Here is a 72,089-nt window from a genome sequence, read left to right on the forward strand (position 1 = left end):
CAATAGTTTAGAAACAGATGGAGTGTTGTGTTTAGCACATTTCTTTAGAGTTTCTAAATCTGCCTGATGGGAATTCCATTACCTGCACCAGCTGCACAGGTGACCTCTTTGACTTCCACTGGCTAGGCTCTGAATATATAAGACAGTGCTGGCATGTTTTTAACATAAAGTGTATGCAAATATGGACATATTTGACATGTTGCTGGAGCACCTATTTAAAATGTATGCCATCTGGTTTAACCCTTGCACCCATAATCATAAAGTGTTTCAAACTATCTGTGCAGTAAAATGTTTCTATGTCTTTCTCTTGATTAATCTACTTTACTTTTTTGCATAATCAGAATCAAATAAGATTCCTTTTCACCTATGAGTCTTTTTTGTTTCTTTTCACTGGTAAATACCTGTAATATTGTAGTCCAAAGGGGAATTTTTCAGGCACTGAATGTCTAATTCCCTCTCTAGTTGCAAATGCTCAGGAAGATTTTGAAATCCTTCCACATTAGGAATCTTATTACATAAGAAATAAGATATATTTCTTGTTTTCATATGAATATAGTAGACAAAATATTCCTTCTTCTGTTTCTGTCTCTTTTATTTGAAAATTCTAAAGTGAATGTATCCCTTTCACAGTGTTTCAAAGATGTTCTAAGGCCCATATTTAAGAATTACCTGCAGTTGTATTAGTCTGTAGTAATTTTCTAGCAGAGAGCAACCACACACTTGAGACATTTACCCTGTTTCACAAAAGACAAAATGCTCCTTTCCTAGGAGTATGAATAACCTGAGATAGTATTATAGGCCTGATTTTAAGAAACCTAAAGTCAGGCAACTTCCTTTGATTTCAGATGTTCACATGAAAGTGGTTTTGAAGGAAGATACATGGCCCCAGTGAAGTTATGGTTGATTGGTAGAGTATAGGTTAGTGACAATGTGGTGTTCCACAGCAAATCACAGAATTGTGGAATGGTTTGGGTTGGAACAGAACTCAGAGATCACCTGGTTCCAGCCCTCTGGCATAAGCAGGGACACCTTGCATTAGACCAAGTTGCATAAAGTCCTGTCCAACCTGTCATTCAACACTTCCAGGGATGGGACATGACATCTTCAGACAATCTCTTCCAGTGACCAGCCCATGGAAAAAAAACCCTTGTCCCTCCACTTGAAGCTGGTCTGTGCACTGGCTTCTGATAGTTTGGCAAGCTACAAGAATATAGAGACAAAATCCCTTTACTTCCTTGGATTCTGCCTGTGGTCTTTTTCCATTTCCAGCACTACAGTTGCTATGTTCCACATTTTGTCAACAAGCAAAAGGAAAATACATCTTGTATGAGTCAGGAATTTGCTCAAAACTACAACAATGTAATCCAAGAAAAATGTTTCAGTTTAGATCTAATTATTACTTTTTATGGGGAAAAGCCTCTGTTGTAATAATAGTAACAGGATTCATAAATAATAATAATCTTGTCACACACTTGGTTTCTACCCCTTTTCCTAGTGTTACTCACACCCTCTCCTCACTCATGCAGATCCTGCAGTCAGTGGTTTCAGCCTGGCAGCAGTGATGGGTAACGTGATTAGTGTCAGTATCTGGAGTATTTCACCAGTAGGAATATGATGTTCATGTCAGTGGTGCCTTCTTCCTCAATAAGTGATATACCTGAAAACATTTTTATATATTTGCTAACATGTTTTTACCCTTTCTTTTTTCTCCAATGATCTGAAACTCCACATTACAACCAAATTAACTATATACAGTGCCTTTTACCTGTATAATATACTATTTATCTGTTCTATTTATTACCTCTAAAAAATGGGGATAGCCCTAAAAGCAGTTCCAGATGTTGCTTCCTTTACTTGACTGGTGATTTGTTTAATCCTTGTGTCATGAAGAGTCCCAGTGTCAGCTTGTGCCCATTTATCATCACATCTACCTTCCTCTGTTCTGCATTCTGCATTCCCATTTCTTGATGGCTTTGTTATCTTACCAGGTTGATATTTCTGTACACTACATATTTGTGGTGGCCACAAAATGTATCATTCTACATATAGCAACTGCTTATTATTGCTATCTCAATTAAACTATGATTTAATACTTTAAAAATTTAAAGGAAAGTAGAATGAATTAGTGACAACCATCTAGTTGATAGAAAAATTAAAAGGTCTTAAAGCTAACCCAAGTTAAAACAACAACAGTTCAGAGAGGGCAAGCCTGATGCACCTCTGCTCTGGGCCTTGTAAACTCATTTCAAAGTCTGCAGCCAGATACAAACAATTCCAGTGCTGTATTGCAGGTCTAAAAAGTCACATAGTTAAGTGCATGTTTTATAACTACACCATACCTCATGAGAACCCTCAGAATTTATTTTCATTTGGTGAGATGGTGGTTGCTTCGAATCACTCTGCATTGTGCCAAATTCCTCTACTGAATTATTGCCTGGCAAATTTTCAGAGTCTGGACTCTTACAGAGCTCTTGTGATCAGTGTGCAGTGCACATCCTGACCTAACACACCCAGCTGCTGCCTGGAGTCCTCCTCTGCCCCCAGTGTGCAGCCTGTGAGAGACCTGCCTCCCTGCTCCTGATCAGCTGGGACTGGAAATTTGCACAGTAAAGGGAAGACAGATAATCCAGGCAACCTTGGGAAAGAATTAAAAAGGAACTGATGTGAGGTAGAAATAGGACAGAAAATGGCATTAAGCAGGTTTTAGGAATGGGGCAGTGGGAAAAACAGGAGATGTCAAAGAGTCTGAGCTCTCAGGAGGGAAAGAGACATGATCAGCAAGAAAGCTCAGTGTCTGTTACATGTGAGGCAGAGAACTCACAAATGTAAAATTAGCAGCATGTTCACCTTCAGCTTCATGAACTGCATCACTGTGAGAAGTATAGAGATAATTCAAATACCAGATGAGTAATAATCTTCATGAAATTGCTAGATGAAATGTAAGATATATCACCTAAACTAAATGCAAAAAACTCTACAGATGCATCCAAGATGTGAAGTGGGATACATTTCTTCTCTTTGCATTTCTAAGCACTGGTTAATTTAAAAAAAAAGTATTTACTTTCAATCTTAAAACAGTTAGGCAGTTGAAATTTGAATCTAAATTTACACAGATCAAGTAACTGCTTATTGATAGTGTTCCACAGGTGTTGCAAGAAACATTTATGGTCCAACAAATGCAACAAGAGGCTATGCCTGCAGACCAGGAAAAAGAAGCTAAAAACTTAAGATTGTTACTATGAATATGAAATATTGAAATAAAGCTGATCTTTAACCTAAAATCATCTAGGAAAGTGATTGTAATATTTTTGTTAAAAAGCCTAGATATAGGAACAGGTTTATAGTTTCTCAAGTCTGATATCTAAAAATGAAACAATAATTACTGAATTTGCTTTGAAAAATACTTCTTATTTTCCATCAAAAACTGGTTGAAATGTGCAAGAATTTATCTGCTTTTAAAAGTCACTTTGAGCAACTGCAGTAATCCCTTCTGAGATGGAGAACACTGAAGCTACCTGTAAACCAAATTGCATTTTCCACAGATGACAAGGCAGCTCACTATAATGGAACCCAGCTGTTAGACTAATTTCTAATTTAACCATAAATGAAGAAAAGAAAAATATAATCCTCAATGCAAGTTGTTGTGATATTATGGAATCCATCATAATGAAGAAGTGCCCCCACTTTGCAGAAAGGTTAACTGTACAAATGGTATTGCATCAATGGAAATGTTAATGAGTTTGTGTGGCAGCAGGTAAGCAAGAGCTGGCAGAAGGAAGCTGTTGGGGTAGGCAGATAATTACAATGGAAGTCATGTCTTTGATAATGACTGGGATTCACATCACATTTCTTCTCAGTCACAGTACAATTTCACTAGCTCTGTTTATGGTAATCTATGGGATTATTTGACAGCAAGGTGACACTTTGACTTTGGAACAAATTTCTTTCATGGACAGCACAATTACTGATACTGTGACATTCAATTAGACATATCACTGATGTATAATTTTGATTTTAGAAAATAGACAAACACAAGGTAAATTTTTCATTAGTACATGAAGTTTTTTTGCTTCTCAATTTGTTTTTCATCATGCTATTGCTTTGATCTTACTAATGTGTAGGAGTTGGGAGAAATTTAAAGCTGTGAGTTTTTAACCATTCAGATGCAGGATTAGTAAAGAAAAAGGAAAAATTATGCCTTACAGACATGAAATTGTCTTAAAGAGAAGGAAAATAGATTACCAGGCAATGTTTAGCTCTGTTATAAACTCTACTACATAACAACAAATCTGCAATATGTGTTTCAGGAGGGAATTCTGACAGTAGCTACATATGCTTTATCATATTTTAGGCCAAATCTTCAGCTAACCTGTTTACCTCAATCACACAATAGCTAAATATAGGAAAATATTCACGTGGAGAATCAAATCTCTGGGGCCCATTCTTCCCTTTACAGAAGGAATGTGAAATAACAGGGAGGGGACAACATCGACAACAAATGTGGTGAGTACCTCCTGAAGTTCCACCCTTCCCTTGGTCTATGGCAATAAGTGGGGTCTCACTCTGAGTATTCCATTGCAAGATCAGAGAATACTGCACCTCACCAATACTTGCACATAAGTGTTCTATACTCAAAAGTGATAAAATATGTACTTTGGTAAGCAGAAAGTAATTTTCTGTTTGAAATTCTTCAGTAAATGCTATGTGCAAATGAAGTTTGGCTTCTGGGATGCAATGTGTCTAGTCACCTAAAGCACTTTTTATTACTTCAGTTCTCTGAGTAGCTCACCTGATTTTACACAACTGCCTCATCTAAAATCTCTCTTGCTTCATAAAATTCTATCTTCACAAATACAGCATTGTAAATATTAAATTTATGGGGGAAAAGAAAACAAGAAAGGCCGATACAAGGAGGAGTATGAATATATCAGAAGCAAAACCTTCATTAGAAGACAAAAGCATTTCTACAAATACATTGCCTTACTATAAGCATGGCTCTTGTCCTACTAGTGATCTCCCTTCTGCCCTTGATGTAGGTTTTACAATTTGAAATTATGTATCTGCCTTCTTTTTAGCTCTGAATCTGTGTTTGTTATTTTATGTTATGGGATCTAAGTATTTATCAAAGAACAGTAATAATTGCTCTGCATTGTTCTTCCATTGAACTTAGGTGCCAACTTTCATACGAAAATTGGATTAGAAAAGTTGGCTTAGGTAACTTATATATAGTTCATGATGTGGAAAAACCCAATTTGCTATCAGTATCCTGTTATTTCCACTTCTGTTGAGAAATTTGTGACTTGAATGAACAAAACCTAAGACCTTAATAGGATATTGCTGGAATTTTTTAGACTAGTCACGTTTTTGTCTCTCCAAAGTTACAGCCATAATGATCTTACATTTGTAGAGTGGTTTTCATGCCATGGAATGCACAAATGCTTCAAAACTTGACTAATTACACTCATGAATCTTACTGTTCATCACTGAATACCAGCAGCCTCTGTTGTGAAAGGTTTTTAACAATACACTGTAAAGCTCACTTTAGTACAAGACATGACTGCTATAAAGCAGGAAGAGTCTCAGCAGGCAGACAATAACACTTTAAATGGAAATGCAAAGAGACTACTGAAGTTAACATACTACTTAGGAAGTGTGTCACATCGATTTAATGACCTTCCTTTTGTGTTTGAAAGGACCATACATGCAATAGCTCACTGAGCAAGTTCAAGTGCACTTGATGCACTTACAGCTCTGTTCTCCAAGATGCTGAGTACTGTGGTTCACAAGATAACAAATGGTAAGTCTGTAAAAATGACATGATTAAATGTAAGTTCTTAAGCGCTTTACTGATCAGAACTTCCAGAGCTGTATAAAAGAGTCTGTGTCCCTGAGAGTCTGACATTCACATCTTTAAAGTAGGATTCCTGAAGAAGAGAAATAGAGGCACTGAAGAGGTTTGGGTTTTTTCACTGACACAGTTTATAAAGCCAGAAATAAGTAATTTGTCTCCAGATCCCTTCTCTCACCCATTTGAGTTTTCTTTATGAGACTACAGCTGAAGTGGACAAGGGTTTTGTTTAAAACAAAACAAAAAAAAAAACAAAACAAAACAAAATAAAGCAAAACAAAACAACCAAAACCAAACAAAAAAGTAAAAACAAAACAGAAGAAACAATCAAAGAAAAGAAGAAATGTAGACAAAACATAGATCTCTAAGACTTCTACACTGCTGTTAAAATAACTCTAGAGATGCTGGTTTCCATAGACCTCTCCAGTGCTGCAACAAAGATTTCACAAGAGGGAGGTTTACTCTAAGTTCTACTTTAATAATTTCTCAGGTGGAGGCAAATGTGCCTGAAGCAATAGCTGCCACAGCCACTGCTGCTGAAGGGAATGGAGAGAGTGGACAGCAGTTTGACAAGACTCTTAGGAGATAAGGAGCATGTCCAAGAGTCTTGAAGGAGCAAAAAAGAGGGTCACACAGGGAAGGGTGATTTTGAATAGGAAAATCTGTTATCCAGATATTTTACTGAAGTTCATCCACAGGTTCTTCAGTCACCCTTGGACAACATGGGACCATTCATTTCCAGACACCCAACCTCTGGGACTAGATATGCTGCCTTTTATGTCAGCATTTGGATTGGAGTTAGATTGCTTACATTAAGGGTGTCATGAATGGTGGCAGTTATGTGTCTCAAAAACAGCTACAAAGTCCAATGTGCCAAGACAAAAGCAACTAAACATAACTTCCTAAACATAATACATAAGATGAAATTTTAAAGAAATGTTAAAAAAGTGTCAAAATTTACTTTTTCCCCCAATGTTAAGACTGTAGCAGTACATATACAGAAGATGCCTTACTTCATGATGATATATGCAGTGCAGAAGTTACATGCTCAGCCTGCACTGAATGGGATTAGCAGATTTCTAGAAAATACCTTCAGAAAAGTGCATTTTATATGTAAGATGGGCATTTAAAAAGGCCTGTGAACAGTATGACTTCTAAAAGTCTAACTGCATCAAAAACTCAGCTTTCTGAGCCCATGTGTCTGAAACACAGAACATGTCTATCTTTCTGAGCAAAAGTCTTAAAGGTTTGAACCTAGATTTCTCACCTCTTGGGGAATATTATGCCAGAGTATGGGTATTGTGAAGAGAAGGAATGGGACACCCTTGGTATCTTTGCATGGAGTAAGTAGAAGTATATAGGAACTAGAAAGAGTTGAGATAATATCCAGTCCACTTCAGTTAGTGGCTGGCAGAAAAAAATCACTCTATTGGAGGCACCCAAAGAGCAGGAAAGGATTGTTATATTAAAGCTGTCCTTTTAAGTCTGCTTTTACTCAGCAGTCAGAAAAATGCATCAAGATGGAAATATGTACCTGTGACCTTCTTTTCTTGTATTCCCAGTCCTACAGGTAATTAGTCTCCTACTCATTCTACCAGAAGGGCTAAGGCAGAAGGCGTGAAACCTGAGGGTAATATATATTCTGTGATACCAAGGAATGCTCCAGTTCCCATGAATGAATATTCAGCCCTGACAGAAATTCAATTCAGTATCAGCATGAGGTCTGACAGGTAATCCCCATCCCCTGCCATGGTTCCTATGGTAAAGGAACACATTCCCCAATGGTTTCCCAAGTGCATTCCAGTAAAGTGTCAAATCAAGAGACTAAAACGTGGTGAGACATCAGCTGGCACCAACAACAGTTTGGCATGGATGCAGGGAGTGTGAGGGCAGCTGAGGAGCAGAAGAGGACAGCAGCAGGAGCTGGGGCACAGGAGGAATGGGAGAGACACAGTCAAGATGCCTGCAGGTATCCAGGTTTATTCACGGGCATATGAGCAGAGGTGAGAAATAGGACCTGGTGAAGGGGATGCAACTATTCATTCACAGTCCAATCCTGGGAACTCCCAGCTGGCTCCCACCAGACCAGATTGAAGCTATCAGAGTAAAATCCAGTGCTCTGGCATTAGGAGATAGAAATTAAAAGAAGACATTTGGAAGAAATACCCCATGTTCTCACACATGTGACAGCAGTTTCGTTCCCCAGATAAAATTTTGTTTATCCTCTTCCTTGTGTATGTTGGAGATGCAGTGGGAGAAGAAGGAGGTAACTAGTAATGAAAGGAAAAGAAGAAAGGCCATCCTTTAGTTGCACATGCAGACTGTGGTGGCACATCCCCCCATCTCCAGGGCTCAATATGTTCTGAGAAATGCTTGTCAAGCCTTGGCCCTGAGCAACAGCACCTGGGCTGAGCAACTGTTGAACTTATCAGAAATACCATCTGCTCCCAGGAACTTGTGCTGCCTAATGAGCTCCTCCCCTCGTTTTTGAGCAACCTTGGAAACTTTTTTTGCCTGAATAACAGCTGAAGTGGAATGATATTTTTGTTCTCATACTTTCAAAGAAAGTTTCCCATCTGAAGTGTGGCCACGATGAAACATTGCTATGACTAAAGCCAACTGTTTTGTGGACCTACAAACAGTGTTCTAAAATGAGACCCTTGGAGCTGACCTGGACCACAGCAGGCTGTGACCAGCAACTTCCCTCCAAGCAGAACACTTTTCAGAGCCAGCAAACCATTTCACTTATAATTGCTACAATCTATAAACAGTTTTTTAAAAACTACAATCAGCATATGAAGGCTCCTGTGGTAATTGGCATAAATCCAGGCAACTGAGAGCTAGGTGCTACAAACTTTAAAAGAATTCTGCCAAGGAGCTATTCAGTGAGGTATGACCAGCTAGCACTTCCTCTCTAGCAAAAATAAAATACCTGAAGGGTCTTTATTCAATTACTCTTCCATGTAAAATTTTATCTATTTACTATTTGGATAATGCTCTTTTGGTCAAAACTGAAAAATCTTTCAAATTTAAGACAAAAATTATAACCTTGTGAAAATCCAGGCATGAGGAATAAGCAATTAAGTTAATGTAATTTGCATGATTGTGATTAACAACGATGGGCCTTTACAGCTTAACGTTTTGGTCTGCCACATGTATCCCAGCATTTATCTAAGTGTCCCTGTGAACACAATCACACTCCAAAACAGCACAGATCACAAAAGTATTTCCATACATGTTTTGAAGTGGTCTTCTAAAGAAAGCAAATATTCTTCAGAAACAGAATAAAAAAGGGAGGGATTGAAATATGGTTTAATTTTTAACATCTTTTAATATTAAAGGTATGCAAGTTTGATTAGAACAGGAATTTAAACCAAGAGTGCTGCTCACTGAAGAAGAGCTGAGTATAGTGTGCAGCTGATTTTCCACTGCAGCATGCTGTTCCACAGTCCTTCAGCTCCCTCTGCTGCTTAATAGTCACAATTTTTTCATATTTGCATGGAGTTTTTACTCGGTTTTTTTAAACCTCTGTTTTGATGAGAAAAAGGATGCAAATTAAAATTGAACCTGAAGCAATGAAATGATTGCTCAAATTGATAAACAGTGTGTGCAAAGTTCCATGTAATTATTGTCCCTCCTTCTCTCAGGGAATGAGAAGAAGTCCATCAGATTGTCCTGATTGCTTTCTGGTGACTTACTGTACATATACTCTGCCATTATGATTTGGCTTGGTATAATTAAAAAGTATCTTAAAAATATATCTTATATTAATCTATATTAAAAATATTCAATTAATTAATATAATAAATATAATCTTATATTGAAAAGTTGCCTAAACTGACTTTTTCTGGATATACAATTTTATTTAATAGACATTATTACATAGAATCAAAGAATCATTTAGGTTGGAAAGGTCATTGAGTCCATCTAACAATGCCAAGTCCACCAGTAGACCTCGAGCTCCCTAGATTCTTTTAATCCTGCTTGTAACTGGGCATCACATTTGCTAACCTCCAGTCAACTGTGACCTCCCCATTAGACCATGACTGCTGATAAATGATGGAAGATAGCTCAGTGCCAGCTCTCTCAGGATCCACAGCTGGATCCCACACAGCCCCAGGGACTGTGTCTCAGTGGTGCAGCAGTCTCACCTACCATTTCCCCTTGGATTATGAGGGCTTTATTCTGCTCCCTGCCCCTGTCTCCCACTTCAGGGGGCTGGATGCTCAGAGAACTGGTCTTTCTACTTAAAACTGAGGCAAAGAAGGCATTGAAAATTTCCTTCCTGAAGAATGCTCAGCCTTGGACTCCTCTGCCCTGCCTCCTAAGCTACTCTGCCAACCAAGTTCCAAAACAAGACAAAGTCTGCCCTCTGGATGTCCAAGGAACCCATTGAGTACTGAGTCCCCTCCTTACTTCTCCAAGAACTGCCAAATCAAATTGTATGCTTGCATTTTCTAGGTTTTATTGCTATATTTTTCATTTCTAAGTAGATTTGATAAAGCTTATCTCAGATAGAAAACAAATATATATATTCAAACTATGTATTGGTCAAAATACAATATAAATGCAAACACACATTCATTAAAGCAGAACTTTGGCTAATAAAGTAAAATGAAGGGAAGGGATTATTTGCCAGCATATATGTTGGAAGTATAAAAACCCCAGTATCATACATTATACTGACTGAAATGGTGATTTGAAGAGCAGTAAAGATTAAGGGCATATTAACACATACTATTATGCTGATTTCAAGGCATCTCTGACCCTCAGGGGATTTTGGAAACTGCAGGTCTACATAGACTACATGGAATATGGGAAGCCTAGAATTCCATGTGTAATTTTCTCCATAGGTATCTAGGTTATACCCATTTTTTCTCTTCAGATATTCAGCCATGAGATTATGTCAGTCACTGATGAATTATCCCAGGAAAGATTATGAAATCTCCCATTGAAATTCTGTAAAACTACTAAAAGCACAGGTTTGAAGAATCTTAGTCAAGACCTAACTTCCCCCAGTACAATGGGGATGACTTTCTGAGGGATCTACATTAATGCTTAGCCCCAGAAGTAATGGTTCCTGTAGGTATGAATAATGCTACACCAGGAAATAAATGCAACCCACACATAGTCCTATACAAACAGAACTCAGGCAATTCAGGCTTGATCAGCTCTCAGGCACTTTGTGTGCATTCTGCTTTGTTCTTTGTGAGTACTGTGCTCAAGTTTGAATCTTCTCAGTGCTTGCTGTTGATCAGGAAAAGGCAACACACTGTTGTCATCCTCAGGCATCTTGTTCCTGAGTGACACCTTAGAAGCAGGACCACTAGGCTGGAGACTTATCACATGACTGAATACTTCCCAGGAGGAAATTACAGAATGATGGTCAGATCAAAAACATTGTAGGCATGTGAAATAAATAGGGGGATTGCAGGAGCCCAAGTCTGCAAACAAGGGCCCTGTCAAAGGCTGCTAAAATACTTGGGAGTACCTCCCCCTTTCAGCTGCAGCATGTCAGTCACTCACAGTTGCTGCATGGGCTGACATTTCCCTACCTGAGCAGTTCAGTGCCTCACTCCAGCTCAAGTCTCACCAGAGTCTGCTGCCCCACCACAGCAAAATCTCAGTTATGTATTGCCTGAAAAAGCCTCATACATTGACTGTCCTGTTGTCACAAAACATATGATTATCATACCTAGTCCTCTACTACCAGAGACAATCAGGACATGAGCAGCAATTAAGGGCATAAAGGACTCAAATCACAAAAGCTTGCCCACCACTGGAAATGTTAGACCTCCTAAGAATTTCAGAAGGTGCTCAAAAGCAAACATAGCAGTTATTAAATTCTAGGTTTAGTATAGTTATTAAATCTAGAGTATAGAGCTGTAGTTCAGGTGGCCATCTTTTAAAATAGAGTGATGAAGATTATCAAGTACATGACTGTGTATTGAAGATAGTGAAAATGTAAAGATTTTATGAAAAGATTTATTCAGTGACAACAAAATTTTCAGAAACCAAGTCCAGATCAATCAGAGTGAAAAAATTAAGCGCACATTGAATTTTATTTGACAAATCATTTGGCATGCTAGATAATCTTTCTGGAATAACAGGTGAGGAAACACCGTTTGTAGTCTTGTTCATTTACCCCATTTACTTCCATGGAAGTTGGCTCATGAAAAATGTCTAAAAAATTAATTCATACATTTGATAGATTTGCCCTTTCCATCAGCACTGTGGGCATAGACTATAACTCCAGATGTTATTGTACAATCAGGTATTAATGTAATTTCTCATCTGGTTCCCCCTGCCCTTACAAATTAGCAGTGTAGCGATCTCTGTTCTGAAAGTCTCTGTAAGCACGTTTTGCATCTGCTTTGCTGTGTGGAATTCTTCCAAAAGGTTCCAGATCATTGAAGCAGGCATCAAAAACTTCATCCACAGCTTTTTCTGCTGTTTCTTTGCTAACTTTTCTAACAGCCAGAATGGAACGGATTGCTCTGTCTCGTACACAAGTCTAAAGTGAAAAAAAAAGAAAAATCTGTCATTGTTAGTGTAGTTTTTTTCCCAGATTTTGGTAAGTATTAACTTCTATTTTATAGGCAATACTTTGTATGAAAGAAGAGTCAAACACTGCCTGTAATAAACATTAAAGTACGTTTTAGTTCCATCCTGTGTAAACTATGTGCTTTAGCTTGCCATGTACACATAAACCATGAAACAATTAAAAGACATTCCTTGAAACAGGAATTAAAATACAATTTGACATTTGCTGTAGGCATTAAGTATTTCTAAAACTTGACCTGAACACAAAAAAAAAAAAAAAAAAAAAAAAAAAAAAAAAAAAAAAAAAAAAAAAAAAAAAAAAGTCAGAAATAAACAGATGCAAATACCAGTTAGATTCTTGGCATCTGTTTCTTTTTCTAAAGTTTTCAGCTATGCAAGTCCAGAAGGCTGAGACCAAGTAGGTAAAGATGACTCATAACACATTACTAAATTTTAACATCTGCACTCCTTACCTGATGGTGCCCTTTCAATCCAAATTTAAACCTGGCTATTTCATTCATCAAAGTACAGTCTCCACTGAGATTAGCGGCTCGAATCTATTGAGAAAAATAAAAAGTCACAAGGTCAGAGAAACACATGAAAATACAGAGTCAAAAAAGTTGTAACAAATGCTTTCCTTCGTATATTTCTGGTGACCGCTGGTAGAGGATACTCCTGGGGGCACTCCAACTTAAGTACCTGTTACTACCATACCCTTCACATCCATTTCAGCCTCAGTGAACTACAACCTTCAAGTTTCTCCAGGAACTACATCTCACATATCCCTAAAGTTTAAATAAATGACGAGTAGAGATTATATATATGTGTGCATGTAAGTACATTAACTGCTCGAAGAACATGTAAAGTAATATTCTCCCCAATCTGTATCAGAATCTGTTACAAGAGTCAGGAAGATGCAATACCAGAAGAGCAGTAACCCATCTGTTTGACAAAAAAGCCACATTTAAATGAGCATGTATGTTTTAGCTTAACTGTTTTGTCCTGTACACTAGAATTTTTTTTGTCTGTTAAATATTCTATACCCTATGCGATCTGTTAGGAAATGTAAATAAATCCTGATTTCCTATAATTAAGAACCAGAATGAAAAAAAAAAGTACGGAAAATATGAAGAAGAAAGAATTAAAAAGCTGTCAACAAAAAATGTAAATAGCATATAATTAAGTAATCAAAAAACCTGAAGTGAATAAATACTCCTGACAAGAGCAAGAACATGCACAATTTTGATTCATAGACAACTTATGTTTAAGGTTTACATGCTTTATTCTGCACTGTGTAAATACATGAACAAAAAAACAATAGTTAATAATTCAGAATTATTGTATTGAGCTCACAAGACAAAGTGTTGGCAATGAGGGGCCTGCCAAGGTGGTGTGTGTGAGACTGGAGAAGTGGCTGTCCCTGTGTCAGACAGAGACTGTTTTAACTGGTTTTAAACACTCACCATTAGTGGTGCTGGTTGTATCTCTGTGATGATACGTACAAAAAAGGATAAAAAAACCAACAGGGCAGCTGTGAGACAGAGGAATAATGAAAATGTGAGGGAAACAGCCCCACAGACACCAATACAGTGAGGAAGGACAGGGAGGAGCATCAGAGGAGATTCCCTGGCCACTTGTGGAAAAGACCATGGAGACAGAGGTTGTCTCCCTGCAATCTATGAAGGAACACAGTAGAGCAGAAATCCATGCTGCAGTCCAAGGAAGACATCACAACACAAGAGACAAATACCCTGAAAAAAGCAGCAGCTCATTGACAGTCTATGTGGGGGCAGATTTTCTGTCAGGAACTGTGGGCCTTGGGGGACCAATGCTGGAGCAGTCCATTCCTGAAAGACTCTATGCTGTGGAAAGAACTCTAGTTGGAGCAGGTCTTGAAGAACAGCAGCCCATGGGAAAGACACAGGCTGAAGCAGCTCATGAAAGTCTGTATCCTGTGGGAAGGACCTCAAAGTGCACCAGGGAAAGAGAGCAAGGATGAAAGAGCAGCAGAGACTAAGTGTTATGAACTGACCACACCTCACATTCCCTAGCTGCCTGAGCCACTTGGCAGGGAAGGAGTTAAAAAAATGAAGGAGTGAAGCTGAGCCTGGCATAAGCTATTCTGTGACCAAATGATATGGATTACATCAGAAATGAAATAAAAGCATGCAGATTCATACACATCACTCCTGTGTCACATACACACGAGGAATCCTTCCCAGCCTGTGCTCTATTTAATTTCACCTCCTAAAGCATCAAGGCTTTTAATACTCAAATGTCCACTGAAACCACAGAATCATAGAATGGTTTGGGTTGAAAGAGGCCTTAAAGATCATCTAGTTCTAATCTCTCTGCCCTGGGCAGGGACACCTTCCACTAGACCAGGTTGCTCAGAACCCCATCCAATGGTGATGGATTCATAACTACAGTGTACTACCATAAACAGCACAATTACTCAAAAAATGAATATTACAGGAAAAGACAAAGTTTGTTGTTAATAAAAAAAAAAACCCTAAACAAAAACAAGGTGACTGTGATAACTACCCAACATACCAAGGCTATAGGATAAAAAGACTTCTATAAGCATTTAACATGTGAATGTGTTTTCACTTCTAACTACTCTCTCATTTGTCAATAACCACTTCTTATACTCACAGTCATCCCATTCTACTTAGTATGACATTAACTTGCTAATATTTGTGAAAATTAAGTATTTGTTTTCTGAACAAAATTATTTAGGTTGACCTGACAGAAAGGACAAAATGTATTAACAGGATTAAAACAAACTAATTGTGTGTAACAGACTATATAACACAAAGCAACCCTAATAACCAGCAATAATTAATAAAATGACAACATCAGAAGCATTTTAACTTACCTCTGAACATGCTAAGTGCTTGACATTTTTAAACCAGTCAACATGTGCACGGCAGTGATCAAATGCATGAATCAATTCATGTGTGACCACCCGGTTCATATGGGACTGCTGGCGAATGTTGTTCTGACACAGAACAATCTGCAGAAGAACAGATATAGGTAGTCTTTTCACTAAGTTTCAACACCTCCCTTACTTCTCAGAGACACAGCACACACCACTGAGAGCATTTAGGGTCTTTGGACTGGTGTTTTTCAACATTAACAGCCTTATCATACTGAAGTGTACTAGTTCCAATATCATGGAACACCTTTCATTTATCTTGTTTTCATTATTAACTCAAGTATCAGTATTGGTAGATTTAATCCTAGCAACAAAACACTAAAAAAACTGCAGTCCTTGAAAGTGGACTATGTCCAGCACCTACCTGAGATGTAGCAGCATCAAAACCTCCACTGACACAGCCATCACAGTTTTCACAAGAAAAGTGACGGTCATTGAAGACAGTGCTGAAAGAGCCAAACAAACAAAGTTACAGAAAAGAATTTGAAAAACTTCAATCACTATTTATCACAGTGATGTTACTACATGGAACAAGACAAATTAGTTTACATACCAACCAGATTGCTTCAGAGCCTCAAGGAGAAGTCGAGCATATGGATCTAGAAAAACATTGCTGCAATCAATTTCTCTAGACAAAAGTTTGAAAATCATCTATAAACAAAATATAAAGGCAGTCAAAGGAAAGAAACAAACAAGAAAAGCTCTATAGACGCAATTAATTTATACTTTGCAATATTTAACCCAATTACAATGCACTGGCATCTGTTACAAATCAGACTGTGGTACAGAATCATAGAATGGTTTGAGCTGGAAGGGACCTTGGAAATAATCTAGTCCCAGTCCCCCAGCCTTGGGCAGGAACATGTTCCACTCAACCAGGTTCCTCAGAGTCCCATCTAACTGGGCCTTGGAACACTGCCAGGGATGGTACAACCACAGCTTCTCTGGGCAACTGTCCCAGTGCCTCACCACCCAGTAAAATATCTCTTCTGTTTATGTAGGCTAAATTTGCCCTATTGCAGTTTGAGCCCATTTCTCCTTGTCCCATCACTGCAATTCCCCATGAGGAGTCTCTGTCTGGCTTCCATGTAGGCCCTTCAGACACTGGAACGTTCTGTGAGGTTTCCATGCAGCCTTCTCTTCTCCAGGCTCAGCAGCCCCCACGTTCTCAGCCTGTCTCTGCAGGGGAGCTGCTCCAGCCCCTTCACCAACCTGATGCCCTGCCCTGGACTCACTCACACAGTTCCGTGGTTTTTATGTTGGGGAGAATGACATCCCCTTGAACAGCTGGCCATGGTCTTTTCGATGGAGCCCAAGATACAGAGTACGAGCAGTTCAGGGATCCAGCCAATCCTGACATTATTTTGTTACTAATAAACATAAATAGAGCGTCGTTTGCTTCTAACACTCTCAGCAGTCCACATCAAACTGAGAAAAGGGCACGAATGCACAGAAATTGACAAACCAACTTAATTTCTCATGAAAAATAAATAGAAGGAAAAACTTCGTATAAAAAATAAATTTTAAAAAATAAAAATAATAATAAAAAAAGAAAACCAAAGCAACTGTCTCAGCTCTTTCGACACCGTATTTTGTCTAACCAAAAGCAGCGCGTTCCCAAAGCAGCACTCGCCGCCTCCCCGGGGTGCCGCGGCAGGAGGGCAGGGCTCTCCCCGGACCCGGGCACAAGGGCACGGCCCGGGCTCCGCCTCGGCACCTCCGCGAGCGCTTACTCGTCTCCAGGGTCAGCCTCAGCATCAGCTGGCATTTGTTGTGAAAGGTGAAGAGGCTGCGGACCAGGAAGCTCTGCGGCTTCTTATTCCGGTCCGGGAAGAGCCGGTAGCCGAAATCATCCTCCTCCTCCTCCGCCCCCCTCTTCCCTGCGGCCGCCGGCGAGTCCGCCTCCCCTTCCCCCATGTCCGGCCGCGCCGTGCCGAGCGCGGGGCCGCCGCCGCGCCAATCGCCGGCCGCGCTCCCGGCACGTGGGCGGACGCCGCCCGCGCAGGCGCTGTGGGTGCCTGTGGTGCACGCTGGGAGCGGGCCGGGCAGCGCGAGCGGCGGCGGGAGGAGCCGCGGCACGGCGCCGGTGAGGCCGCGGCGGACGGGACGGGACGGGACGGGACGGGACGGGACGGGACGGGACGGGACGAGCGGGGTGTGCCGGGTGTGCCGGGGGTGCGATGCCCTGGCGGCGCCGTCCCGCAGCCGCTCCACGGGCGGCTTGGCGAGGCGAGGGGGAGCGCGCCGTGCTGGAGTCAGGGCCTCGCTGGCACCTCGCGGGGCTGCTCTGCCCGGGGGCTCCTGCGGCGCGGCCCCGGACCCGCTGCTGCCCGGGCAATCGCTGGAACCAGCAGCATTCCGGTGTTGGGAGGGCTGGGCGTTGAGAGGCGGATAAAAGTGCCCTGAAGGGTGTAAGAGCTGCGCCGCAGAGGCTGCTCGCAGTGCGGGGATTGAGGTTGTTGCTAAGTTGTATGCGACTAGTGAGAGCAGTTTGATTTTATGCAATTCAGCAGGATGCTTGAGAGCGGCAGAGAACAAACAGCCAGATTTCGTCTTAGATTTTTCTCTTGCGTGAGAATACTGTTTTAGTCAGAGATAGGGAAAAGAGAAGTTCAGCAGATTCCAAGGTGGTTTTTTGGGTGCCTTTTTAAGTATCTTGTAGCTACCTAGAAATGCTAGGCTGTATGGAACATTAGATGTGTCCGGGCCCAAGTTGCACGAAATTGACGGACTGAATGTTACAATGGTAGTTCGGCGTGGGATAACAGGTGAAGGTGGAAAAAAACATAGTAAGCTCCTTAATTGGAAACTTGATGAAAGCTATGTGTTTTTGGATTCACTGAAAATTTCTTTCTGTTTTGTTTCAAAAAGATGTAATACGTGGCTCAGTATGATCATGTTGCCACCTGTGTATGAACTAGGGAGAAACACAGCTGCAGTAGCTAGGTATCTACTCAGCTGCTAACTTCTGAGCATGTAAAAACATTTCTGCTTTGGTAGCATTAGTTCAGTAGTAATCATACAGTGTGTTTTTCCATCTCTTTGAGACCTTTGTCTGTAATTATGGATATCTAATTGTGCCACAGAATTCATTAGCTTTGTTTGGCTCATAAACCTTTATATTGTTGTGCTACTAGGTTATTGGACAGGTGTGAAAAATAATGTTAAATAAAGCATGTAAAATAGCCTAGGCCTTTTTCTTCCCCAAAAACTTCGTGTAATATATCTACAAATAGCTTACTTATACTTCCACGAGGCTTGTAACAGATCCTGAAGCTTGCCATCAAGAGGTTATAGTTAGCAACCATTCATCACTCTTTGTCTAAGTTTGTATTTAGTTCATCACTAATTACTTAATCATGATTGTTTTCAAAACATGTTTGCTTCATCCTTTCAGATTTTCCAAGAATTTTTTAATTATGACTTGATATTTTTGTGATAATAAAACTTCTTTTACTTGAGACAGCAAAATTGAGACAACAGAATTTATGAAGACAGTCAAGTGCCTCATTATTAGTGTCTTAGGGACTTGCTTGCAATTTCAGGATTACCATTGACTTGTTGGGTGCTTTACCTTATATTTAGTTAGGAGAACTTGAATTGCTGGTTTTTATCATATACTTTGGTTTGTCTAAATAATATGGCTTCCCTTCATTTTTTCAAAGACATTTAAACTGTGTTTCTTCTTAGTCTCTTAATGTTTAATGCTTCTACTATGCTATTGGGAAAGTCTGTCAGGCATGTAAGTCAGACTTTAATTTTGAAGTAGCTAGGTTCCTTCACTGCATAATTCCAGCTTGTTTATAGAAGGCTTTTTTCCTTGAATTTTGGCAGATTATGATGAGTGCACCAAGTAAAGCAATAGAACTGCAGCTGCAAATGAAACAAAATGCTGAAGAACTGCAGGATTTTGTGAGAGAATTGGAGAGCTGGGAAAAAGATATTAAAGAAGTGGATACTGAACTCAGGAAACAGAGTGGGGTCCCAGAAGAGGTAAGAAAACACAAGACCAGTGTCAACTCAGCTGTTCATACTGTGGTAGTGCTTATAATAATTATGTTTTGCATTAGCAAAATTACAGTTGTTGACTTACAACATCTGAATAGAAGGCATGAATTAACCCATGACATGTTCTTCATCTGAAGCAAACCAAAGATTCCTCTGTAAACTGCACCACCAACAGAGCTATGGGGCAGTTGCCTCTGAAGGTGATGAGGCCAGTAAATTTTTTATCAGTTCTGCGTAGATCTGTGAGAATATTTCTGTTTGCAGCATCAGTATTGGTAATTTATTGCTGACATTTAATATATTGAAGTGATTCTTCAGTGATACTCTGAAGAGAGTTGTCTTCTAAAACTCAGTTTCATATAATGTAATATTTACTATTATGTGTTGAAAGATTTATGCTTGTTGTTCTTAGTGCTTTTGTAGAGCTTATGAGAGCAGCTTGCTGGATAGGTTTCTAAAATAAAATTAATTACTAGATAAATACACTGTTTAGATATAGGTGCTGTAGATTCTTTGTGCAAGTGATTTTCACACGTTCTATAATAAGTTACTTAATTCTATTTAGAATTTGCCACCAATTCGAAACAAGGCTTTTAAGAAAAAGAAGAAAAGCAATAATAAGGTCCCTTCAAAGATAACCTCTGAGGAAAACAAGAAAAACAAAATCAAGTCTTACGATTATGAAGCATGGGGAAAACTTGATGTGGTGAGTCTTAAAATTTGCTTTGTTGTCTGAGTCTTGTCCCCAGTTGATTCTGTGTTAAATAAGATTTTATTAGAGTGCTGAGAATTCGCTAATCAGTATCTTGGTGTGCTGGGTACTGTATGAACATAGGGTAGCTTTCTCCCAAAAAGATTATGTGTTTAATATTTAGTGTTTAATAAATACTTGTTTTTTTTATTGACTGTGCTTTCATTCAGCAGATTGAATTTAAGGGGGAAAAAAACCTCCTGTTTTAACAATAGGCCTATTAAAAGCTCATAATTATAGTAGAATATAAGACTAAACACAACTGTCAGTATTGGAGGACACATTAATAAAATTTTGTATTATTATTTTTCACTGTTAAATTATAATGAAGACAACAGTGTTTTGATTTTTTTTCTGATTCCAGGATAAAATACTTGAAGAACTTGATAAAGAAGATAGTACTCATGATTCTGTATCTCCAGAATCAGACTCTGAAGAAGATGGAATTCGTGTAGATGCTGAAAAGGCTCTTGCAGAGAAGGAAAAGGTTATAGAATTATTGATGTTTGTTATTGGTAAAGCAGCAGTTTAGGTATAGCAGTATTTGCAATTTTCTTTTAAAAGATCATCCATTGAGACTGCACATCTGGTAAAAGAATTGCCTATTTGGAAATCTGTGTCTGTTTCCCTGCCCATTATTCCGAAACAGAAAATTCTCACTGCAGTCCTGTTCCTTTTCATTGTCAGTAGCAGCAGTGTGACAGATTCTAACTAATATATGCTTGTGATTACAAATGTATTGGTGTTGTTTTGCTTTGGGAAGTTGAATTGCTGTATAGAACCTGAACAACATCTGGGTGCCCCAGACTAACTCCATAAGAACTTAAAAATACTCCCTTTGTGAGGCCAGTACAGCACGATGGGTGAGCTTCTTTGCTTTAATTATGGCCAGTTCATACTGGTTCAGTTTTACCTAATAAAGTAGGATATAGAAAGAGATCTATCTCTTCATTGCCATGAGAAGGAGGCTAAATTGTGTAGCAGCTTCTGTATGTTTGATAAACTTCTTTGTTTGTAAGCAGTCACCTAACCCATCTGTCAGTCAATAGTGACTTCAGTTGTTCTAGCTTTGGTTTGGGTTTTTGTGGGGTGGGTTGTTTGTTTGTTTTAAATTGTCTACATGGGTGATATTTGTGTTATATTCCTGCTGCTGTGGGATTTCCTTGACATGTAATCTGCAGTCCACACTGAGAAGTTGAGGTATCTTTGCCATTATTATTATCTTGGCTGCAGTGAGGTTGTTGAGGGTGCATGAGAGAAGTTGAGTCCCAGAGGAGGCAGAAATGAGAATGTCGACTTGGAAAGCAAAGATGCCAAACCTAATTACTAAAAGCTTAAAAGAAACCCTTTCAGCAATCTATGTATGTGCTTGTTACAGATTTCTGGAAGTGACCTAGAGATACTGAAAATGCATAGTTTATAGACCCATTTTATAGAATATATAATGAAAATTATTTAATATGGTGCACTTAGAATATATTCGTTTAAAAACATATTTCATGGTAAAGCAGCACTTCAGGAGAAATATTGAACAAAAATATTCAAGCATTTCTAAAATACTTTGATTTTTTTATGGTTTTTAATTAGTAATGTGTCTGCCAATCTACAGTAACTTGCTGAAAATACTTTTTTTCTATTCACAGGGTAATAACTACTTTAAACAAGGAAACTTTGATGAAGCTATAAAATGCTATACTAGAGGGATGCATTCTGATCCATACAATCCAGTGTTGCCCACAAACAGAGCATCAGCTTTTTACAGAATGAAAAAGTAAGACTTGCATTGTTAAATCTGTAATATTTTCTACTTTAAATGCAACCTTCAAATTTTTTGTCTAGTTTTAATTCTTGATTTGTTCATCATGCTGCGATGCAGTCTGTGTAAGGCTGTTGTTGCAACCTGCCTTCCAGTTTCAAAGTAAAATAGGAATTGCCAGGAGAAGCAGTCTGGTAGTCTCATCAATTTTCCTTGGCTTGCACACTAGCAATAGTCTTCTATGTTACAGTGTGAGCCTTGAAAGAAAAAAGAGGACGAGAACGTTAGAGCGGGCTGAATCTGAAAGGCAGTTTATTTCTAAGGCTTTGATTAGTTTTGGGTAAAGAAAAGATACAGGGGAGTTGGTTATTTTTTGTGCAGTAGTAGGGATTCTTGACTGCTGTTTTCCTTTCTTGTTTTAATGTGTTCAGAATCAAGAAATGTGTAAATACATGCTTCAGAAGGGGCACAAACCAAGTAAGATTTCCGTGTTGTAAAGAGCCTGGAGAGGTTCAGAGTAAAATAAATTACTGAAGTTTTGGGGTTTGTTACCTAGATGTGTCCAAACTACTCATTCCTTTTTTTTTTTTTTTTTTTTTTTTTTTTTTAATAGGTTTTCTGTTGCAGAATCTGACTGCAATTTAGCACTTGCTTTAGATAAAAATTACATAAAGGCTTATGCCAGAAGAGGAGCTGCTCGCTTTGCTTTGAAAAATTTTAAAGGTGCTAAAGAAGGTGGGTCTTTTTAAAATTCTTTTATTAAAATACAAGCAAACTTGATGTAGGAATTTAATTTTCATTTCCTGTAAACAAAAAAGTTAAGTACCGTGTTGCATATTCTTCCAGTAGTAGCAAGTCCAGATTATAGTGGTAGATGTTAGTAATTCTGGAATAATTCAGCCCTAACTGTTTTAGAATGATGTATTCCTTGTTTGTCTCAGAAGAATGCTGTGCTTACTGGTCTGTGCTTCCTACCTGAAACATATTTTACTGGTCTTCTTATAGATTACGAAAAAGTTTTGGAGCTGGATGCAAACAACTTTGAAGCAAAAAATGAACTGAAGAAAATTGATCAGGTAATAAGATTAATTATGATGACCTTCATAAGTATAAGCTTACCTGTCACTTCTGTATGAATTTACTTGCACCTCATCAACTGTATTTTTGACAGTGCTTGAAAAATTTATTTTCAGAATGAAGATGCATAGTCTCTAGTAATTAAAGAAATAAATGCTATGTGAATTGGACTGTTTACAAAGGTTCCATGAGTCATTTCACACTGTGCTTCAGAAGTTACATACTTTTTATTTACCAAGCTTTATTCTGACTTGCAGTCCCTTATGGAAATACGTTTTCAAGAAACAATTTCAAATTGTCTTAAAATTAATTCTTCAATTTGCATTTAACTTACAACACAGGCACTTCTGTTAAAAAGTTTGCCAAATTTTCTTCAAAGTTTAGAAATTATTGTAATTTGTGTTCTGAAAATTACTAAGTTGGGAAATGCTTACTGAAGGGAAAAAAATATGTTTTTACAGGCTCTGTCATCAAAAGAAAATTCAGAACAGAAAGAGTTTGAGGATGCAGTGAGAACAGGATTAACAGATGAAGAGAAGCAGCGCATTGAAGACCAGCAGCTCAAGCAGAAGGCAATTGCAGAAAAAGATCTGGTAAGTCACAGGTTCTGGTGGAACAGGAGAAACCTAGCAAAGTTTTAAAAGGGTTGTGTTGTGCTGTTAGTTATGCTGCTGTTAGTTATGCAAATGTATTAATTAAACCTCATGCTGCCTTGAATTTCATACATGGAATGTCCTTGATGTTACCTTAAATGTTTTGCATTTTGGCCTCTAGAAACGTGAGTAGGACAGTGAGTTCTGTTTGGATTTGTCTGGAGGAATAACTACAAAAGGTAGCTTTTACAGCCCAAATTGTATATTCAAAATTTCAAATACATAGTAAGACAAGTAGAACTTGAACTGCACTTTACAAAGATGCCTTTTCTCCATTATTATAAGCATCTTAATGCTTGCTTTTCCAAGGGCAGTTCTGGACTATTTCTCTGATTACAAGATAATCATGATTACATGATGAATAGTAGTTACAAAAAGGACCTGGGGGTGCAGGGAGCAATGACAGTAAAAATATTTATCTGGATACAGTCTTGACTCACAGTTGGCTTATTGATTTCTCCCTCTCACCACTCTTTCAGTAAGTAAATAACATTACCAACTAAACCAAGATTTTTCTGTTCACTTACCTAGCTATGTAACTTTTGACTTGTTATTATTCAGGTTTGCTGTACTGGTTGTAAGAAGTAATTAGATAAGAATGAAAGTAGGCATTAAGGAACAAGAGTTTGAATAGGTCTCAGAAGAGAAATTTCAGTCTAATGCAATACTTCATTGGCAGCAGAGCTGACTCACTGCAGGCTTGTTCCTGACGACATGGATCCTTGTCAAGTCTGAACTGTGGCCTTTCTGGTTTTTTGTCAGTTAGTAGAGTAGGAGCAGAGTGCAGCTTCAAATTAGTACTGAGAAGCAAAAGGTAATAGTTCATTGCGCTAGATTTACTCAATGCTGTTTTTTTTCTCTAACCTAAATATTCCAGGGTAATGGTTATTTCAAAGAAGGAAAGTACGAGGCTGCAATAGAATGTTACACCCGTGGTATGGCAGCAGATGGCACCAATGCACTACTGCCAGCTAACAGAGCCATGGCCTACCTAAAGATTGAGAAGTAAGTGGAATTGCATATGCTGCATTGTTTGTTGTAAATCAGGAGGAATAGTGATCCAGTAGATTTTCACTCTAGTTATTGTCACTCTTTCTCATTTTTGCTAGAATTCAGTATAGAATAAATCATATTGAAAGCAGCAAAGGAGAGGAAACATGTATGTGTGATCTTGAAATGCAATTTGTAGGAAGCAAGTTCTGAGAGAATAAAATAGTACCAGTATGAAATAATGGTTTCTGAAGTTGGATTTTCGTTCTTTTATGTGTGCAAAATTCAGATATTCACATTTCTGAAACGAACTGCCCAAAGCTTTGTCTTTGACTATGAAACCCAATCAGCTACAAATGTTGCACTGTAAAAAGAAGTGGATTATAACTTCTGACTTTGGAGGGAATGAATGAAAGCTTTTTCTGGAAATTGTTACCTTTTAAAATGTTTTTTTAACTTCACTGATAGAGGCATGTATGCATTGCTTTTTTATTTGAAATTAAGTTTTATCCAAATAATCCAGAAACTCTAGAGAAATTCATGCTTTCCAGCAAATTAGATAGTTCCATATGGCCAGCTTTTACATATGAACTTCTTTTGACTCTGTGATGGTGTGGTAATTTAAAACTTGTAAGCTGGTGGCATGAGAAGCAGAGAGCAGAGGGTTATGTTGGTTATCTGTTTTAACGTGACATGGCTGAGTATCTGTAGAGACAGTAGATTGATCTCAAATTAGGATAAGATGGGTTGTAATTTCTGATGGATAGTATTTCTGACAAAACACTTGTAATTTAAAAGACATCAGAATGCAAATAATCTTCTGTGAGATTCAGAGGAAATGATACTTTTAATTGAATGACCAAGCAAGAAAATTGATTCCTTATGATAGATCTTGTATCGTGGGTCCTTACCTTTGGAAGAGACCAAACATAAAATGCAGCAAAAGCCCATTGGTATTCCTACAAACTGCTAGTACTGATGAGAACAGCAAATAAAAATTAATTTGCATAAATTTAATGGTAATTTCAACATTAAGAGGAATGAAAATACTTTAATGAGCATATAGTGGAATCGTGATCTAATGTAACAATATAAATGGGATGAGGAATTCTAATCTTAAAATGAAGCAAATTGCATTAATGCAAGGATATTCTGAATTCTCATTCTGAAATAGTTAAGGACAAGTCAAAGAATTCCAAATGTAAAGAAATTTAATCTCAGCATACTTTCTTCTGCTCTCTGGTTTGTTTTATTTGTTTGTGATGGTATTTCTGGTTTTCAGAAGTACAAAGCCATGGTACTAACTTTGATTTTAAGGCAGTTGTTGAATTTTTAAAGTGAACTGTGCTCTGACAAGCTTGAAGTGTTTTTTTTTTTTCTTTACAGAGGATGTGAATTTTTGTAATGCTAAAAAGAGTCAGCACTTTGTTATTAGATACCAAAAGATGTATCTTAAATTTCAAGATGCTGAGAAACCATGTTTTATGGGAGTTTTTTAATTTGCATTTTAGCTCAATGATGTGTTTATGTATCTAGGTAATGAAGATCTACCTTTATATTTTAATTGGTTTGGATAGCTCTATCTTTTCAGTTAAAACTGCCTCTCGAAACTGATCACTAATTTTGTACTATGCTTTTGCTGAGGTACAAAGAGGCAGAAGATGACTGCACTCAAGCTCTGCTCTTAGATGCTTCCTATTCTAAAGCTTTTGCCAGAAGAGGAGCTGCCAGAGTCGCTCTTGGAAAGCTAAAGGAAGCTATTCAAGGTATGATTGTAAATTCACCTAAATGTGATAGGTAGGAGATCAGTATAAGGACATCCTGATCTTTTTTTGCTCTTACTGAGATTATTTGTGCAAAGGTTAAGAATCAAGCAGTTTCTTTTGGATTTCACAGAATATGTATAAAAACTCTTGTTTTGGTGCCCATGTATTGGGAAGACAGTCTTGTGTGAAATTACAGCTGTTGCTGTTTATAATAAGTTGTAAGAAATAGTTTTGAAAGTTGGTTTAAAAAGTAGGTCATGATTTAGGCATTAGGATGACTTATAAGGGGACAGTAAGTAGATGGAGAACTGGCTGAACAACAGATCCCAGAGGGTTTTAATCAGTGACACACGGTCTAGTTGGAGGCTTGTCACTAGTGGTGTCCCTCAAGGTTCAGTACTGGGCCTGTTATGGTTTAACTTGCTTATCAGTGACTTGATGAAGGGGCAGATGCCTCCTCTGGAAGTTAAGTGATGACACAAGCTTGGAGGAGCAGCTGATACCCCAGAGGGCTGTGAGGCTTCCAGAAGGGCCTTGACAGATTGGAGAGATGGGCAGAGAAATCCAAAAGGCAATTGCAGGGTTCTGCACCTAGGGAGAAATAACTCCTGCACCAGCAAAGGCTTGGGACTGACCTGCTGGGAGAAGGACTTGGGGGATGACAAGCTGTCCATGAGCCAGCAGTGCCCTTGTGCCAGGAAGGCAATGGAATCCTGGGCTGCACTGGGAGGAGCATTGCCAGCAGGTCCAGGGAGGTGATCCTGCCCCTCCACTCAGCCCTGGTGAGGCCACATCTGAGCACTGTGTCCAGTTCTGGGCTCCTCAGCACCACAGAGACATGGAGCTCCTGGAGTGGGTCCCACAGAGGGTAACAAGGATGATCAGGGGAAGGGAGCTGTGCCTGTTCAGCCTTGAGATGGCTGAGGGGTGACCTCACCAATGTCTGTCAGTGTCTGAAGGGAAGGTGTGGAAAGGATGGAGCCAGGCTCTGCTGGGTGGTGCCAAGCAGTAGGACAAGAGGTGAAGGGCAGAAACTGATGCATGGGAAGCTCCACCTGAATATGAGAAACAACTTCATTACTGTGCAGGTCATCAAGCACTGGAACAGATTGCCCAGAGAGCTTGTGGGGTCTCCCTCACCTGAACTATTTAAGAACTGGCTGGATACCATCCTGTGTATTGCACTCCAGATGACCTACTGGTGGTCCCTTCCAACCTTCTGCCCATTCTGTCACTTGCCTTTCTTTAATTATTTTTATGAAAGTAAAATGGAAGGTTTAAAAATTTGCTGCAGGTACACTGTAATATCTACAGTTTGTGTTGTTTTTCACTCAGATTTTGAAGCTGTTCTGAAGCTGGAACCTGGAAATAAACAAGCAATAAACGAACTCACGAAAATAAGGAATGTATGTATGCATATTTGGGTATAGTGGGTTTTTGTTTGTTTGGGAGATTTTTATAAGGCTGTAGAATATTTTTATTCATTATTACATTATTTTTAACATACTTATTCATATTAACATATTTATTCGTGAAACACCTGATCTTTTGGACAGCTTGCCTTTTTTTTTTTTTTTTCAGGAATTAGCTGAGAAAGAGCAGCAGGCTCATAAAGAATATCCTGCAGTATTGATAAAAGAAGCGGAAATTAAAAATATAGTGAAGATGATTGATAATCCATTACAGATTAAATCAACAGTAAGTTATGTGAATTACTTTCTCTTATGATGGGAAAAGTAGAGCTTAGAGTTAAAATCTATTTTCTATATTGTAGACTAAGCCCTTATATAGCCTTCCCTGTGAAAAACCAAAGGTTACCAGAGGTAACTGGCTACCATAAAATTATTTTAAGTTACACACAGCTGAGTCTGGGGTCTGTTTAAACACTTACATTGAGTCCACATGTGACATGAGGTCTGTGCTCTGTTTAGAAGCCATTGCAAAGAATAGATATTGAAGAAGTTGATGATGATGCATCAGATTGTGACTTGCCCAGCACTACTTTAGTCAACAACTGGAAGAATTCAGTGAGTGTTGAAGCAACAGAAACTCTAGATCAGGATGATTTGTTGACTACAGTTGATATTCCAAAAGCAAAGCACTTGAAAATAGAAGAAATCAGTGATACATCACTATTACAGTAAGTATAATAATTTTGATCCCCTTTTAAAAAGGTAAATGTAGTTGAAATGTAATCTTCATTTCCAGGTGTCTAAGTGTGGTGACGTATTGAAGATACTTTGGAGAATATGAATTAAAAAGGAAATTGCAGTTCTTGCACATGTGACTCTTTGACCACGCAGTGGTTGAGAAAAATATGATCTGTTTAGTGTCAGATGGAAAACTTAGTCTTGCATTGCAAATATAAAGGAATTTATATTTTCTTGCATGCTGTTCTTTTTATAGCTTGGGCATTCCACCTTCCCTAGCTGTTTTTACAACTTCTGTTTGTAGTTTTTTAGAAGAGAATTTGAACAGAGTTCAAGCATTCTTTGTACCCTAGTTGTGTGAAGATGAGTGTCACCACCTTCTCCTCTCCTGAGGCAGTTGGTAGCTTCAGATGTGCTCAGTTTCTGTCACACTGTGCTAGTTAGGCAAACTCAAGTCTGTCTTGCTGAAACTAGATTGAAGTAGAGAAGCTTTATCCTTGCTCTGTCTTAGAACTTGTTGTCCACTGCATCGACACTGCCTCATTTTATTAGTATAAAGAATCCTTATGAAAATTTCTGTGAGAAACACTGGCCCCACCCATCTTTTCTAGCTTAGTTAGATGGACTTACTGTGAAGTGTTGAAGAAAAAAAGTATATTCTTAACCATTTCTTAATTTCTAAATAATCAATGGACTTAAATGACAAATCATAGACAAAAAATAGATCTGCTGCTGTCACTGTTGAAACTAGTTCATCACATTACTGTTTTCCATTATAAAATTGCAGAAGATGTGATTTTTTTTTTTGTTTTTTAGGCAGGTATATATGGGAGAAACCTACTATAAAATGCAATTATTTCCAAAAACAAAGTAGAGAGAGGCTGAGTAAATTTAAATATTTGCAGATGTGTTTTTTTAGAATAGGTGAATCGAATATAAAGCTTGTATAATTTGAAGGAATTTTAAATATCTGCTTAAACTAGAACAAATTCCTTTTTTGAAAGTTTTCAGTATTTTAGCTTTTAATGAATAGAAGGATCTCTAATTAGGTCTCACTGTAGAATTTCCTTAAAAGTTGATATGATTATGTGTTTCAAAATACATTTGTAGGCTGCCTGTAAATGTGAAAGGAATTTCATCAACAATTCAGCCATCTTTTCCTGAAAGCAAACAGAGAGAAAAAGAGATCAGAAGGTCATTTATGTCTGCTTCTTCAGTTCCTCCCATTCCTGCAAATTCTTTCCAGCTTGAATCTGACTTCAGGAAGTTGAAAGACTGTCCCGAAAACATGTACTTGTACCTGAAGGTATGAAACAGAGAGTATCAACAGTGTTTGGACAGTTTCTTCATCAGTTGAAAAAACAGTACCCCTTGGGTAGAAGGGGATAGCCATGTTTAGAGTGTCTCAAGTGTACAATAGCCCCTTTCTTTAACTGTCTTCACATAACAATAAGTATTCTTATGTGCATTTGAGTTTTTATTTTTGAGAAAGCCTTTTTATTTGCTTTAAGTACAGTCTCTGCATTTTTTTTCAAATATAGGCCCTTGTTCTTTAAAGACTTAAATACATTAGTAACTCTATTAAATTCTAATTTTTAAAATGAGTGCTTCTAGGGTAGTTAGACATAGTGACATTTTTAAACTGGGCAAATGCTTGAAACACAGCAAGCTACTTAATGTGAACTTTTACTTATATATATTTTGAAAAAAAAAATCACTTAAATTTTTTTAAAGAGAAGTTAGAAATTACCATTACCAAAAAATGCAAACAAGCAAGCAAAAAATTGTTGTTCGATGTCAAATCATGTGATTTGGTTTTTTGCTTTCATCCACTTCAGCATTGTCCATGACTTTCTAAAAACAGACATGTAATTCTCAATTGATATTCTCAGTAATTCTCAATGATTCAGTTGTATTTTTTTGTCTAAAACTAACTTTTTAAATTTTTCCATAGCAAATAGAGCCCTCGCTTTATGCAAAGCTGTTTCAGAAATCCTTAGATCCAGACTTGTTTAACCAGATCCTGAAAATTCTGCATGACTTCTACATTGAGTGAGTTTAACTCCTCCTTTTACATTGCTTATTGCTGTTCTGAAACATTTGGGGTTTTTTGATAGGGGGAGGTTGTGGTTTTGTTTTGTGTTGGAGGGTTTTTTTATGTTCTCTGTAGTCCTTAAAAAATTCTTTCCAGCACACATCATTACATGAGCATAATGAAATCATTGGACTGATTCAATAGTTGCTTCTTAAGAAGCAAAACCCATAATGAAAAATCAGGTGGAAAAAAAGTGAAAAAATACTTTTTCTGAGTGTTGTTATATTGTGCTTTGCTAAAGAGCACCAGAAACTTGCATTAGTCTGTATGAAATTTCTTTTGTTCATATTATCGTGTGGGTATTCTGAGAGCACATAAAATTGCACATTGTCCTCTATTTTAGCTTTCTAAAGGTGAGAAATTCAGAGGGTTTAGGTTTTACGCCATGCTTATTGTGATGCATCCAGACTTAATTATCTGCTGGCATTTTACAGTTGCCTGCAGCAAATGTGTGTTGGAGACTGAGGTTCTGATAAGACAAGACCTGTCGAGTTATTTTTGAAATTTCTATCCATGCTATCATTTGAGTCCTAAAGTTCATTTTGTCTGTCAGAGGCAGTGTACTGGTTTTCTGAATTACACTTGATGTTCTTCAGTGTTGTTTTATGGAGATAAGCATGCATAAATCAATGTTTGCCTTTCCCTTGGTTTCCTTAAAAAGTGAAATATCCATCATATGGTTGAAAAATGCTGTCTTAGAGATACAGTCCTGCATTTGCTGATACAACATAAAAAAGCTAGGAAGCTGAAATTGTTTGCTGTAAGGTAAGAGTCCTGTCTCCCTCCAAAAGAAATGTGAAGTTATGAAAAAAAAATACTATTTGTTAGTATTTGCAACAAAGGCAGTGCCTGTTTACTGTTGACCAGAAAAATGTAAAATGAACACAATCTAGGACTTTCCTGTATGGTTGAAAATTAAGGCAGCTGTAATTGGTTCAGCTTTTCATTGAGCTTCCTGTGGCCACAGGTGCTGCTTCTTTTCATACTACCTGGTACATTAAAAAATAGTGATGTTACAGCCAGGTGTAAGCATTAAATCATGTTGTAGGCATTTTGCACAAGTCCAGCAGTTAGTTTTGCATCAGTCTAGGTTTTGTATTTCTGTACTTGTGCTCAGTAGAGCATTAATACCTACATAAAGATTTCTGGATATTGACTTTTTGCTTTGTGAATGGATAAATGAACAGGAAAGACAAAGATAGGGAATTCTGTTGGTCCTTTAATTTCTTGTTCCTGAATTCTTTAGTGTTGCTTGCAGCTACTGAATATTTCTAATCAACAGTGGTTATTTTTATATTTGTAATAATCTCCTTCAGGAAAGAGGAGCCATCACTCATCCTTGAAATCCTCCAGAGGCTCTCTGAATTAAAAAGATTTGATATGGCAGTAATGTTTATGTCCAGTTCAGAAAAAAAAAGTAAGTAATTTGGTAGTGTCTTTGTAAACTTAGTTTGTGATACTGTAGAATCTTGAAAAAACTATGTAAATCTTAACGCTATTCTTGTTTATTCCATGTAATAATCACTTTAGTTTTCTAGCTTTTTACTGTTTTAGAAGTTAATATGAATGTCATGTAATTTTTCTTAGTCCTTTGACTCCTTATTTATTGCTTAGACTAGAAAACTACAGCTAAATCCACTTATTTCAATCAGTAATACCCCTGCATTTAATTCTGATAAAATAAGCTTTGCCAACTTGTCAGTTTGTAGCTAGGAATGTTACAAATTTATGAATTTTTATGAAATCTTACATCTGAGTGTATCTAGATTATACAGTTTCCACAATTTACAGCTATGACAAATCCTGACTTTTCTGTTGGCACAAGAATGCGAACGTCTCTAAAGCACTCAGCATGGTTGTCTGTCCTGTTCTGGAGGTATCACTCACATTAGTTTGCAATTGGGGTTGGTGTTGGCTTGAATTCATTGTTTATAAAAATGGGTTTTGTCTCAAACTTTTTCTTTATTGAGCACACCAGACAGACTATGTAATAGTGCGTGAGACACCAGCAAAATATTTCTCTGGGACCATGTAAATTTAAATTTAAATTTATTATCTACAGCTGAGTTTCACTATTAACCATTATACTTAAAAATTTTGAAATGTGAATCTCCTTAAAATAAAATAACTTGACTTACCGAAGTGCAATGCCTTTTATGAATGGCATTCACACCTTTTCCTGATGTAACCTTTTTCTGCCGTTGGCATTTATGTTTGTTTCTGCATGTAATGGCATAGTGTCAGGATAGTCAAGAAACTAAAAACTGTCTGTTGCCTGGGTTGTACACCTGTTTAAGAAAGTGTTAGGCTGCTCCTGGGCATTGAAACAAAGTGGAAGTTTTGCTTTGCTACTTTTGTTCATCATCCCAGTAGTTGAAAAATGTATTGGTATTTCAGCTGTATAATCCCCCTTACTCTTTCCAAGGAAAGAATTGGACTAATTTACCTTAAAAGTGTGAATCACAAAAATAACAGTTCATGTTGGGATTTGCTTTTCAGTTACACAGGTATTATTCAATCATGTGAACCACATGGGATTAAAAGATGCTTCTGTTGAAGAATTGGAGAAGAAATACGGCATTTTCTCCTAGCAAGATGGCTGATGTAAATGTCAGAATTTGCACCTTTGTTCATGTGGAAAATCAGCTATGAAGACTTATAAAGACTGCAATTTTGTTTCTTTTTGTAAATAATGAGACTCTTAAACTTGGGTTAGCCAAATGGCAAGTGCCTGAAGAGATCATTATTTAGTTCTGCAGTACACTTGTTTTCCACTACCTGCAACAATGTGGATCTATGTTTTCTTCAATGGAATTCATTTGCCTGAAAAACAATTGGGGAGATTGGCATTCAGGATCTGGTCTGTAGATAGAGATCTTTATTAAAAGGAAAAAATATTTATAAACATGTCTTTGGTAAGAATCAAATGCTGTATATTAGAATTATGCATGGGTTTTTTATTTTAGAAAATAAACTGAACGTTGAATTGAAGATATTATATTCACAATTATTTTTTTAATTAAGGTGCCTAAATCACTCTTCTGTAAAGGTCCACCACATCAGAACTTGTACTGTGCAAAGTGAACCTGAAGTATAGGGGCAAGAAAATTCCAAAGTTTTATTTGAGTTTATCTAAAAGTGGAGTTTTAGCATTGGTAGCTGAGAACCTCCGAAGCTATTCTGTGAATCTCAACTGTAATTGCAGAATAGAAGGATGACAAATACTGTAGAATTAAACTAAAAAGTCTAAAGGAAAACACTTCCTGTCTTCTTTCAAGGGTATTTTTAAAGCAATCTGGTGAAACTTAACTCTTGTGAATCAGTTATTCCTAACTGGGTGAACCCCATAAAATGACTCAGGAGGCTAAGCAAAATACCTCAACAGTAGAAGGCGGCAAAAGCATGAAATATACTGAAATTCTTAGATACGAGTGAGTATGAGGCATAATAAATTACTTGTACTTCTCACATGACCAGGAGGAAATAACAGCACTTCTCAAGTATACTCTTAACTCTAGTATCCAGGTGATGGTATAAGCTTAACTGCTGGCTCTTCCATCCTGCACATGCTGATATCCTGACTGTTTGCTTTCGTCCTGATTCATCCCTTTTGCTGTATTGATGCTTCTTTGGAAGTTTTCATTTGGTGGTTGTGCTGTTTTTCAGAGGAATGATTAAATAGCTATAGAAAAGACTTCAAACTCCCAACATGGATATCTTCTATGTAGTCAGTATTAGAAAACTAACTTTAAAACGTTTGCAGGTATGTTATGTCCTAGTTCAGATATAATCCAGTTTTAAAAAAAATTACCTGAGCTGCATCCTCAGGCCTGGTAGCAATTGACAGGAATGGCATCAGCACTCAACCCCTAAGGTAGCTTCAGATCAGCCCTGGACCTGAGCAGCTGAGCAGACGGTGCTATTGAGGGAATGGAGGAGCCTTTATTTAGCACTGCTTGCAGGCTACCTACAGTAAGAATTGTTTCTACTAGGTGTATCCCAAGTTACTGATAACAGGCTGTTTATTCCCCTTATTGTAAAGCACTTCAGATAAGGTATTGGGTTACTGCTGTAACTAATAAATGGTAGGGCATGGAGTAGTTACCTGAAATTTTATAAGTACAGATTTTGTAGATACACTATCTTCCTATAGACTGTTACAAGTGTAGAGCAGCAGTGTTTGCTTGATCAGGTTCTACTAATAAACTATTTGGTACATTCTCAAAGCCTAGTTTTTGAAAGCTGTTGTATGAAAACAGGTGATTGGAATAGGGACCTTGAAAGGTAAAAGCAAGGTCATGGCAGAAAGATTGGAAACTGGAAGCCAAGAGTCACCTACAACTACTCCATTGTGCTGTGCTCTTAATGAAAATAAGCTTTTACAGAGATTTCTGTTCAGGATTTGTGCATGTTGAAGAGATCTGAAAGTTTTTCAAGCACGTAGAACTTGGTGAGGTGGATGAGTAGACCTGATTTGATGTTGCTACTGAGTTTAGGCCACCAAGATTAATCTTGCAGATGATATGCTACTATAGACTTTTGCTTTTATATTTACCTGCAGCATCTAAAGTTACTTTTCAGTGCACAGAAAACTGCAAGATGGAGAGCAGAATGCACATATTGAGAGAACTCCCAGCTCCACTTGCTCCAGGAGATGGCAGTGTTTTCCCCTTTTAAATTGTTAAAGACTGCCAAATTTTTGAATTACAGGGTTTGATAAAACATGGAGAAAATTCATAGATGTGAAGCAAGTAAAAAATACTTTTTGGGGAGAGAAGTGGATTTTTTTCTTCTCTTTTTTTTTAAATCCAATGCACTCTACAATGGTCAACCCTATTGTGTTGAAAAAAAAGGGTTACATAAATAGTATGAAGTAGTTAAACTGTGAAATACTTCATAGCCCTTTGCTATGTTACAGCGTTCAAGGTGTCAAAAATATGAGATCATGCTTGCTGTGGTGGTGGATTCAGGTTGAGTTTTGAATGATTCTTCTACTTAACAGTATTTAATTGTGTTTTTCTAGATAACTTTTTAATTCATCAAGATAATTTTTTCATTTGATTGTCTTCCACTAAATGTCCGAGACAGTCAAACTCCATATTGTCTATTGATTCCATAAACCAAGTCGTTAGAATACTGAGGACTTCTCTCAGGACTTCTGCAGAACATCCTTACAGTTTTCCCTTTTGGCAGTAGACTGTGGCTTTATTTTTATTTTGCTTTCCAGCAACTCTGGGTAGCTGTGCATTCATAAAGTAATCGTTTAATCTGAGCTGTGTTTGTCTTGCTTATAAGGATGTCTCTTGACAATCACACATCAAGATAGAGACACTTGATTTACACTACTGTCAGAAAAAATGGTTTTAGCATAACTTGTACTTGGCAATAGTTGTGTCAGTTACTGTGGAAAGCATAAATGAATATAGTTTGAGTACTTATTCCAAAAGACTTTTTAGGATTGAAAATTAATGGTTGTGACACTGCTCAAGAAGTTCTTGCTGCTTTTCTTCTTCCTTGTCATTTTATTTAAAAATAGACATTTCAGCTTGCCAATTCTCACATCAACAACTACTGCTGCTTTTGAAGCTACTTCTAAAATAGTTTTATTTATATAAATTTGTATATAATTTTAATAACTTTAATATTAGTATAAGGTTAACATGCCAGTTTTTTATATTTAGGGTATAAGTCTTGGGATCCAGAGAACCTGTGACCATCAGTTTCAGGAAACTTAGGTTCTAGCTCATTCTTCTCCTTTACTAAGCAGAGATCTTTCTTTGTCAGTGATATGAATACATTTGCTTGTAGGTGCCATCACTAGGGAATACTAAAATGGAAACAGATACTGAACAGTTCATTACCAGTGTCATCAGCTGTCAGTTGTTTTCTTCCATCTTTCATGACTAACATTCCCACTGTTGATGGCTTTTTTTTTTTTTTTTTTTTTTAATGCTGGTGCACATAACAGTGCAGTCTCTTCTTACTCCAGTCAACTACTTACTTGTTTTCCTCTCATAGTTCTGTGTTTTCTTGTTCCTGCTACTTGATAATCATTAAACAATCTGTCTTCATTTCCACTACTTACTTGTTTTTCTCTTTTGAGATCATTGAAGAGCTCTTTTTTGTTCAGTTTGGTCCCTTTTCACATTTGCTATCCTTTCTTTCCATTGCCATAATTTGAGCTTGTTATCTTGATATTATTTGGTAACTACTGACTGGTGTGCCCTTTCATTTTCCTCCCATGAAACCTTAATGAGCCATGGAGCCATGTTACAACAGAGGAAGTAGAGAGAAGATGAAGGAAATGAAGCTTTTAAAGTTGTGTTTAGGTGCTGTGGTGTCTAGGCAGCTTGAGATTGCCCTCCTGTCAGTATTAGAATCCAAGAGTGTGGGACATTAAATATACATCCTCTTTTCTCTCCTTCACCTGTGTCCCATGTAGGTGCAGCTGTGAGGTGAGGAGTCTGTGCCAGTCTTTTCTGCCACTAGGTTTTATTTGTTTTCAATAAATCAGTGCTTTTCTAGGAATAGCAAAAAGGACCTTAATAATAGCATAGGGCTGCACATTTATTGACTCTCTCTTCTCCACAGGTGAGATTCACCTTGTAGCTTTTCTTTTGGAGCATCTGTCAAGCCACTCTTTCCCATTTCTTAGAAAGCAATTAGTGTTTTGAGTTGCATTCTATCTTTGCTATTTTTGCATGATGCTTTTTTAACTTCCTTAAGGTGTATTTCTAAGGGTTGTGTTATTCAGAGGACACTATTGCCCTACAAAACCCTTTGTTAGTGATTATCCTTGAGAGAAGGAAACTAGCCTGGCCTCTAAGAAACATCTTCTAAGCTGGAATCCAGTCTTCATGCAAGTCTGCCAAATGACCTGGAATTGCATTAGTGATTGATCTGACTTTATTTCTTTGCTGGTTAGGCTTAAGGAAGGTACAGCTTTTGGGATAAAAGGTGGAAGTGTGTTTTTCACTGTTGTCTTCTCTTAAGCATGCAGTTCAGACTGATTGAAATAGTAGTTTTATGGGTTTTACACATCTGTCACTTTTTCTTTGTAACATTTCACATAAACCATTTGTATCAGATCTTTCTTGTTACATCTGTCACTATGTACTGATTGCCTCTCTGAATGTCTTTATTTTCACTGTGCCCTTTCTGTTCAAAACATTTTAGTCTTCACTGCCTTCCCTCTCCTGTTAGACCCTTGAAGTGGCCCCTGACACATTTCTGGGGCCTTCTACCAGAGGATGATCTACAGTGCTGAAAAAGAGTGTGGTTTATAATGAATTACTATCACTTTTGGAAGAATCAGTAACACCCTGCTGACTTGAGAAAAATGTACTCCAGAGCCTTCTTTGGAAAGTGAAAAAGCTGCTAACTCTTTCTAAAATAGCTTGAAGTTCAGATGTTTGAAGTAAAAAGTAATTAGTTACTGCTGTACAGTGGAGCTTGTGTGTAACACCATGTGGCTTGTGAGCCTTGAGGAGTCCAATTCTGTGTTCAGATTTCTTTGGTTTTAGTGATGGGGTTCTGGAGGTTGTGAAAATTAGCCATGTTATTACAGGGTTACATCATACTAAATGCAGTATTTAAGTGAAAGTGTATGTGTTTTTCTCAAAAGATGGGTGGAAACATTATACAGCACACTCCCCTGAGCTGAGAGGGCAAGATGATGGACATCTCTCTGAGCTGTCATGGAGGCAGGTGCATCACCTGGCACATCACATCATCTGGGGTGCAGATGTAGTGCCCCACGTAATCCAAGAGCTCAGTGACTGGCAGCTGAATGAGAAGTGAATTTCCCTTTTACAAGACTCAAGATCAGCATATTTTTTCAAGCTTTCAGAATTTCAGTCTCAACATTTCTCTCTACGTCAGTAAAATCTAAGTTGATTAATGTTTTTAACATAGGATTAGCAGAAGCTATGAACAGGAGAACAAATTCTGCTAACCCTTTTTTAGTAACTTCCTCTAGCTTTCCTCTCAGAATTACCTTTTGTCCTAGTCTTTGTCCTTTTGTGCTTGTGCCTGTCACATACTGGGTTAGTGTGAAGCCAGCTGTACTGAGGACCAATTCCTGCAGCCAGTGCTCCCATTACTGGACTTTATCAGGACAGCTCTGCTGCTTCAAACACAAAGAAATTTGGCTCAGTAAGAATGCCCACATGCTGCATATGAAACAGCCAAGCTTTGACTGAAATCCTACCTGGTTTGTGCTGGTAGAAATGGGAAGCCATGGTACCACACAGCCAGAGCTCCAGTCTCAGCTCCTTTCATGAGGCTCCTTCCTCTAACTGCAGCAATGCTAATTCAAAATATCACAGGGATCAGGTGCTGTACTCAGAGGCTGATGAGGGGGCTTGTTTGTTCCTGTTCAGCTACCTGGAGTTACAATATATGGCTCTTCATCTTCAGATCTCAGGTTTAAAAGGGTTGATAAAGGAAGTTTGTTTATCATTCCCAGTTGCCTAGTGCATAAAACAGAGTTTGTTCTAATCTTCATTACTTTCCCCTGCTGATGCCCTGTGCTGATAATTTGCCATCCTTCAGCCTGCCTGTGCTCTCTCTGTCATTGCCAGTTCCTGACTGAATACAATACGAGTTTGTCAGAGCAAGGAGGTTGTTTTGAATTGGTGGAATTAAATCAGAATAATAGACCAAAGAGTATTTTTGGGCACCTCAGTGTATTCAGTATCCTTGGGTACAAGATTCCCCCACATACAGTAATGCACACTGACAATTTCAAAACTTAACAAGATATTTCCAAACTCATGAGCATCTGACATGTGATGGTTAAATGTCCATGTGCCTGTAAAACTCTGAAAAAAAACCAGCTGCATTATGGAGCCTATGGGAGCAGTGCTACATCCAGTTTTACAGTTTTGTTACAGGCCACAGGCACACTTGGACTAATCAGTCCTTGGGAAAAGAAGGAAAACCAGAAAATGAAGTGGGTGATGAGACCAAGCCACCCACCATTATATTCCATGATTTTAGGGAATTGCCTCATGTTGAGAATTGTCCCACTTCTGTGCATTGCCTCACGTCTCAAGCAACTTCCTACCAGGAAATCAGTTCCTCTAAGTTCAAGATTTGGATTTTTTTGTCACCATAACTGTGCTTGTGTGCCATCACTGCTGCATTAGAAGCAGGTTGTCACCTGTGAAATTTGTCACAGAATCACAGAATAGTCTGAGTTGGGAGGGACACAGAGGGATCATGAAGTCAGCTCTTAAGCAGATGGCCCATATGGGGGTTGGTGACCCTGTGTTATTAGCATCATGTTCTGACCAACTCAGGTGAGGCTTTCAGAGATAATTACAATACTGTTGCCCAACTGTAGAGGTGAGATTCTTCTCACTGGTAAGAGAAGGTAAAAATGTTTTCTTCCGATGAAGAAGGCAGCTCTGGATTTGCAGGAGACTCGGGGAAAAGGGAGGTACACTGAACCTTCTCAGTGGAGGAGGATTCAGGATCCAGATGGAAATTGAGAATTAGAAGGAAAAACCTTAGAGCAACTTTTGGGCTTGTGTTACAGCTAAGGGCTACTCATTGAAGATTGTATTTCATGAAATTTACTGGAAATACCCATTTTCCTTCCTAATTATACAGCTGGCATAATAATTCCAGAAAATCCATGGACTATTTATGAAGTGAATTTTGTGAAGGGAAAGCTATGAACTACATTTAGTTTAATTTATTTGGCAAGGTCTGAATCTGACCCAGCTTGGGAAAAAGGAAATGCTGTGAGGGAAAGAGACCACAAGGCCTTTATCTTCACTGAATTATTTCTGGCAGCAAAGAAAACCTTTGGCTCTTCAATTATTTCAGTCCCTGGCATTTGTCTCCTATCACCTAGTCCTGGGTCATCTGACTTGTCATATAGGATCATGGTTGCTTTTTCCTCTTCTATCTAATGCTAAAAATGAGAATCTTGAGTCCCCTCCTTCCTTACTCAACAAACTACCAGCAAGACTCAAAAGGCTCAAATTGCCAGTAATGCCCAAAGTGATACTTAGCTTTATTCAGTCCATTTGTGTATTTTTTTTATGGTGGTATAATCTTTAATTACATGCTTCACCAAATTTCTTACCTTCTAGCAGCCACACTCAGAATGTATTTATCTTGCAAACATGTATGGGTTGTTTGAAACACTGGCTTTTTTTCCAGGAAGATTTTTGGTGCCTGCATTAACCATCAAGAGGGCAGCCTCTCTGCTTCACGGTTCATGCTTTTTAAGTTTTTGATAATACAGTTGTTCAGAAACATCTAGCTGAGTTGCAGCCATAGGTAGCAAAGTAAAATGAAGCTAGTGGTCCTTCCTCAGCTGGGTTTTAGAAGTTTCTTGATAGCATCAGTGACAGCCATGCGCAGTCACCCTGCTCTCCCTGCTGAAGTACTCTTCTGTTTGGCACCAGAGAATGACCTGTCTGACAGACAGACATGCACACTCTTATCTGTGCGTGCCAGTTCACATGCCAATGTGTATTTGTTTGATGTTAGAATGGGAATTAAAAATCACAGTCAAATCTACATCAATATATTTTTTATTAATTTTTGAGTGCCTTGCTCCAATAGACCTTCTTTGGGGTTTTTTAAATTTTGTTTTTGTTGTTCTTGCTGCTCTAATTTTACATCTTTCTTTTCTTTTATTCATAAGTACTAATTAACTGTGCCTATGAGCCATAACGCTCTTCTAATGAACAAGCCATGAGCCTTGTGAAAGTGCCTTAAAAGACATGGAAAAAACCACTTCCAGCTGAGCCAAACACAGCACATCTCCTGTCAGTCAGGTTGAGAGCAGCTCCACTGAGTAGCCCTTTGGAGAGTTGCTGGAGCTGTGCAATTAAAATCAAGCCTGGAAGCAGCGAGAGCAGCAGTGCTCAGACACAGCAGCCACGGGTGAGTACCTTGCTAGGAGAAACACAGGAGAGACTGTGCCAGGAGGAGAGGGGCTTCCTGGGGGCCTCCTGGAGCTGTGCCTGCTCTGCCTTGTGACATGTTCCTCCAAACTCCCCTAAAAATTCACTACATTTAAGAAAAAAGAAAAGCATCTGAGGACAGAGTAAAGGGAAAATGTTTCAGGGAAGAGCCAGCTCAGCAGGAAGATGTGGAGCTAGTATAATTGGAGATACATGGGAGGTTCATGCAGCTTCACAGGGAAGGCTTCCTCTCTGATAATGGAGAGGAAGGATCAGTCCTTTCTGGGAAAAGGCAAAATGAGAGAAATTGGTTGATTTAATGCCTCTACAATAACAGAAAATGAGATGCATCTGTATCTCCATCCCTTCTTTTTCAGGCAGATACAAAAACAAAATAGCTCTTCAGTGCTTTTATGTCCTGCAACATAATAGGCAAAAGAGAGCATTGAGAAGAAATTATATAATTCACACTATTTCCTTATTTTTTATGCATTTTCAGTGAAAGATCCCATGTTGAACTCTTTACAGTGTTAACATAAAAGTAATGGGAAAGAAAGAATAGAAATGGACCTCCATTTGGAGAAATTAAAACCTTTCAATATAATACCTAATGAAATTGTTGTTGTGAGTCATTGTGTAGCAGAGACAAAAACAATGGATGCTTGATTTGCAGAAGTCCCTGCTTTTCATTCAAGGCAAATGAAGCAAATGCAGTTCTATTGCACAAAGGAGTTTTCTTCAACTGCCTTGGGCTATTATGCACTTCATTTAGACCAGACATGCCACAAGAATTAATGCTGTGTAAAATAGGCAAAGGTTGATGGAAAGCTGCAAGAATGAAGCTGCATGGGGCTGAAAAATGCCTTTCCTAAATTTCTGCACTTCTTGCACATTGTCCATGGAACAGAGCCTGGAAGAAAGCCAGCGTTTCTCAGGCTGTGCTTGCTCTTCTGTATGGAGAACTTCCCTTGTGCCATGCAGCTGCAAGGAAGGCCAGGGATGATGGGGGATAAAAAAGGATCAGGACCCTCTCTTTGGCTGTCAGACCAGTGTCTGACCTTTTCTGCAGCCTGTCTACACCCCACTCTTGTTGAAGTCATAGCAATTCTTCCTGTGTAAAGCCAACTTTGTGAAACACTGAATGAAAACTCAGTTTCAGGGTTTTACATAGAGCTGTGTCACCCATTCCCCTCACCAGCTGAGAGTTTCCAGTAGCATATGCAACACGCATATTTTCCTTCTGGCATTAGCATCACTTTTCCTCAGTTAAAGACACCATGTGAAAACATGACAAATATGAATCTTTCATGAATCTTTGGTGCTTCTTTGGACTTCACACTACAGTCTTGTTCCTGACACAAAGAAAAACAAGGTTAGACCAACACTGATTTTTTCTCATAATGCTCTTTTATGTGTGAACATTAATGGAAGAATAGCAAAGCAATGAATAGCTTTATAGAAAAGCTTCCACCAAAGGGAAATTAAAAGAGGAAGATAAGATTAAGCATGTGTGATCACACCAAGTGCACTGTGACTTTCTACTTGGTTGTTACACTGTTCTGGAAAAGCCAACATTAAACCTGGTGTAGAAAATACACACACACAGAGAAATGTCCAGTCAGAGCAACCTGACTGCCAGCCTCATAATTACATTGGTAGCCTGTAAATTTTTCTAAATTTTCTCCAAGAAATATATAAAAAATAAATAGAATAAATTAAAATTTCAAATAAAAAAAAAACTAATCTTAAGAAAAAAAAAATGCACCAGCAGAAAAACTGGCATAATGAAAACAGCAATAAAACCAGCAAAACAAGCTGAGCACAGTACAGTGTGCCCAAAAGCCCAGACTTTGAATACAAATTAAGGTCAAAATAAAGTCCAGCTTTTTCCTTTTCAAACTGTCATACACTCTTGACTTGTACATCTTGCATAAATGAGCACAAATCTTGATATTTCACATTCTTATTTAAGAGAGCTTTTTATCTTGAAGCATTAAAATTACAATATTCCTGCTGGAATCTCTCAAGTTGTTTAATAATTCTGTGGTTTAATTATTGAAATGATTGCAATTTACATTCAGGAATTCCAGCAGCATGGTGGAGATTTGAAGTGTATGATATACCTATATTCTCAGCAGTAGAAGAAATATAAACAGTCTTCAGTCTTGTTGTCTTCTCCATGTAAAATAATGATGGGAAGAGAGCTTTTTGGAGGTTCAACAACACAAAGAGGATTTGGGACCCAATTTACTGTAGCAGATCTTCTCTTCCAACCTATGAAGTAAAAAGTCTTCAACACATCAATTTCACTACTGCATTTTCACAGTCAAGTTCCTCATAGTGGGTATGTGCTGACCACCAAAACCCAGAGAGGACAGAGCTGCACAACCCTTAGCAGACACTGAAACCAGTTTGGGGTACAGCTTCCCTACCAACAGGGCTTTAGTTTAACCATACCTCAAGAGAAAACTTGGTGCCCCTAAGATCACAGTGGATGAACATCAGAGGGAAAAATTCTGGTTCTATACCTTTTTCATCCTTACAGTAGCACAGTGCCAGTGACCTACAGTATCCTGGGCAGTGGGTCCTAAATGCCTCTGAAACTTCCACTTTGAATGACCTGATTAGATCATTGGATAATTGTCTGCTTTGAAAAAAATGTGGAAGAATATGGTAGAACACAAAGATACAAAATTTGACTTCTCTTCAGCTGCTGAGAACAAGTTTCATAACTAGTTTATAACTGTATAAATACTGGATTGATTGCTATAGGAGCAATATCCAGCCACACACCTTGTGTAAAACCCCATGCTAAAACTGAGGATAACAATACAGTGTTATCTGCAGAACATTCCCTTGCCTTAATATTAGCTGGACTTTTAGCAGTCAGTCTCGGTGTGCATATTGACCTTTTGACTTGGGTGTGTATCACAATCTTCCCCTCTCATCTCACTCCTTCCTACTGTGGAAATAAAGCCCAGATTCAGGGGGAAAGGAATATGCAGAAGGTTCCAGGCACACCTCCAATCTGGATGGTCAAATCCCAAATTACTTGGTGGGGTGGTCCTCTTCTGGAAAACCTCTTAAATTTTCTGAGGGAAATCACTGGGGTCTCTACTTGCATTGTAACAGAAAGTCTACATTCCCAGGGCAGATTCCCCCATCTATCTCCAACAAAAGTTAAGAAAGAGGATTGATGAAAAACTGAAACCTGCTGGAGACAGAGTATGGGTTGTCCAATGTGTTTGGAGGCACAGTAGGAATCCATGCATAGACATAAATAATCAGAGGGAGGAAATACCTCAGCATCATGTTCAATGTGTGGGAGAACCTCAATATAGCTCAAATATAGCAGTGAGCAGATGTCTTTACTATCATAAGTGTACTTAAACCTCCCTGGATTTACAGCAACAGCAGAGAATCACAGTCTCTTTCATTCAAAATTATAGCAAAAATCTATGTCGCCAGTCCCTTCTATATCAGACTACGAGGTTACAACACTCACTACAGTAAGAGATCTGCACTAAAGACAAAAAGAAACAGAAGAAATTAATGGAGGGAAGATGAAATTTCCATTTCTCCTCTTGAAGCCAGACTTCCTTGTGTGGAGAATGCAAAATTCCTTGCAGCCAAACTCAAGAGATGTGGTCTGAATGGCCAGGCCACAATAAATGGATGCACCTCAAAAGTGGGATGTGCCTCAAAAATAGATATAACTCACTTGAAGTCCCCAGGAAGGATTTTTTCACTGAAAGGGTGATTTAGCATTGGAAAAGGCTCTCATCCCTGGAGAAATGCAAGAAATGACTGGATGTGGCATTTAGTGCTGTAGTTTAGGTTACATGGTGGTGTTCTGTCAAATGTTGGACTTGATTATCTTGGAGTTCTTTTCCAACCACAATAATTTTATGATTTTATGATTCTATGTCAAATTTCTGGAAAGTATTGCTCCACATCTACCCCTCTGGCTTTGAAAAATCTCCAGAGTCAGAGAGGATCAATACATAGCAGCAACAAAATAAGGTAGCAGGAGAAGCAACTATGATGTTTAATCCCTCCTAGCACCTTTCTTCTCTAACATCATAGGAGAAGTTGTTTAAAGTTTTGTTGAAAATATTATGTAAAACCTCAGTGAATATGGCTACTGTGGACACATTGGGCTTTTTCCACTTTGCCTCAATTCATTCTTGGATATACACACTTATTGGAAGAAGTTTCAAATAAAACCCATGGGTGTTTTAATATACAAAACTACTATTAATTAAATTTAAAAATGGGACTAACATCAATTCTTTATGATTATGTGTTTTAAAACTATTTTATTTCCTATTTTAAAGCTGAATTTCTGGAAAACAAAATTGAGGTATGAAATGTTCCCATTTTATGATGATTCTGGAGTTATACAATAAGATTTTTCTGACAGATTTACTGTTTTTAATTAGAATCAAAAGTGCAGACAAAAGTAATAGTTATAATAAAATGTTATATTTTCATTAGTATTTTAATAGAGATATCTGAAGCAGTCATTTTGGTCAGAATAGGTCAAGTCTTCAAATATTTGATTTTAAATGTAAGTGGAACAAAAAATATTGATTTAAATATAAAATATTGAGTATATGAACCAGGTACTGCCTTCAGGAAATAAACTGGTGTGGAACAACATCAAAAAAAAAGTACCAATTTTGATCTTTTTATTAGACTGTTGGCAACAAATATATGAAATTCTTACTGCCTGTAGTCAGGTCTCAGACAATTTCTTTTTGTAATGTAAATAAAAATTTGTGATCAATGTAGCATGTCCGGAATGGATACTAAAATTACTTCATCTTTTTGATTAATCTCTTAGGCATGCACTGCAGTTTGCATTTTTAAAAAACACATACAAATGTACTGAGACAAGAATTATCCCCTCCTAGTTAAAATGCATGCTCTGCTCTGTGTGCATCCACAGGTTGTAACCCTTTGTGAAGAGAGGAGAATGGTTCTAAACTGTACAGGCAGCAAAAACTTCCAGCCTCTTCTCCCCTTGCCCACCATTTCTTGTCACACCTCTAAAAATGTACATGGGATTGTGGGTGAAATTTAGTCTTCAAGTGAGTATGAATAATAAGAAAAGGAGTTTCACTTACTGCTACATAAATTGGCTTTCTAATCTCTATTTACATGTGATAAACAATATGAATTCAAGATTAGTTTTATCTATTTTTTTGCACTATAAGGAGAATTTGAAGATATTTCTAGAGACACCAGTCACCAGGTACATGAGTACTTTCCAGAAGTGCTCCCTTGACTCCTGAAGCTGTGTAAGTACAGCACTCTGACCCAGGGAGTCGGAGGCAGCTGCCAAATTTCTCTCAGCAAGTCTGTCTGTGGGCTTGAGTGTCTGTCTCTGTGCTGTGCAGCCTTACATAACCATGCCCATCATCACACCTGGCTGGAGACGCTTCTCACAGTTTCCTCCCACGGTTGCACGTCATTCCAGTGACTCTCAGCCACTGAGGCTGCAGCTGTGTGCCTCAGGACTGCTCTTGTGGTTTCTACCACCCCATGAGACATCCCATTTACAGGAAACTTGATTTATCCTTCCTGTCTCTGTATCAAGACCAATAATTGCATTCAGACAGAGCAGATGATAGCATCTGGATGTGATCTGCAGATGGCAGGAGAGGGAGAGCTACCTGCTCTTTGGTTGTGGTTTCTAAATTCCAGTTCATTACTGAAAGGACTTCTTAAGTTCTACCAATACTTAAGCTCTAGCTGGAATACAGCTTAACTTCCAGGTATTAGTTTTTATTAGGGTAGGTTAATGAACTGGATGTGGGTGTGGGTGTGGATGTGTTTGTGTTTGTGTTTGTGTTTGTGTTTGTGTTTGTGTTTGTGTTTGTGTTGAGCTGGGCTGGGGCTGGCTGGGGTGTTTCTGAGTAGCTGCTCCTGGATTCAGGAGTTGTTCCCAGCAGCAGCTCTGCTCCAGGCAAGAGCTTAGTTTGGAGTGCTCTTGATAAGTGGAAGTGTAAGTTGTTACAAGCAATCCATTATCACCCTTGGCTTGTTTGGCTCCTTTCTGTATCTTTCTTGGGGGCATTGCAAAAGCCAAAATCGTGTTTACATAGCTCTGTTTGTCCTTGGCAGTCTCCTTAATCTCTTGGAAACTGAGTGTGGCACAAAAATGACACACTGCAGGCGCAGGTCTAGTAACCCTAACTCTGTCTATCCATAAAACAAGCAGTATAACAAAAAGTTTTGCCTTCAGTCTCTCTTTTAGAAAATAATGCTGGAAAGACACACACATTCTGTTTGAATGAACCAACCCAGAAAAAGAAAGTACTTAACTGGAGTTCTCTGCTAGCATGAGAAAAAGCTACAGTATTTTTTCAATCAGGGTTTGTTGTTCAGTGCCTTCCTAAGGGTTGGTAGGGATCCTCAGGAACCACAGAAAAGACCAAGAAAACTTTTCTGTTCTCACTCCTTCTCCTCCATTTGAAGGTTTGGTTTTCTCACCATGAGCCTCATCCAAACTTGGATGCCTACAGCAGTTTTCCCACAGGCATGCCAAAGACAATCACACCATCTTCTGCAGAGGGAGTGTGGAAAAGCTTTCCTCTGCCCTGCAATGTAGGTAACAATTCCTCATAATTTCCAGGTCCATATCCTACTTGTTGCCTAACTGTTCTCTCCTCTTTTCATTTAATAAAGCTTCAATTACTCTGTTTGAAATAATGATATCTGGTTTAGATAACAAAAGAGATGAGGAACTTCCTTCCCTGCTCTGTTTCTCAGGGTGGTCCTAGTTCAGTGATCAGATGAGATATGGAAACTGAATTTCCTCAGAGAAACAGGGACTAGTCTAGAGATTTCTTGTGATGTGTGACTCCAGAGCAATTGAGTAAAAGAAAAAAAAAAGTCATCTTTACATACTTCCCACCCTGGCTGGAGCTTATCTCCAGTCAGATGATTCACTACATGCCAACAAGACCTGAAACTGAATATGTTTGTTCAAAACTTCTTCACAAGAGCAAATTTCTCACTAAGACATCTCCATATGCTTAGTGCTGTAATATAGTCATTATTAAAAAATCTCACTAAAGGAAAGTCATTCATAAGGGTGTTTTTAGAAGAGCATCCTGCTGTCCTCATGCTATCCTCCGTTATTTTAGGTCTGAGGATTGAGAGACAGGCTAAGAACCCTCTGCTTTCTGACAGAACCATTCTGCTTAATTAAAATAATATAATTTGGAAGAGCAGACACAGATCAAATGGTATAAAAAGAAACCAGACCACAAAACAAGAGAGTGGGCTAATATTTGTCACCAGATTTGATTTTTACCTCTTACTCTTCATCAACACATAGTTTACCCATTTGAAGTGTTTTTGCATTTCTCTTATATGTGATGCTATCAGATCACTTCATGAGCAATTTTCACATAACAGAGTAAAACAAATAGCTCCAAAAACGTATCAGAGATACCGTCTCTGTATAGTCAAAATTAATTTTGAAAACAAAAATTGTGAAGGAAGCCCTACAGAAATTATTCTGAAATATTATGCTGTTAAAACTGAAATTTTATTTCCTTAAACTATCTGCAAGATCAGTATTTTTTCTAGATGTAGAATCAGCAACACTGGCCAAAAACACCTAGGAAATTCCATAGCCATTTCTCTCACTATTTGAAAGTTATTTTCAATCCTCATATTACAATTCCTTTAGCATACTATTGAAGGAGTAAATGTCATTCCTGAGTTATTCCCCACAACTCAGAATTTTTAATGGTCTCAGTGGGAGCAGCTTTGCTCTCAAGTAATGTATTGCTGTGCCAACACAAAATATATTTGGATGTCAGTCTTGTAAAATGGGAGAAATGAAGCCAGAAAACTTATATGTGCTACCAAATTCTTCCAGTCAGATCACCAGACCTGTCAAACTGTTAAACAAATGTCACCAACGTTTGTGATATCCCTGTGAGTATCAACAGGATGGAGAACTTATTTCTGAAGTATTTCAGACAATGCTGGGAGGCTTCAAGCCACTCAGGAGCTATCAGACTAAGTTATCTTCCAGCAGAAGCATCTCATCATACTCAGAGCAGCTCCTGAAGCTCTTCAGCCTACAGAACAGCATGTTCACACAGCCCAAAGGAAGCTTTGCTTTGGCTGTGTGGGCTGACAGGAGCTACACCCACAGTTCACTTGCTGCCACAGAGGGGGCACGGCCACGAGAGGGGCTGGTGAGTGAGCAGGCAAGTACCCAGCCACACCATTTTAACCTGCTGGAGTGTGTGCAAATCACCAGCCACACTCACAGAGAGAGGGGAAAAGAAGAAACACAGCAGTGAGATCCCTAGTTGTTTCCCATCTGGTAGGAAATGCCTGGCACCATGGTAGACCTGGTGGCAGCAGAGGAGGAGGAAACTCTCCATCACTGCTGCAACTTGCTTGTTGCTCCTACAGTGAGTTAAATCAACATGCAGGTTGGACTGCATTAATTTTGCTGTATAATGAATAAACTATTGAAAAAAGCAATCAAGACCCATTACATAATAGAGGGATTGATCTAATGGAAGATTCTTTGTCTAAAATTGTGGTTATTAATTCTTGTACTCCCACGATGTGTATCAGCTATTCAAGATATGCTCATTCAAAATCCAAGTCCTATCCAGCCAAAGATATGCTCATCTTCTGTAATTTATTTTAGCTGCTTTGTCTCAGCATTAAACAAGCTGCTTGTTTAACACTCTTGGAGCAAGGGAAGATAAAGAGAATGCCAGTTTTTCCCCTAATTAGATGTCATTACCTAAAAAATTGTAAATGTTGGACTATTGCTTTCATACATATTAGATATGTAACATAGGCATTATTTCATTAGGTGATATTTAAATTTTCCTCTACCTTCTATAAGTGCATTTGTCAGGTTACAATTTACAAACTCTATTTATTGTGAAGTCAGTTCATTGCACTTCACTGAGCTCTTTAAAGTAACAGAGTCACTCTGCTGAAACTTTGTCACTTTACAAGGCTTGTCTTTTTTCATGAAGCCTGTAGATACCCAGGTAATTTTATTTTTAAACCTTCAAACTCTGAAAATGAGTTATTTCATACACCCTCTTCTGTCTCATGCAACACACATCAGCTTCTTAAGGGAATAATCCTGAAAAGAGTATCTCCTTATATCACCCAGAATACATTTCCCACATTTGTTTATGCCAATGTTGGGAGAATTAAATTTTTAATGTGGGATATGTGTCTAGTCTAAACATGACTAAGAAATAACATACATTTCCATAGCACAAGATACATAAAGTCTTTCCTCCTTGCCATAAAAAACATGCCTGAGAAAACAATGCAACTTTCACAGACCCAAAAATTAAATGGCTATACTATTTTTTGAAAGAGTAAGTTACATTAGCTAGTAATGAGAACTTATGCTTGAGCTGACAGTTGCTAGTCAGTACAAAACTAATAATATTTTCCCCCTTTTTTAACTTTTTAAGAAAAGAGACAAGACTCTATCTTCTGAACCCTTAAAAATAGAAGTTCTTATATGAGCTGGTTTCACAATAATTCTTCTGTTGTTAGGACTCCCAATAGGGGGGACTTCTAGCACTAAAGGGAAAGAAACTTACTTTCCATGTAGTTTTCTTCATGGCTGGGCAGTGTAATCAAGTACAGCATTTCCAAAGTGGGTTGGTTTCTTGGGGGTGGGGGAAGGGTTTAGTTTTCTTGTTGTAGTTTTGGTTTGGAGGTTTTTTTGTTTGGTTTTGAGAGGGGGTTTATGTTAAGGTTTTTTGTTTGGTTGGTTTTTGCTTTTTTGTTTGTTTTTGACTTGTTTTTTTGTTTTCTTGTTTTCCCTTTATGGGCTTTGTTCTGTCCTTTGACAACTGTATACCTCTTCAGGTGAAAATAAAACAAAATTCACGTTGCTGTGTTTGAGTGATGGTGAAGGATAAGAAATGTCCATTTACACTGAGCAGGATTCAGAAGATTTAATGAAAGCTGAGTGACATTATCAGTTTAAAACTCCAGGTGCATACCAGGGTTGGAAGTTATGCTGTGACAGAATAGTCTGGAGAACATGGTTTGCTGTGCAGCCAGATGATACTGGAATGTGACAGATAAATTTGTTTCCTCCCCATTTGATGCTGACATGGGCCAATACAAGTCACCATGTCTACACCAAAACCACACCAGGAGCACTAACAGCACTTCCTCCTTGCTGCTCTTTTACTACAGCAGGTTTATGGTGTAGCCCTGCACACCCAAGCTACAGGGCTGGCCCTGAGCTCTTCCCATGGTAATTCCAGCCCTACTGTCTGAAACCAGCACAGCACCTTACTGGGAACTCTGCTAGGTGATAGAGCAGGAAAATGTCACTAACAAGACTTGTTGTAAGAGCTCTTTGTCTTCTATTCTAATTTCTTTTTGCAAATGAGCCTTATCTCTTGACAAAATATCACCTGTCCTGTCCAATATTCATAAGAATCACACAACAGGAGAAGGATGGGGTGTTCCTGTAAAAGTTATTTCAGTTATTTCTATTTGGAGAGACATGACTTATGTAGAAACTATTTCTTTCCACTTTTTAATTTCCTATCTCACTCCACAATTCCAGTTCCTAGCAAAAGAGGCATCAAGAAAATTTCACAAGAAAAAAAAGATTGACTTTCAATTTCTATTTCTTTTGTGGCCTACAAACAATATGTTACTTTTAAAAGAAGCTTATTTTTACTTGAGCTCTTTAAATTGCATAAACTGCTTTCTTACAAGGGAAACCACAACACTTTTGATCATGAAAGGTAGTTATTTGTGTGAAGATCAATATAAACTCAAAAGTTACATTTTGAGAGATTACAGCCATTGTTGGAACATCTGCTGTAAGCAATTTTGCCCAGTGCAGAAAATGTTTTTACAGACTTAATGAAGAGGTGATGCCATGTGGCACTGAGAGAACACTTCTAGAAGAATAACAGATGTGACAATTTTCTATTTTGAAAACTTTTCCAGATTATGAACTGGCAAAATGTACTGGACAAACAGTTTGCTTGGTACAATACAATCAACATCAAAATTTGAGTTCTATTAATCCATAAGAAAAAATTAGTCAAAAATATTTTATTCAGTGTTTTTGATGCGGCATTTAAAAATCATGTTTAATTAAATATATTTAGATACAGCAATGAAAAATTCAAAAGATATTTTGATTAATCTACCATGGACAGTTAATTGTCAATGAGATCATTATTTTTCAAGGAACAGGGAGAAAAGATAACTTATAAGCAAAAGAGAAGAAACCTCTTTATGTGAAAGGATTGTTCTTCTGTTTTGCCATTGATTAAAACAAAAATAAAATTTTACAATACTGGGACTGATAATGAGCCTAAGTCTGTCACCCATTGTCATGTTATTTCCCAGAATAATGATGGAGAGCAACAGCTGGTACTTAATCAAGACCTACCTTGTTTTGTTCATGCAAATCTTCATTGAATTTTACTCAGATCTGTGGCAAAAAAAAAAAAAAAAAAAGAAATAAAAACATCACATCCTGGGATATATTCCTAATATCACCTAAGTGTGAAGAAACATATAATTTTTATTTATGTATATTTTTAATATACCCATTTTCTTATTTAAATCATACAGTCTTAATTAGAGTTCCTTAAAAATGAAAGAATTAGGATTTTTTGACCATGAATCCAAAGGGGCAAAATAAAGCAAGAGGGTAAATATATTAGTATCTAGATAAACTTATTGATTAAGTGAATCTTGCTAAAAACACCAGATGCAAAAAAGACAAAAGACTAATTGTCAGCATCAGTGATGCTAATTGAGAGATTGACTTGCTGATTACAATGAACCACTGCTGTTAGACTTCTGTGAGAATTGTTTGCTCTCAAATTATTCTCACATGTTGAAAATGCTGTTTGGTGGCACATTTTATATGCAATTATTTTATCTATTTATATAGAACACATTTACCCCATGAAAACATCTCTTATTGTAAGTTGGGATTTTCATAGTATGCAAGTAATTTTTCTATAAACAATAATGGCTAGACTAATATTGGTGAGTTTTATTTTTAAAGCTCTACACAATGTCTAATTTGTCATAATTTTTGATCCATGAAGTCATTGGATGTCATTTGCAATCTCATAGAAATTTATAACTAATAAGTGAAAATTCAGAAGCTCTTCAGCTAGTTGAAGTCAAGAAATGTTCAAGATATAGCAGAGGTTCACCAAATGATATATGACTGAAAACTCAAAACAGAAGAACCCACTAATTAGACCTAGCTGAGCTGTGGAAATAGAATCAACAACCTCCCATTGCTAACAATAGTTAATTTGAAAGACCTTCCAAATACATTACTTTGTCATGTCATGCATTTAATTTATGTAATTAGAATGGCAAAAATATGAATAAATATCAAGAGACTTACTGGATGTGGTTGTCATGTTTTAATGGTACTAAAAAAAAAAAAGAAACTAAAAGCCATGAATATTTTCAATAATTGGAAAACAGCATGTCTTCGCTTGCAGATTTTGCCTTCTGTGTCTGTGCTGTGCAAATACCTAGGAGCACTCCTGAAGAGAAAGAGAGGGGAAGAGAGTTGATTTACTGCCTCTGTGTTTCTGAAATCCATTTTGTCACATCTTTATATATAAGGATTTTTGTGCTTCATAAAGCTCATACTGGCTGGTGTCTCCTGTGTAAGAACTGGATGGATGATGAGGAGGAGACTGACATCTCCAAGACTCAGTTAAAATGGTAGCAAACTGACTTGACATTTTGTCCTGCAGCATTTTTACACCTCAACTACATTCACAAGAGTTTCTAGCTCTCCAACCTCAATTACCCCATTACCAGGGATTAGCTTAATTCCTCCTTATGCACATTTGGGGGGAGAAAAATATTTGGACCAAATATTTTTGAGGAGCAGCCAAGCATAATAAAGAGGAGGAAAAGAGTAATGACAGAAACCTGAAGCAACCTATTATCCCAAAAATGTTTGTCTCCTCTTTGTATACATCCTTTTAAGTGATGAACTAAATTTGATGGATTTAGCTAAAGGTTTCACATCAGCAACCCACTCTTGGGTGGCTTTCCTCAGGCTCAAAGGATCCTGAAGGAACCTTCTAAAGAGTTGTGTTCAAAGTGACTCAGCAAGCAAGGCATGCACAAATTCAGAGTGCATTTTTTCAGCTGTGTTACTTGTTTTAGAAGGACAAAAGTGCTAGTGGATTTTTTATGTGGGCTAATCACAGGACTTACTTTCTGTCAGTCATGGAAGACTGCTTGAGATAGATCCAAACTAACACCTTCCCTTCCCACCCACTCAGCATTGAAGTTTACTGTGTGCTGTGCATAGGAGTACGGAATAAACACTTATTAAGTTAGCATTTTAATGACTCTGGGATCTCTAACAGACAGAAAGCAAAGGAATCCATCACTTTGTATATGGTCTCACATATGTGCCAAACAGAAGCACTCTGGAGTCATCAAAATGTTCTTTCCTTTTTATGTAACTGAAAGTGCTGAGGTAATTTTCCTAAAAGTAATTTTTAGGAGGAGGTGTTAATTGTTATGTCAACATGTGAAAGCTTCAATATTATGCTAAAATGTTGATTTAATAGTCACGCTATTCATCACTCACAAAGGGGTCTGATGAGTTTACTGACATGCATAGAAAGATTTCCATTTTCCTCCAAGAGCTAAGCATCATTATTGCTAGGCTAATGACTACTCTGAGGAAATGGCTTCCAATGACAACTGGAGAATTTCCGAAGCTGACGTCTGCTCTTGGCAGAAATCAATTACTCGTAAGGCAATTATGGAAAATAAAAAATACTGAATTCAGAAAATGGGGGTATTATTAGACTGATGTGGCCCACGCAACTGGAACATTTGACTCAAGGAAGTAATACACAATAAAAGAAATTACTTTTCTCTGAAGCCATTGTTACAATGTGTACAGTTTCTACAATGCTAATCAATTGCTGAGGAATTAAGTGGAAAATACTGTGCTGTTTACAAAGGGATACCTTCATCAGTATTCCAGCAAAGACTTTCTGGAAATAACTAGGTGGGTCTGAATCAAAGCCTAGCTCTGAACATCACCAAATTTTGGCTGAAGATATTGTGAATTTTCTCTCTTCTCCTCTGGGAACAATCATGTCTTTGCTTTTTGGAGTTGTCTTCTCTGTCTTCAAGTTAGTTTAATAAGCTTCTGCAAACTGAAGATAAAATGGGTTGCAGAGCTATCTCATCAAGAAGCAGCCTTGGACAATTTAGTTCATTAAGACCCTATCAAACTTTCATTAGTGCTGCTCTCAGACTCTAGATATTAAGGGAGTAGGAGGAATTGTTTGAACATTAACTTTGAGATTAAAAAATAATGCTGTAAATCAATGGAATGAATCCACGTGAACAGAAATATAACATCTTTTAGTATCTGGAGCCTGGAGTGAGGTTTCCAGATTCCTTGAGCAATCACACAGATAAAATCAGGGACCTAATAATGATTGTCAATATATTCTTTACAATGCATTGCAAAACTCCTATAGAGTTTTTCAGGACATTTTTTGATGTTAACTTGATCCTTCTCTGCAGAGCATTTTTATTCCAGATTGTGCAGGATCTGACCATAGAGAAATAAGAGCCAGAGAAACAGAATAATTCAGATCTAGAAGTATCAGAGCTGTAGCCAAGCAGTTAAATTGCATTACACAGTGTGTATTGTGCATGAAGAACTGGGCCTAGTAAAAGTGAGTCTTAAGAAACATCAGACTAGACATTTAACTTTTAGGAAGCTAAAGCTAAGGTAGCACAACTTGGATATCAACTCCAAAACTACAATCCTATCTCAGATACTAGATTGCAAACAACAGTCCTCAGTGTCCTGCCTAGAGGCACTGTCCCAGCACCCAGAAACTCACTGAGCATTTTGAGGTATGACAGCTCCCACTGAGAGAATGAGGCACCCAGGTTCCATCCACATAAAACTGGTTCCCATGGAAGATCCAGTTCAGTGCACAAGGGTAAGTTCCAGCCACACCACGTTACCAAGGTCTGTCTTTCCAAAATACTGCAGTTTCAACAATAATCACAACAAAATATTGCAGTTTCCAAGTCTACTTGTTATTATGCAAGAGTGTTTTTTATGGGAAATAAATGTTAGGTTTTGTCAACTGAAGGCTGCAAAGCACTTGTCTGTGACAAAATATGCTCTCTATTATTTTATGTGTTCAGTATAATAAAGAAATAAGAAAAGCAAATGCAGGAACATGTGATGGCTGTTAGATGTATTCATGGGAGGGAGAATTGATCCAGATGCAGCCTCTTTCTAGAAGCACCTATGTGGTAGTGCTACATCAGTGAATCATGAGTAGGTCTGAAAATTTGAAACCCAAATATAAAGAATACATGGACTTTACCACAGTGTTTCAGAACATGGCCTACATTTTCTTTCACAAGCTAATGAACATGCTGTATCGGTGCAATTTCCCTTCTTCTGTCCGCAGTTTAGCTGCATCCAACTCCTGCTTCAAAGGGATTTTGCCATCAGCCAATTTTCTGATCCTTGCAGGGGATGGAAGAATGATCTTTGCACTGTTTGGGTTTAATTTTGGAGCAGAGGGGATCCTGCTGAACATGACTTGTCAGTAAATCAGAGAGGTAACATGTGAATTGTCTGGGGAGAATTTGCTCTGGACATTGTCAAAGCCGGGGATTAGCCCTGCAGGCTTTTGGGACTCTGCTTAATTTGAATTTTGATTTTGTTTCATGTTCAGGCAAAACATTGGAACAAAGGCAACCCATCTGTAAGAGCGGAAGGCTTATCTGACTGTTTTGATCTCAGATTACACCACTGGGCTCACTTGGTTTTCTCTCACAACAAAAAACAGCCAAGTCCTGCTCAGTCACAACCCTTGGTCAGGATGAAAGATGTGAAATTTAAAAGATCCCCTCTAGACCTGTCCTGAGCTTCTGTTTTTCTCTATCCTCCATTTTTTGATAGCTTTGGCAGCCTTGTCTTCCTAATGACCTAATTTCTTCTTTCATCTTGGTAAAGAGCTCATTTGCTTTCTCTCTCCCACTGGTGCCCACAGTAGCCCACCCACCTTGTTGGCTCCTTTAGGAGCTCCTGTGCTTTTCCCTGTCCTGGGTGCCCTGCCATAGGGCAGCCCCTGCCCATCCAGCCCCTGTTCTCAAACCTTCTCCTCAGTCCACTGTCCCTGCATATCCTTTGATTTGTCAGGCTCTCCTAGAGCCCAACCATCCCAAAACTGGGCTCCATAATAATTTGTTCGTGTCTGTCCTCCAGTCCTTCCATTTTCTCACCTTTGCATTTTGCCAGTCACTGAGAGATGGGACATCTTGTCATCTGGGGAGGACGGGAGAGCTGTGGGGTGTGTGTGATGAACCCATCAGAGCTGCCCTCTTCTTGCACCTCAGGGCATGGAGTTAAATTATGTAACTGCAATAAAAAAATAAATAAATACTTCCAAAGTAAAGCAAAACCCTCCACAAACAAATATGGAGGAAAATCCTTTGTCTGTGCATGACTTTGGTTTGAACAAGAGCATGACCTTTGTGATTTTGATGAATGTTTCTTCTAATTTAATTTCATAAAGATAGATAACTTCTTTTAATATAACACAGTGTTGCATAAATTATGTTAAAAGTAGTGAGCTTACTGAAGTTGCCTTAATCTGTAATTTTAATGATAACAAAAAAATCTCTAAAGTCACATTTTTATTATAAATAGTGCTTTAAATTGGAAATTTCACACAGTTCAGATAAAATAAATCATTCCCATTTCTACCTTTCTTTTTTCTACCTTTCCTTCAGTTTGATAGTCAAATATTTGAATTACTAAGTAGACTATATAAAATTTATAATAAAATTTAGGAAGCTTTTATGAAATAAAAGAAAATAAATTCACCTGTTATATTGTCTTTAAAAATAATATCCCATATTTCATATTCAGTAACTTCTTGAGTATACAGTATCCTATCAACACTTCAAAGGTTATTAAATTAGATTAAATTCTCTTGTTTTTTACTTTTGTAATACTTCATATCCAAAAGTTCTAGAAATTTCTAAAGTGCAACACCTAAATAGCTTGGAAGGTAAGGAAGCAAACTCCATGCATTTCTAATCTTTTGGCCTATTCTTTTTGAGTTGCAATTTCCATTTTGATGAATTAGAATAAGATTAGAATTGCATATTTTTCTTCTTTAAAATCTCATCTGTTCTGAGTTCCCACATCTGTGTACTTTTACCATCTCTGACTCTTGAACTTCCCTTAATGATATTTTGCTATTAAGGAATTCTGAAAGTAAAGATGTGAAAACATGAGTGTGGCTTGAATGCTAACATTGACTTGATTTTTACTCTTTAGTTACATTCTGCATTAGATTAGCATGAGAAAAGAATTTGACACATATTATATAGAGCAGTTTATCACAAGTATGGAAAACTATAGCTTTACATATGGTCCTGTCCTACATATAAGCTCTTCTGCATTCCTGAAAAGTACTTCATTAAAAATAGCAGTTCATCCAGATGGAAGGCAGATGCCAAAAGCAGACAGCAGATCATTGCAGTAAAAGAATAGGAATCAAAATATGAAAACAAAAAAATTTGTCTGTGTGAAAGAGTAAATGGATTTGTAAATCTGAAAGTTTGAAGAGAGTGGGGAAGAAAGGGATGTATCTTAATGAGGAATGGCTGGCCTGGCAGATCTCTGATAATGGTAACAGCATTTCCCTGCTCACACAGCAGCAACAACAAACATAGAAGCACCAGGTAGCTTTTCACAAAGCCATAATCCCTAAATTGATGAGCCAGATGCTCCAGAAGGAGAGAAAGGCAGACCACAGGCAGGACAATAGTTAATGTTTTAATACAAAAGGAAGTTCATGGGATAAATTATATTGACAAGAACAGTTTAACCACAGTTAAATTACATTCCTAATCTTACCTTTCTTCCCTTTTTCCAACAACCCTTTATTAAAATCAAGAAGCTGAGAAGCTAACTTGCCTGTGATTCATGCAGCTCTTTTCTTCTTTGCCTCTCATTGCTATTCCCACACAGACAGGCACAGTACTGCTCACAGTGATATAATTGAAAACACTGCCACTGAATTCGGTAGGAGCAGCATAACATAGGCAGGTTACTCAGTTCCAGGGGCTCTCCATTGTCTCTGTTCACTGCCAGTGTCATGCAGGCTGCTGCAGGAGCACATATGACAATTATAGCCTTAAAGACCCGTGCATTGCAATCACATCCAAATTGTCAGCCCTGGAGTACAGCAGTGCTTAAAGCAAAACTGCTCTCTGCAGACTAATGCTTGAAGAATAGAAGTAACTGGGTGGTTTTGTCACACAAGAATGTATGCAATGTCCAATTTTCTATAGGAGGGCATCATCAGGACTTATCTGAATCATCATGTTCATTCCAGTTTGGGCTTCATGCCGTTCAAATTAATGTAATTCTTCTTTGAAACGACCGTGTGAATTCCATAAATTCAAAAGGCAATGTTTGGCTTTCAAAGCATTTTCATAAAAGCTGTGTAGAGTCCATTTCAAGCCACAGAAATGAATGGTTATTTTGCCAGCCAAGGCAGTGATGCTGAGATACTAAGAACTACTTTCCACATCGTTAAACATAGCCTTTACCCCTTGCTAGAATAGCAAGTAGAAAAAGGGAAGGCTGCTTTTTGTCATGACAGTTTTTCAATGGTTCATTTTGTAGGGTATTAATTATGAATGCTTTTTCACCTTTCAAAAATTGATTTTGTTTGTATAACAGGCAGGCATAATTTTTGCCAAATTGGCATACCATAATAGACACCTGAATTACTGAAGTTTATTGAATTTAAGAGTAGGTATTGTGTCCTTCCAAAAACTTCAGACAGCCCAAAATGTGCTCACTTTCTCAGACAGAACCGTACTATAACAGTACTCAGCAATCAGTGGGGACTCCCCAGCATACCTCTTCTTAATGAGAAAGGTTAGTTTAACAGTCCTCATGCACTGTTTACCTTCAGTAGAATCACTAAAATTATCATGAGAGCTCATGAGAGCTTTCCAGGCAGATGATTCAAACCTGTAACTCTTTAAAAAGAATGAAAATAATTATCTGAATCTGAGACCTTGATGTGCAAAATTCCCTTGTTTTGTCTTGTCATGACTGCACTCACAAGTCAGCCTTGTCTGCACAAAATTAAAAAAAAAGTCACAAGAGTGTAATCGCATCTCCCAGTCATTTTCCATCTCTATTACTACCTGTTTGCTGGAATTGATTTTGTATTTGGCTTAGGAAAAAAAGGACAGGACAGGTGCTCCAGGGTAAATCTGTGCATGCTTTTCTCCACCAGATCAGAGTGCCTTGCTCTCTGAACAGGCACTTGGACCAGCTCTAGGACTCCAGGGGCAATCAGAGCTAAGACTGAATCTTCACCATGTACATCAATAATAGAGATGGAGCATGAAGAAATAATTTGACAGCAAACTTTGGCTTACTATTTAAGTCCTTAAAGCTTTTTTTCTTTGGAGGAAACAGCATGTTTGTCTGTAGAGCTCAGCACTGGATAACAATGAAGACAGACAAGGAATGCAGTAGGAACCTAAAGCCCAGTCAGTGTGCAAGCAGCACTATGTGCTCAGAAAAACAATTGTATTATGGAAGCACTGGCATGAAACAGATTAATTTTGCTGTATTTATTAATTTAGGAACTTGGTTGCTAAAAAGAAATCTCAGAGGATGATAAATAGTTTGTCTTTTTTGTATTGTTATTGAGTATGGTACAGTTAGTATTGTAGGCTTAAAAGATGAACACAGGAGATCTGAATTCCATTAATTTCCTGGCTATTGTAATGGTAGAAATAAACAGGATTTTCTGCACCAGGGAACACACTTGGCAGAAGGGTCAAATCCACCAGGATATGTAGGTACTGATAAAGAAGATATGGTAAAACCTGTTTATCTACATCCAGGCTGAAAAAACATCTAAATAAAAGAAAATAAAAAGTACCATTTTAAACATTAATTTTAAAAGGTGCCATAAAGTCCTGGTGCTCCTGAGGAATATAGAATAAATGCTTACTGTTATAAAGAGTTTGGGATTTATTTCACGTCTGCAGAAATTCAAAATTTTCTCAAGTGGAGAGAAAATGGGGAGAAAATCGGGAGAAAATGGGGATTTTTCTTCAAAAATTGGGAAGTTTTTTTTGGTTTGTTTTGTTTTGTTTTTTTAATGAGTGATATTTAAACTGATAATATTTCATCAAGAACTTTCCATGGAGAATTACATGATATAAGATTGTAGGACCATAACTGTAATTATCACAAATGTGCATACTGTGTTTTTCACTCAGCTACACTCCTGGTAGAATTCCTAAATGCCTCAACTCCAACATTCATTTCTGTTAAAGGCAAATCACTTATTCACAGTATTTTTAATGATGATAAGTACGCACTAAGTGGAAACAAAACAAAAATACTGATATTCTTCTGTACCAAATAAGTACTCAGATATCCAGGACAGAAACATCACCTAGCCATGTGCTGATCCTGAATTCTGAAGCACAAACTGCTGTTGTCTTCTGGTACATGATCTGGCTCAGTGGCACCCAGTGACAGGTTCATCATCAGTCGGTGCCTCAGTGGTGAGGGGCACTGTGTCCATGTGCACTCTTGGCCTCCTGGTAGAACACAGCAGCTGGTGATCTTTGCAGGAATGCTTGGCTGCTGGGGCTGGTGACTTCACCTTGGAGTCACAGCACAAAGTTCAGGTTGGCAGTGCTCAACTGGAAATACTTAGAAACAAATCATTCAGATGGTTCTTTAAAATTCTCATGCAAATGAAATACCATCTAGATTTATGGAACCATCTAGATGTAAAAATAGCCCCTAATATTTTCAATCTGGAGCTGCACATGTTATATCACACAGTTTTGAGAGCTGTTAACAGTCCCTCTGTCAGTAAAACATGGAGGGTGGGAATGCTAACATTTCCCTATTCTCTGCCACCATAATCCATTCACAAGTGCAATGCTAGCAATGTCATGGCTCCCTCAGCCCAGTCCCAAGCCTGTCCTGCCTTTTTCTACAATATATCTAGACAAAGAATAGTTCTGTTCCATCCATATGATGAAAACTGGGGTGAGAAGAACAGGGAAACACTGGGAGATGCTCAAAATATTTCTTTCCTTTTGTTTCCTGGCTACATAGAAAAAAGAAATATTTGAGGCAAATGAAAACCCTCTAGACTGGCAACTTTTTAAACTCCTGATGATATGCACAACAGGATAAACAATTGCCTGATTATGCATAGTATACATTGCAGGCTTCTTACTCAAAGAAAGTAGATTAATATTATAAAACATGTCCCACTAAAATACAGATGATAATTCATGCCGTGTATGCATTATGCATTTTAGTGGCATATCAGTGAAATACAGAAACCTGAATATAAGTGTTTATTCATTCAAATCTAAAAAAAATAAACTCTATTTTATTAGCAATTACAGAGACATGACATGACAAAACAAAACTGCATGCATGTCTTTCACTTACACTTAAATGATAGAGGAGCTCAGTCAAGTATATATTCAGCATTTTTGAGTACATGGCTTATCCAGACAAGCAGTGATAAAGGATAACATATTCTGACTTTTACACAGTATTATGTCTGGACCAGGATTGACCTGGAAAATGTATTTCATTTGTCACAGAAGATTATGAAAATATCCTATACAGCTTTACATTAGGAAATAATTTTTGAGCTATGCATTTGAATTCACTACAAATCATGTCTTTCTATGAAATTCCATAAGAAGGTAAAATAAGGAGGTAAAATATCCCATATCTTTGTAATTAAGCCATCATTTAAAAACTATTTAAATGTACATCAGCTGTAGTTTTACAAGCTACATTGGATTAAACTAGATTAATTTGTCCATCTATTTCCACAGCTTTATCTAGAACCAGTACCAATAACTACATACTGATGGATTTTAGTCAGAGAAAGTAGCTGTGGCAGAGAAAATGTTGTGCCTTGGTCAATCAGACTGAAACTGATCTTTCAGAGCTTTCTATATTAATTAAAAAGAGAGAACTGTATCACATTTCTGCACATGGAGAATGGCTCAGTTTCCTTAACACAGATTGACAGATCTTGTGGAAAAAGGACAAATCTAGGAATGAAACTTCAGCTCATTCCAAAAAATTTTGATGGTGCATTTTGTTAGCTTTTATCCAACCCTTTCCTTCTTCCTAAAGTTTTTTTTTCTTCTTGAGTCCTCTTTTTAACTTACAATACAACATTTGTAATCATGCAGTCTTCTGAAAGACCTATCCACCTAATGTACTTTATTCCATGTCTGCATCCATAGTAGCCTTATATGTAAATCTAGCAGCCTGTATTTTCCAATAATATTCATCAAACTCTATAGAGAGTAGAAACTAAATTATATAAATTTCAGATTAACCTTGATTCTCATTAAGCTGTAATGTGCATACTCTCTACAAGAGGTGTTCAAGATTTCCCTTCTCTCTGTATTTTGTTTTTATTATTTTGGTCAGCAAATGCAAACTTTCACTCATCTATTATATCCTCTTTCTGTTAAAATCATGTTGATACCAGAGCTAGTTTGGACCTAGTGAATTATAACAAATCACAGTAAATTCCTTTCATAAGATTCTTTAAAGTAGTTATAAATTCCACACAAATAAAATGTTTTCTCCATGAGTCCTTTTGTTTCAGAGTAATTTCTAATAGAGCCTTATTTCAATTCCATGGAAGCTGAGAAGCCTCTTTTACTCTTGGAGAATAAAACTTCAAGCTATTTGTGTTTTTTCCTAGTTTTTTGCTAATAGTAAATCAAGTTTTGCTACCTTTTCTTATACTGAACACTCCTTCTCTCCTTATAGGTGTCTTGCTCTGACTCATGGATCTTTCTACCTCTGACATGCCAACAGTCAGCAAAACCTTCATAGAAGGAGATTAATACACCAAAACTCCCACAGCAGGAAAGAGAGGGAATAAAGATAATTTTCTATATTATATATTTATCATTTTATATATTTTTATAATTCAATATATAATCTTATAATTTTATAAATATCTATATTTATATATTATTTATATATTATATATTTAAAGATACATTTATATATATATTATATATTATATTTACATATTTAGATTTAGATGTAAATTATAATTTAAGTTTGAGATTAAATAAAAGAGTGGAATCAACAGGAATGAATTGCACAAAAGAAGTTCTGATGATTTTATTATTACCAGTGGAAGTATTTGCAAATATGGGACTCATGCAACATGCTGCAGAAAGGAGATAAACAAAATTCTGTGCTAACCTCAAATGCACTTCTTTTCAATGAGTTTACAGAGCATCACACTTTAAAATGTGTCATTTCTGTTTACAACAAATCACTGCTAGAGTGCCAACTTGAGGAAGCAGTAAATATTTCTTTTTTGTTACTTAAAAGGGAATTTAGCATCACTTTATTGGAGTGATAAGGATGTAGGCAGGCATATCCAAGGGGGGAAAAAGCACACAAATGAATTGCTGGAAACATTTATTGATTTACTGATTTATTAGTTTATTGATTTTGCTGATTTTTGGATGTCAATTGTTATCATACTATTCAATCAAGGAAGATAAAAATTTTAACTGCACACAATGAACTGCCACATGATAAGTTTGACTAAAAACACTCTCATGGAAACTAAAACCATTCAGCTTTTCCTTATATTCAAATCACTAATCTGCAGCATTCACTTGACCACCAAATTAAGAGACTAGATTAAGTAATTGGTATCTGCAGACAAGGAATGCCAAAACTATGAGTAAGCCAGAAAATGTTGCATAGCTGATGAGCATCACCAGAACTGATGCTCATTAACTATGTTATAATACAGCATGCATTTAAAATTTGTATTTTTTCAGATCAATCAAAAAAATGTAAAAGACAAATTTGTCTTGTAAAAAGTTTTAATATCAGTTTGATCCAAATTACATCTTTGTTCAAGCTCATGCCTAGATATACTATAGAATAAGCTGATTATACCTGCTTTGAACTCTTTAAGATTTGTTACAACTAAACTGAAAGTTCTTATCATTGAGGGATGGTAAATATAAGGTTGCACATGGACATCAGCTCATATCTACCAGTACTACTGTATGGCAGTCCAGAACATTACCTGCTTAGGAATAACAATTATCACCTTCTCAATGTTTATTTGTGAAAATTGCTGCCAGTGAAGAAAACTGGGATGATTTCCAGAGAAGAAAGTTCATTTGTTTTCTGTGCAGAGAGAAGGCAATAAATCATTTTACAGTACTTATTCAGACCTGTTGAAAACAATTTTCTATATGCAAAATAAACAGTGGGCAATGTTAACATTGAAGCTTCTCAAAGCGGATACCAAGTGCTCACCTATGTTCTTCAGCACGCAGTGTGAGAACTGGTACAACCAATCCTTATATTATTTCAATGTAGAAAAATACTTCCATTTAACATCTTAGAGATACTCAGCTGCTGTTATCTTCCAGCACAAGAGACTTAACAAATTTATTTAGGTGAGGTGAATCCTAGACTGAAATGCTGTATTTTGGGATTGCTGACACTTGGAGAAGTTGAAAAAGCAACAGTTTCTCATGTGTGACCCATAGTCCACTGATTGAGTCCAGTGAGGAAAGAGTACATTGCCTACACTATAAACTATAAAACGTTATCATAATGGTGGTAATGTTCTCTTATTTGTCTTTCTATTATATTTCTCATACTTCTTTCTTTGTGTCTTTCTCTTCTCATTATTGAAAAATGTATTTGAGCACAGGCAAAATTTCTTCTACCTCCTATTCTTTCAAAATTGTTTTGACATAGGGAAACACCCTACACCATCATGGAAAAATTATCTGGAGTGTCTATTCTGATTCTGGAGTGGCAGAAAGAGAGGACAGCCCTGATATGGATCCATCTAACAATTAAGCAATGGTCCTGCCAAAACCAAATAGAAAGTAATTTGAATATCAGAGGTGCAGACACATTTTACAACTTTGCTTATCAGATCATACAGATGTCTGTTATCAGCCCTAAAGAACACACTAAGTCATTCCTTCACACAGTCCTCTGTTTTAAACAATGCAGAATTACTAAACTGAATAATAAATCTAAGTGTGGACTCAGAATGCTATTATTCTACGAAAATTTGGACCATTAATAATTAATTAGCTTTAAAAAGCTGCTTTCTAATTGTGAGAGTGAATCAAATGCCCAAGTGGTTTAAATTTGACACAGATACAGAAGAACTAAACCAGTAGACACAGAAAATCCAAGGAGCAATATGCAGTGGATACATGAAAGTCCCTGAAACCAAATCTCTCATATCTGCTTTTTTTCTTTAAACTCTCAAGAATGTTTATGGGACTGAACCTTTTTGATCTTTACAGTTGTTTTTTCTAGAAGTTGATTCCTGGAAAGACCACTGTCTCCTAATTATAATTAGTCTCTGGTGTACCAAAGTCTGATCTAGCAAGTTCCAGCTCAAGGGAAAGGAAATGTTGGAGCAAAATAACTTAATTGTTAGTCTTTGTGTAAGAAAATCAGCAAGTCACACTTGATGTTTCTTTCCAGATTGCTGCCTTTTCCCTGGGGAGACATGAAACAGGACATTCACTTAAACAGATGGTTGTTGCCTCTGAATTATTTAACAGCTAAATCAATGAGAAGCTTCTTCTGCCATGAGTGGAAAGAGTGTGCTGGAAGCATTCCTTCTCCTCCACCTTCTCCTGTTAGAAGTGGCCAGGAAGAGAGTCTGCTATTGGCAGCTTCAAAGCCTGAAGGGGTGGAAGCGGAGGATGCAAAAATGAAAATTGGATTCTAGAGCTATCAAAGAAGAGCTTTCTTACTTAAAAAATATGTTTATCCTCTTCAAATGGCATCACATCCAGTTTGGTGCACATCTATAGTTATTGGATGGGTTTAATAGAACAGGGAGGTTTTAAAAAAAGCAAATAAAAACGACAGAGAAAAGAATAACAAAAGAAACCACAACCAACAAAAACTGAAACCAAAACCAATGCCAAAACCAAAAAAAACCCAAAACCCCAAGCCCTCTCAAACCCCCAAAAGACAAAAATGTTAGGTAGCCTGTATAGTATTATAGGCTTGCATTATACATAAGATAGACTCAGATCTTATTTTTAAATCATTGTGAGACCATAGGCTAATTCTTTTGAGCTATGCACTCGACAGTGGCAATATCTCAGGAAAAACATGGTAAGGCCAAATTTCTCCAAGTTATTTTGAGATGCAAGTGTACAATCCCTTGCAATGCCTAGTTATTGTCCTACCATCACAAGAAGGAACAGTCTTTGCTGACAGTGCTATAAGATTTATAAAAGACTAATATTTCTTTGAAAAAATTGAATCTTCAGGCAAACTTTATGGTCAGGATGTCCTCAAATTTCTAACCTAATTTTGAGAACAAGCATAAAGCCTTTATCAAAGAGACTCAGAGAGACTTCTTCTCGGCCCTCTAAATGTGTTTTATTGGTCGAAGCCAGGAATTAGAGAGCACAGTGATGATCAGAGGTGGTGGCGAGTTGAAAGGATGCCTGCTCAGGTTCCGATCCCTCGGGTCCCTGGCGGAGCCGGGCATGAGGCGCTGTCCGTGGTGCTGAAGATCATCCCTGCCATCCCCTACCCGGCTACCGGGGACCTCAAAATCAGAGTCCCCGCTCACGTCCCTCTGCAAAGCCGAGCCATTCACATCGGAGGGCAAGGGCTGGAATGGGCTGCACAGTGTGAGGCAGGCAGCTTGGTTTTGCTTAGCTTGTAATCAATCCTTGTTTCTGTTTTTGCTTTAAGCAAATCACCCAAGTATCCATCAGCCGCTGGACTGAATGCCAAGCAGGATGTGCATAGTGGTATATATTTAATAGTCCACAGGGTAAATAAAATAAAAATAAAAAAAAAAAAAGAAAAAAAGAAAAAAAAGAAAAATAAGCAGAATAGGAAAAAAAAGGACAAGAGTCAAAACCAACTGTATGGTCATCAGTGGTGAGGGGAAAAAATAAAATTATGCAGCTGTTTGTGTGTTTTGAACTCAAAAGCCACCTGGACAGAGACCTGACAGAGAGGTAAATAAAAATAAGACCTTTAAATGTTTTACAGTTAAAATAATTTAGTACCTCCAGGTCTAAGGGAGGCAGAACCACAAGGCACCTCAGCATACATACAAGGAAGTCTCAGCCTGTATTGTTATATTATCATACAGATGAAAAATTTGAATTCTTGTGCTAAGTTTATTGTCTGAATCAACCATGTATGGTATAATTTCCAGTTAGTGCCCAGATAAAATGAAACAGAGCTCAAACTTTTACCTGGCTAGACAGTGGCAACTCTTCCTAGTGAAATTTCTTGCATATGTGTTAAACAGACAGATAATGATCTTCTTATTTGCTGGCATTCTGCAATATTTTGAACCTTAAATCCTAATGCAGAATGTGTTAGAGTGTGGGAAGATCTTGTGTGAAATACTAGAATGAGAGTTGCTCAGAAGTAGAAATAAACAGACTAGAGACACTCAGTTTCTGAGTATGGAAAGCATAAAGACAAAAATTTGAGTATCATGCTATTATTAATTCACCTGCCTTCAAATTAAGCCAGCCTACACAGTTTCTCTTTTCTAATTGTAGAAAAATGAGGCTGCTTACATTTTCACAGTGATGATTTATTTTTGCAGAGTGAATGACTAAATGACAACAGAAATTTTGTATTAAGGAAAATAAGTACCACAATCACAAATAGCCTTTTGGTAGCCAATTCCTTAATGAAATGAAAAATTTGCATAGTTTTAAACATCAGCATGAAGTACAAGCCTTGCTATATAGTAAAGGAATTAGGTACATTCTGAAACTCACTAAAATATCTCACACTTAAGCTGTTTGGAGAATAGGGATTTATTGGTGTAGCTACTTAAAATAGTTAAGTTTACACTGAGCAAAAGGATAAACGAGTAAAGGCATAGAACTCACAAGTTCTCTGTAAATAAACTTCATCTGGATAACATGTGGGAAAAATGTGCAAATATGACCCACCAATTTTCTTAGCTACACACTTCCTTGTTAATTTGAGTTCGTGTCACTTGTTAAAGCTAGCTGACCATAAATCCAGGTGATCTGAGTTTCCAATTAACTCTAAAATCTATCATTAATAAAAAACAGTTTGTGTTTCCATATTATTCTTTCATTATTGTAATACTATCTAAACAACATTTATTAGATTTCAATGGCTTTTCCTGTAAATCTGGCTGGGGAAGAGAATTATTTGCCTTGTTTTACCTTTGATTATTCCATCAGTTGTACAGGACTTCAGGATACTTCATTGCCTCTGAAAGCTGTGAAACACACCACTTGAACTTCTGTACAAACTGCAACAGATGAGCAAAGACAAACCAAGCTTCTCTTGAAGTGCAGTAAACAGCTACCCACTAGATATGTGGATTATCTGGAGATTCCCTAGATATTGTGCACAGAAGCCAAAAAGCTATGGTAATTTCTCTGACAAGCAGCACTGTACAGAAATTAATAGTCTCAGGTGCTCTTTTAAGGACTGCAAGCATAACTACTGGATGGGAGGTACTAACTTCTCATTGTACAGGCACTGGGAAAGCTACTTATTCAGTTCCTCCCATTTTTCTTTTAGGATTCACTTACAAGACCAAATTTAATTAAGTACTTTCAGGTCTAAAATGTGCAAGACTGTGGGCAGCCTTACTGCTATCTCACAGAAACCTCCACCAGCTACAAAAGAGGTGGGCTTGTGGTATGTGTAGGAGTGAGTGTGTGCACATGCAGCTAATGCTGGGCTGGATGTTCTTGCAAATAGGAAGTTTACTCTGAGAAATCATATAAAGTCATGGCTAAAGAAAACCAATGTGATCTTTCATTTTCCCCTCTGAAATATAATAATTTATAGGTCCAATCAATTATTTTTGAGCAGGTAGTCTCTGCATAGTAGTAAACAAACAGGAAAAGAAGCAGAATTTTTTAGGCACCAAACAATCTGAAAACAACAAGATTTACAGTTACTGGAAGAACAAATAATTTCAATTTGAAGGTATCTTCTTCAGGTAGAGAAATAACAAACAGAAGCCCAGAATTAGAGATGGACTGATTGAAGAATTATTTATAATGTACAATGCAAAAGTCTGACCTGAATCATTCTGCTGTATCACTGATGAACTGAGAGCAGACATCCCTCACAGCCTTCATGGTGTTTTAAGTCATTAAATACAGAAGCAAAATTTCAGAGTTCATTGAAGACAACACATTTTTTGTGCTAATATGATAGATATCCTTAAACTTATTAAAAAATAGAAGTACTTGCCTAGGAACATCTATGAAATTAAAAAACTCAAAACTATGGACTTTTAATTGTCCACCTCACCAAAGAGATTAAGTTCAGCAGCCTGGAAAGCTATGGTGGTTACATGATACATGTGCAAGTGTGGCTGGGATGAATGCAAAACAATATTAAAAAAAAAAAAAGTAAATAGGACAATTATGTGTAGGGAGAACTAATTTTAGGCTATGGTCTGCCAGATTTTCTTCTATCTCTACTAGGACAGCTGCCAATACTTTGACATTGTAACAAACAATCAAGGAGAAAGCTCATACATATTCCATCATCCTTTCTCCCACAGAGTGGGAACAGTCAGCCTAAAGGCTTGAGAGGTGAACATCTGGGGTATGTTCCCACACACATATAGGAGTGAGTCTCAGGATGATTATTTTTATGTATTCCACGTACACATGCATGCACACACGAAAAAATAGAGCACTACACTCTCTTACCTCCCACATATATAGTGGCACTTTTCCAAAGAGGAAATGGATGAAAATCAGCACACATCAAGGGTTCTACATTTCTGTTTTATTCACCAAATATGCATGTCACCTTCAAACATATAGACATATACATGCATACACATATTATAAATATATATATATATATATATGTATATATGTGTGTGTGTGTTTGTGTGTGTTTACACACATCAATGTATTACTATAAAGTGATCAAAGTCATAAGGTTAAAGACATGCATACACCTGATTTTGAATATAGTAGTGATTTCCAGTAGTAAACTATCTCATGATCATTATGAAAAATACTACCTGCCATCAGTTAATGTTATTGCCATCTTCATAGTACAATATGAAATATAAGGCTCTTACTGTTGTTATCTTTTCTAAAAAATGCCTTTTAAAATGCTCTCAATTTAACACTTTCTTTCAGCTAAGCAGCTGGAGCCAGTTTTCATGAAGATAGCTTGGTACTTTATGCAACTTCACACAACAGATCCAGCTCATCGTGCTCCATCTAATTTTCTTAACTAGGTGACTGTCACAGAAAAGGGCATTGTACACAGGGGGTGTCACAAAGAGCCTCCTTCTCATCCTATTTACAGAGACTTGAGGAGCACAACAACTCTTCTGCCCTTTGCAAAAATTTTCAGTGTGTCTCCCCAGCTGTGGAGAGCTCTCTGCAGCACTCC

At 37.6% G+C, this 72,089-nt stretch overlaps 2 protein-coding genes across 4 annotated transcripts; one reads left to right on the forward strand and one right to left on the reverse strand.

The window, feature by feature from the left end:
- Nucleotides 1–11,811: 11,811 nt before the first annotated feature.
- On the reverse strand, nucleotides 11,812–17,307 carry ATP23 (ATP23 metallopeptidase and ATP synthase assembly factor homolog). 2 transcript variants are annotated; one of them, XM_056512525.1, is made up of 6 exons: nucleotides 17,063–17,307; nucleotides 15,883–15,928; nucleotides 15,694–15,775; nucleotides 15,270–15,407; nucleotides 12,865–12,948; nucleotides 11,812–12,362 (listed from the first exon to the last, which is right to left on the reverse strand). In XM_056512525.1, exons 1-6 carry the CDS (start codon nucleotides 17,244–17,246, stop codon nucleotides 12,159–12,161), a joined length of 738 nt encoding a protein of 245 aa, XP_056368500.1. In that variant the 5' UTR covers nucleotides 17,247–17,307; the 3' UTR covers nucleotides 11,812–12,158. The 2 variants fall into 2 exon arrangements, with proteins under 2 accessions (XP_056368500.1, XP_056368510.1); XM_056512535.1 differs by having other exon boundaries at nucleotides 15,883–15,980; nucleotides 17,063–17,152.
- A 35-nt stretch (nucleotides 17,308–17,342) lies between these two features.
- RPAP3 (RNA polymerase II associated protein 3) lies at nucleotides 17,343–33,566 on the forward strand. 2 transcript variants are annotated; one of them, XM_056512548.1, is made up of 17 exons: nucleotides 17,343–17,415; nucleotides 19,164–19,322; nucleotides 19,903–20,043; nucleotides 20,453–20,575; nucleotides 21,732–21,859; nucleotides 22,458–22,579; nucleotides 22,850–22,920; nucleotides 23,383–23,514; nucleotides 24,452–24,579; nucleotides 26,209–26,330; nucleotides 27,666–27,736; nucleotides 27,912–28,028; nucleotides 28,262–28,470; nucleotides 29,591–29,786; nucleotides 30,435–30,532; nucleotides 31,892–31,992; nucleotides 33,075–33,566. In XM_056512548.1, the coding sequence occupies exons 2-17, from the start codon at nucleotides 19,167–19,169 to the stop codon at nucleotides 33,164–33,166; spliced, it is 2,007 nt and encodes a 668-aa protein (XP_056368523.1). In that variant the 5' UTR covers nucleotides 17,343–17,415; nucleotides 19,164–19,166; the 3' UTR covers nucleotides 33,167–33,566. The 2 variants fall into 2 exon arrangements, with proteins under 2 accessions (XP_056368523.1, XP_056368534.1); XM_056512559.1 differs by lacking the exons at nucleotides 30,435–30,532; nucleotides 31,892–31,992; nucleotides 33,075–33,566 and adding an exon at nucleotides 29,846–30,390 and having other exon boundaries at nucleotides 17,360–17,415; nucleotides 29,591–29,809.
- Nucleotides 33,567–72,089: the final 38,523 nt, after the last annotated feature.

This window comes from Oenanthe melanoleuca, chromosome 1A, assembly GCF_029582105.1.
Source record: "Oenanthe melanoleuca isolate GR-GAL-2019-014 chromosome 1A, OMel1.0, whole genome shotgun sequence".
NCBI classification, from domain to species: Eukaryota; Metazoa; Chordata; class Aves; order Passeriformes; family Muscicapidae; genus Oenanthe; species Oenanthe melanoleuca.

Coding starts and splice junctions, on each gene's coding strand:
- RPAP3 (XM_056512548.1), top strand. CDS start 19,167: ATGATGAGTGCACCAAGTAAAGCAATAGAACTGCAGCTGCAAATGAAA. Junction 21,860..22,457: donor GCTTTTTACAGAATGAAAAA/GTAAGACTTGCA, acceptor TTTTTTTAATAG/GTTTTCTGTTGCAGAATCTG. Junction 26,331..27,665: donor GCTAAAGGAAGCTATTCAAG/GTATGATTGTAA, acceptor TTTTTCACTCAG/ATTTTGAAGCTGTTCTGAAG.
- ATP23 (XM_056512525.1), bottom strand. CDS start 17,246: ATGGGGGAAGGGGAGGCGGACTCGCCGGCGGCCGCAGGGAAGAGGGGG. Junction 15,776..15,882: donor GCTCTGAAGCAATCTGGTTG/GTATGTAAACTA, acceptor TGGCTCTTTCAG/CACTGTCTTCAATGACCGTC. Junction 12,363..12,864: donor GATTGAAAGGGCACCATCAG/GTAAGGAGTGCA, acceptor TTTTCACTTTAG/ACTTGTGTACGAGACAGAGC.